At 40.5% G+C, this 72,089-nt stretch overlaps 3 protein-coding genes and 1 pseudogene across 3 annotated transcripts; all 4 read right to left on the reverse strand.

Annotated features, from left to right (window-relative positions):
* Positions 1-4,925: 4,925 nt before the first annotated feature.
* On the reverse strand, positions 4,926-8,340 carry LOC121762350. The gene is made up of 3 exons (XM_042158200.1): positions 8,141-8,340; positions 6,271-7,892; positions 4,926-5,453 (listed from the first exon to the last, which is right to left on the reverse strand). Exons 2-3 carry the CDS (start codon positions 7,725-7,727, stop codon positions 5,201-5,203), a joined length of 1,710 nt encoding a protein of 569 aa, XP_042014134.1. The 5' UTR covers positions 7,728-7,892; positions 8,141-8,340; the 3' UTR covers positions 4,926-5,200.
* A 17,800-nt stretch (positions 8,341-26,140) lies between these two features.
* On the reverse strand, positions 26,141-28,570 carry LOC121760703 (protein FAR1-RELATED SEQUENCE 5-like). Its single transcript, XM_042156336.1, has 2 exons — positions 27,837-28,570; positions 26,141-27,596 (listed from the first exon to the last, which is right to left on the reverse strand). The coding sequence occupies exons 1-2, from the start codon at positions 28,568-28,570 to the stop codon at positions 26,141-26,143; spliced, it is 2,190 nt and encodes a 729-aa protein (XP_042012270.1).
* A 33,387-nt stretch (positions 28,571-61,957) lies between these two features.
* LOC121760704 lies at positions 61,958-64,920 on the reverse strand. The gene is made up of 4 exons (XM_042156337.1): positions 64,198-64,920; positions 63,384-64,148; positions 63,077-63,230; positions 61,958-62,856 (listed from the first exon to the last, which is right to left on the reverse strand). Exons 1-4 carry the CDS (start codon positions 64,918-64,920, stop codon positions 61,958-61,960), a joined length of 2,541 nt encoding a protein of 846 aa, XP_042012271.1.
* A 3,400-nt stretch (positions 64,921-68,320) lies between these two features.
* The window catches only part of LOC121761555, an 8,498-nt pseudogene continuing 4,729 nt past the window's right edge, over positions 68,321-72,089 (reverse strand).

Below are 72,089 nucleotides of genomic sequence, written 5' to 3' on the forward strand. Positions count from 1 at the left end.
ACCCATCTGGTTAGAGAAATTTTATCTGCCCCGTACTATGGTCGGTTTTGGGTGGGCTGGTACCTCTTGTTTTCATAGTGGGTCCTATTCTCATCCCACTTTCTCTTCTCTCGAGAATAATGTGGTGGAGGTAGTGCCAGTGTAGTATTCTCCGTCACCCTCTCCTTGGGCATAGCGGCCTCAACATCTAGCGCGAGGGCCAACTCCTCCGCATATGTAAGCCTCCCATGACTGGCTAATGCCATCTTTATCTCATGCCTTAGACCTTCACGGAACTTATCGGCCTTGTTCAGGTGCATACTGGGTCATATTCCGTCACCGACATGCGTCCTTGGGTTAAGTTGTAAAACTCAGCCGCCTTTCCCTTTCGGTAACTTTTTTGGGATATACTTGTTGTATAACTCCGCCTCAATGACCTCCCATGTCATTGTATCCACTTGCTCAGTGGTCATGGTCCTTTGCTTGTCCCACCAAAAGTCGGCCGAATCCGTGAGTTGGTAGGTTACACAAATCAAACGCTTTTCCTTGGTGCACCTGAAGAATTTGTAGATACTCCCCAATGCGCGTATCTAAGTCTCGGCCTTTGTTGGCTCTCCTATCCCATCGAAGATAGGAAGATTTTGGTTTAGCAGAACTATTCAATATGCCATTCTGGCTTAGGTGGAGGAGGTGATGGTGATGGTGTTTGCACGCGTTTCTCCTTTCGATTGTTTCCCATTTTAGTTGATTCAATTTCGCCACTTGCTGGACGATTTCCTCTCATTGATGACCTTCATTCGTATCTCTTATTCTATCAGGGTGCTCGTATTTTCATTCCAATACTATCGTACAGTGATGATCTTAAATACACTGACTCACAACTTTCTGTTGTTATCCATATATCCCTCGATCAACCACTTACATAAATTTATGAGCCGCAAAACGTGATCATTTGATGTGCACGGCTTCTCTCAGCTTTTTGTTTCTCAAGACCTAATGTCTGGTGTGGTATAACGTTCGATTCTTTGGCTGCTTGCTACAACTAAGCATAGATGCGAAAACATTCGACTCCTCATGTTGTTGGTGCATCATTTTGTATGTGTCTCTTGAAACTTATTCCTCATATTGTGTTTGCAGAGATCGAGCCATTGTCTTTCTTGAGAGTCTTGTATCAAGAATTTAGAAATCTATTTAACAGTCTTACTTGGATCAGAACGGGTTTCAACATGAGGAGCACTATTGAAAATGCTCTTAAGAATGGCTCCGAAAATGACTCAAGAGGAACAAGAATGAGTCTCTACTTTCATTAAAAGGGAACAGTGATGCATCACTTGCAAATTGCAGGTCAATCAAATGTTTTAAATGCACGAAAAGAATACCATTGTCAAGGAGCTTCATAGAAAAAGTTTATGAGAATCCAAGTAAGTACTGTCAATTAAATTCATCCATTCTAGCTACAAAGGTAGCACTCCGTCATTTCCCGAAGATAATAGATGCGTTCTCGAAAACTCTAGATTCGAAGTCAAGACTCTTGGTGTCGTTACAACAATTAACTGTCCTTGAAGATCACACCTTCATATTGTTTTTGGCACGCCATAACGGTCATTCTCATTAAAACATAGTAATAACCCTCCCGGCCTTAACGTGTCATAAGTGTTGTCATATTTGTAACGCGTCGTCGCATTAACATGTTATGCACGATTGCATTCACTTTATTTGATTGCATGCACAAAATCTCGTTGTTGTAAGGATACGTCACTTAACATTTCTTCTTGTCTTGATCTCGTTAGAAACTTCCTTTCGTTTTGCTCTTATCATCCAGGGAAGACAATAGGCAATTACAATAATCCGTCTAGTTCGAAGTACATGTTTTCGTTTGTCCCATCACTCAGGAAAGTGATATTGTAGTTATCAGTTTACAAATGTGTTCGAGCACGTTCGGCCTAGCATACTTCTTAGGCACTCTATGTTTTCCAGACATAGTTCATAGTCTCATACTTATACATATATTCAATCATTGCTTAATTCAAGCTTCATATGGATTCTACATTTGCAACGAAGTTCAAAATTCCACATTTCACCTTCATAATGATTCTATACGATACCTCGTACTTCATCAATCATGAATTATCATCACATAAAACGTCATTCATATATTGCGCAGTCAAACATGTTTGTCCATATAAACCATTTGGCATTCCATAGCATTTCATCCAACGTATATTAATATTTAAAATAGTAACTCAATCAATTCATCGTCCATTGAATCATATTTCATAAATCATACAGTTCATGGATATCTGTATCACAATCACAAAACTGCAACTATGCACTCATCATGCTTTGCATTCATAGTTTCGAAATCATGCAATTTCGACCACATAGGCATAAAAATAAATTACCGCTCAAGTAATCAATATGTATGTCCTTCAAGTTAAATTCGCAGTTCAAACATGTAATAACAAGTCTCCGCCTCAAGCATGCGATTCATATTCACACTTCAATATCCATCACATTCAACGCATTCAATCACATACTCCCGTAGTGTCTCATACCTCATATGACCACAACATTTTCCAAAAGCCATAGTATTTATTTAAATTTCCAATAGGCCCAAAATTGCCATTTTTCCAATGAACCATTTTTTTCCATTGAATTTCAAAATTTTCAGTAATTCATTTCAAAAGTCGCCAAAATATTCTTACCTCTTCTTTCGTGGTTGGGCGTGACGAGTTGTGGTGTTGAGCCTTCGACGTTTAACACTTTAGCCAATTAGTACAAGGATAGATTTTGACTCAAAAGACTCTTGGGTCCAGAGCGGAAAGAAACTGAGGCTCTGATACCAAACTGTCACGACCGCCCTTTAGGGTCAATAAATATGGGCGATCGTGATTAAGAGAAATTAATAAAAAGATGAAAAGGACTAGGGTTTTAAAAACGAGCTTGACCAACAATTAATGTTCAAATAAAACGACCAAGAATTTGACATAAATTAGTAAAATCCCAAATATTCAATATCCAAATAATTTAGGTTGCAAGCCCAATAAACGATAAGTGAAAGAAAAGTCACAGCGGAAACGACCAAGAGTAAGAGTGACGTCATGTGTGAAGACACAACGACACCCATAATTCAAAAACAACAGTTCATTTACCAATTTACTTGCTCAACACCACCGTACTCTCGTCGCCGCTCAACCTGCACATAAGGAAAACACATGCAGGGCTGAGTACTATAAAAATACTCAATGGGCTCATGCCGAAAACATTTTCAATAAAGAGTAATTTATCATGCCATTCACAAGTAACCATCGGGGTTTAGCTTTACAAAAGCCCGAGGCACTCAAAATCATTTCCATTTCAAACATCGACTGATCAGTCATTTTCCCATAGACGTTCGCCATATCTGCCAATACATGACTTGGAATGTGGCCACAAACCAAGCCACTAGACCGGCCAGCCCGTACGCTAGCACACGATCTACCATAGGTGTACACTAGCCCAAGTAGGGTTTGCGCCCCTACAAGGACCCGAATTCGATTTATATAATAATGGCATAAAGCCACATCAGATAGGCACGTAAAAATCAAATCATAGCATGATAAATACCGTTTCATTTCCATCGATAAAATATTTAGGACGTTGTCCTTATTTAAAAGAGAGCCCACCTCAATTGATTAATTCTCTACACTTCCTTCCCTTTGGTATCTCGATTCCCTTGCGAAGTCTCACCTCCGAGAGTAGGACGTGGTTGTGGAGTTCACCAGGCTGGAAAGGGAGGCTCTGGGAAACTGAGTATTTTGATTTCACGGTTGAGAATTCTGAAGCACTTCGAGGTCTGTCGTGGATTTCAAGAGGATGAGTTTTTGTTGCAGAGGTAGGACTTGTTGCAGAGATGTGAAAATAGCAGAAAACTGGTTGGTGAAACGTATGTTATAAAGAAGAGAAGATTTGGTTTAGATGAGAGAGAGATATAGGGAGTGCGGAGAGAGATTCATGGGAGAGAGGAGCGGTTTCAACGTGGGGGAGGGGAGGATTCGAATTTTCTTTTTTTTTTCCTTATTTTGAATCAATTTGAATTTATTTGTGATTTATTTGCAGATCACGGAGGAAGGAAATCTTATCACGGAGGAGGAAGATCTCTACTGAATCTTTAATTAATATTTGAATTAAAGATATTTTATTTTAATTAGTTTAGTTTAATTCACGGCCCATTGTATTTTATTTTAAATTGTGCAGTACACAATTTATTAATCACGGACTGGACTTTTATATTAATTATTTAATTTATCGGATCCAACACGGAATTGAGTCCAATAAATATTCCTCACGAGCAGGAATTATTTATATTCGTCTAATATTTTATTTCACAACTTCTAGTCCAACAACAATTAATTCACCAATAAATTTACCGATAATTAATTCACGGACTTCGCAAAATTAATAGCATTAAAACCAGTAATTTAGGGTTCACAAATTAGGGTTCAAAAAGTGGGGCGTTACACTTTTAATTACACAAACAATTAAAAGAGAAATATTAAAAATAATGATGATGTGGAAATGAGATGGGCTCTGGGATAGGCTCTCATTGCAGGGAGATAGGCTCTGTGATTGGCCTGCTGACGTGGGTGGGAAAAAATGGAGATATGCTCTAAGATGAGCTCCGGAAATAGGCCACTATTATTGGTGCTCTTATGCAAAACTTAATATTAGAGGATAGTGATAATTTGCATACTATATATCTTTATTACAAACTCACAACATTTTTATGTTGACGGTTATTTGTCGTTGATATAAAAAATCTAACTGTGCAAATCATATTACTGTTTTTTTAGTATACTAAACACACGAAAGGAAATGTAACTTTCAGAGAGAATCAAATGGCATTTAATTATTGTTTTTTATTCTTTATATATATACTTATTTTATAAAACTAAACACACGAAAGGAAATGTAACTTTCAAAGAGAATAAAATGGCATTTAATTATTGACAAGAGAGTTTAATTACAATTATGCCAATCGCATGTGTATAAGTAGGTAGAGTACAAAATAAAATCAAAGAGCATCTCTCTTTGCACCCCACCAAAATCAAAACAAAGAAAAAAACCCAAAAATAAAATTGATTTTCTTTCTTCTCTCTTTTTTCTTTCTCCAAGGAGTTTGATCATCAACAAAGACCATTCGCGGGAGCCTCCTGCTCTTGATCACACCAATGTAAGAGTTTTACAGACCATCTGATTCTGCCTCGGGCGAGCTCAAAGGGAAGCAAGTGTCTTCTCCGCCTGTGTTCCATAGGAAATGGGCGTAGTTGGCTGCGTAGTATGAGTTGCTAGGCTCTGCAGCAATGGCTTCCAAGTAGGTCTCCTCGGCTGCCCACAGATCATTCCTCACCGCCCACAGGAAGTTAGCATATTTATTCAGTGCCTCCGCATCCTTTGGCTCCACCTCCGTGGCTCTCTTAAAGTAGTCCTCCGCCCTATTTCAACCAAACTCTGTTAGATCAAACATGAACACCTGCCATTTTCGTTTTACGAAATGTTTCCAGATTCTTGAAACTTTGATATCATAGAATCAATGGCATAATGTAAAAACATGCGTGGTCACAACATGTTTTCAAGATTCTTGAATTTTGCAAGATGAATCAGTAAGAGCTCAATGGCATGGTTTGAAGATACTTTATCAGCTGCGCAATGATTGAATGAATCAATGGCATGGTTTTAACATACATATTTTCCAGATTCTTGATAATTTGCACAATGATTGATTAGGACTATCATAGAATCACGGCAGAATGTAAGGTTCCTATCAGAAGGCCGGCCAACGGTGACCACACTCGTTTGGCTGCGTGTACGGTTGTCGGGATCAAGACTATAGCCTCACCCTTAGATATTTCATACTCATAAGTAAAGACAACAAAGTACAGCCTAGAAATAAATTGCCAAGGTTTGGTGATATTTTCATTTGGTGGGCTCTAACTCTAGGGTGAGATGTTTCGTGTCCATTCACTTAAACCATCTTTTTCATTCAAAAGACGCACACAAACTACACCACACATTTCGCTATCGCCCCTTGAATCTCAACCCGGTTATGGACAACAACTTCCCCACAAAAATCACAGCTTGCACACAACTACTTTTGAATCAACCATGAACTTGTCAAGATTATTGCAAGGCTCCAACAATAATACCCCAAAACGAAACATAATCAAACATTATTAACACACAGCTGCAAACAATGCTAAATAGTCAAAAACAAGAAACCAAAATCCAAACACGAGATTAAAAGTTGTATACCTGTCAAGATCCCTAACCACGAGGTAGAGAAACTGAGCATAATTTGCTAGCAAAAGTGGATTGTTGGGTTCTTGAGTCAATTCTGTTTGGTACAGTAACTCCATTCTAAAATATTCTGAACTGTCATCCTGTTCAATCCTAGCATCAACAGGAGAAACGAATCCTTCCTTCGTTTCTTGATCAAAAACCTCGCCATTCGGTGCAGCCTGCATCTTGGCAGCCTCATCCACAATCGAATCCCACAACGTGGCTTCCTCCTCCACAGAAACCTGCCTCGAGACAGACTCCTCCCCACTAGTCCTAGATGGGTTCACAAACGAGGACACACTATCAGGCGCTATGGTACTATAATAACTCGACTCATCAAACCTCCCATCTCCATCAGTCCCACTAGCAACAGACCGGAACTTCCCGCCACCACTCCCGTTGCTCCCTCCAACCGAAGCTGCCTTCCCAGTAGAGGAAGAGAGCTTCAGTGTCTTAAGGATCGATGCATCAAACTTCTTCCGGGACAAGCCCTGCTCATCGATCACAGACACCTCCTCAGTGGTGGCCGCTGCTGCAGCACCGTACATCGGTGATGTAGCCGCTATGGCTGCATTACTCGACATTGAGAAGACACTATAGTTTGCTAAGAGTATCATCACATGCACCATCAAAGTCGGGGTTGTAGAGAAAACCTTCTGAAACAACCATACAAACGAGGCGTGCATTTCTCTCTGCACGTTGGCTACAATCCCCTCCATATCCTCGTAGTATAAAAAGGACCTCATCTGCAATGTATAGCTATGGAGCTCTCGGATTATAAACACCATAGACGAAAACGCCTTTTTCATCGAGCAATAAGCCGCACCTCTGGCCCCCACAAGCCCCCCCTGCCACTGCTCCTTTCTCTTGATCATCCCAAGTGACAATGGGATTTCACCGCTATTCGGTATCCTCTCAATATTAGATGGAATTATCTCGTCCCTATAGGGGAAATAGGGTGCGACCAAGGCATCAAACGGCTTCAAACCCTCCGAGAACTTCGCCTCACCTGCACCGGCATTAGCGAATCTAGTCTCGAATTCATTCAATTGTGAATTGGCGTCGACATCATCGTCATCGCTCAGCTGGAATCTGAGAGCCAATTCCTGAATTTGCTTCGAGAATTCTTCGTCGGAGAATGAACCCAAGCTGGCGGTTAGGGCTTTTCGGATTGTCCGAGCGCGGGATCTCTTATTGCTGCCGCATGATCGAGAGCGGTGGAGATAGCGCGGCGGATTCGCGCCGAGGAATACGTCGGATTTCTCCACGAAGCGGCAGAAGAGGGATCCATCGCCGCTAGCGAAGCTCCGCCGCCGCCGCGAAGACGGGGAGGAGATGGAGGAGGCCAATGTATGGGAGAAAGACGGCGGCGATTGGGGTACTGACGGCTGAGACCAGTGCAGTGAAGCTGGGGCTACTTTCAATACCATATTTCAATCGAAATCAAACAAAGAATCGAGAGGGAAAGGGAGGAATCAATCTCACTTTTCTATTAAAAGATAAAAACACTTTTTCCGCAAAATTCTCGTTGATTCGAATCAGGGAAAAGGGACCAATCCCAAAATTTTACTTGCGCTCAACTCAAACACAAAACCCTGCGAAACGGAAAGGAATGAAAAATCAAATTGAAGTTAAAGCACATGCTAATACACAATTACTAATTAAGATACACAATAATGGAAAGCAAACTCTCAAGTCTTTTAATCAAATCACACACACAGCCGTTAAAAACGGATCAAGGCTACACATTCCGAGATGAATCTAGACAGGCGCGCAAACCAATTTCGTAAAATTTAGTCCTACAGTGAAAAGGAGAAAGCTTCGAAGAGGAAGAAAAAATCACCGGAAAAAAGCACTCCGTCGGCGCCACCAGGCTTTGAAACAAGCACCGCGGCTTTGCTTGTCAAGAACGAAGAGAAAAGGTGTGAAGGAAGGGGTTTAAATACCACGAGAAAATAAGAAGGAAAATGAAAAAACAAACACTAAAAACACGCTAGAAAAAATCTTGGAAGAGTGACTGTACTGTATATATCTCTACACACCACTGAATTTTGAACTTCACAACATGTGGTGGTTCTTATAATGAAAAAATATCATTTTATTATCCTTTTATTTATATCTATCGTTAATCGTTTCATACTAAAAAATTAAAATCCCCGTCACTTTTTATTTTTCTATATTCTATTTTATTCATATTTTCTTTATTTTTCCTATTTTATTCATTTTTTTATTCTCCTACTTTATCGATTTTATCTCTCTATCTCACCTTGATCAATTTCACATTAAAAATATCATCTAACAATATGTAGTAGTTATTTTTGATGGACATATCGAGTATTTTACATATCAATAATTTCAATAACTATATCGAGTAGTATTATAGAGTAATATATATATATATATATATATATATATATATATAGGGATGTATTCATTTCCTTTTCCTATATTTCCTCCTTTTTCCTTCTTAATATCAGCCATTAGATTAGAGAAATGGACGTTCAAGATCAACATTGGGTAATTAATCCCGTGTTGCATTATTTGTCCTATTTTGTGCATTATGAGGGTACAATAGTAATCTAATAATGGCTGGAAACCGCTACGAATAATGCACCACATGGTCATGAGTAATGCATATAATTGCCTATATAATGCACAATATGTGAACTGCAATGCATACGAACAAGATGTGCTGTGTTATGATGTTTGACACACGTTTCTTGTTTCCCCTAAGGGTTTAATAAGCTTAGGGGCTAGGGTATAGTACGTAGACATGTATGTAATCTTCACATGGTAACGAGTAATGGATATAATTGACTATATAATGCACAATTTGTGAACTGCAATGCATACGAACAAGATGTGCTGTGTTATGATATTTGACACACGTTTCTTGTTTCCCCTAAGGGTTTAATAAGCTTAGGGGCTAGGGTATAGTACGTACGCATTAATAACAAATTATAAAACGATACGAATAATTCACCAAATTGTCACGAGTAATGGATGTTATTAACTATATAATGCACAATATGTGAACTGCAATGCATACGAATAAGATGTACCATGTTATGATGTTTGACACACGTTTCTTGTTTCCCCTAAGGGTTTAATAAGCTTAGGGGCTAGGGTATAGTACGTAGACATTACTAAATGCACGTATGTAATCTTCAATCTGTTGATTAACCCATATACACAATACCTCTAATAATGCATAATATACTGAGATAATGACAATTAACAGCTACATAATGCACTACCTAAACCAAATAATGCACATACGTATATTCCAATAACAACAATTTGTTAGTAATGTCTACGTACTATACCCTAGCCCCTAAGCTTATTAAACCCTTAGGGGAAACAAGAAACGTGTGTCAAACATCATAACATGGTACATCTTATTCGTATGCATTGCAGTTCACATATTGTGCATTATATAGTTAATAACATCCATTACTCGTGACAATTTGATGAATTATTCGTATCGTTTTATAATTTGTTATTAATGCGTACGTACTATACCCTAGCCCCTAAGCTTATTAAACCCTTAGGGGAAACAAGAAACGTGTGTCAAACATCATAACACAACACATCTTGTTCGTATGCATTGTAGTTCACAAATTGTGCATTATATAGTCAATTATATCCATTACTCATTACCATGTGAAGATTACATACGTGTCTACGTACTATACCCTAGCCCCTATGCTTATTAAACCCTTAGGGGAAACAAGAAACGTGTGTCCAAACATCATAACATTGTACATCTTATTCGTATGCATTGCAGTTCACATATTGTGCATTATATAGTCAATTATATGCATTACTCGTGACCATGTGGTGCATTATTCGCAGATACCAAAATGTGGCAGTTACTTTTCCGTCAAATGTCAATAATAACCCTGTAATGCATACAACCACCATCTATAATGCAACACGGAACCAGTTTTATAGAATCAATCTGATCCGTTGATGTCTTAGATCTAACGCGTAATATTAAGAAGGAAAAAGGATCTAAGATGTGAAAAGGAGAATAACGCTCCCCTATATATATATATATATATGGTTGCGTTAAAGATAGAACCATTCTTAAGTGTAGAACCTAGAACTCTACATATTTTATTAATTGGATGAGGAAAAAATGACGGTCAAGATTAAAAATCATACATATTAGACTATGTTTTCACGACATTCCGGACTCAACATGTGAAAAAACTCACATGTTGATGGAAGAATGAATGAAACGAAGAAGAGTCCATGCATGCTTTATTTTTTCACTTCTCTGCATTCACCCATTAATAATAGTTTTGGTTGTAATGAGAAGTTGTTGTGCAAATCAACACCATTGGATTAAAAGATCTAACGACCTCCGTTTGGCATTTGTTCTACGTTTAAGAATGGTTCTATCTTGATCACAATCCTATATATATATATATAATTGATCCTTTTTTATTGATAGAATATAATAATTGACATCAATAAACTTTCTTCCATGAAAAAAAAGTCACATTTTGTAATTTTGTTATGTCCATAATTTAAAGTCCTATTTACTTTTTTTTCCATTTTAAATAAATAGACTTTATTATTAAACTAAATCATTGCACTCATACTCTATTATAAAATTAATAGTCTTATATAAAAGTGGGATTCACCTTCCATTAATCTATTTGGCTATTTTTCTTAAAAGCCAAAATAAAACTATATACGCATAATTTATTGGTGTTGCGGTGTGGGAATATTTTTGGTAAGATAGAGTTGAATCTAGGGGTGGGTGTGGGTGAGAATCACGTGGCAGAGTTCACGGGCCCTTCCTTTTGTAAGCAAATGGGAAAATGCCATGTGTTATTGTTAATGTACACCACCCCCATCTGCTTCTGCCCTGTGTTTCTGGACCGTGAATTGATCAATCAAATTCGAACTTTCCCTTCTACTTCTAGACTCGTTATTAAATGATCATGTTGTGTTTGATGATATGTTCTTGATTGTGTTAATTCATTTTGGTGGTTACTTCATGCATTTTCTTGTGTTACTATGTGTCATTCATACTTTGTTTTATAACAATAAAAGTAGGTTTACTTTTTTGATTGGTGGAGCTCTCCATAGACGTGATCAGTGAATCTTCATATGTAATTGCAATTTACAAGTATATTACCCAATAATATGTATCGGATTCTAATTAGGGATAAAGGAAATAGTAGGGTTTCAACTTTGACAATAAACCTCTTATGTTGTTAAACAAGTTCAAGATTCCAAACACTGTCACTCTCTTAATCTCTTCTAACATCTAAAGTAAAAATTAATTTTTCAACATTTTTACATATTTTATGAACGTTATAGTAATATTTTAATAGGCGATTTTTTTTTATCATGTTGGACATATAATGGGTCGGAGGTAGGAACCATTTCAAGTGTGTGAAAATACAAAAAAATGTGGGGTAATAAATGTATGGTGAACAAATTTGTGTGACTTCCCTACTCCGATATCCGGAAATGTAATTACATAGATGTATCATCAATGATCAATTAATCTGAGTAGGTACATAGGCAAGTGTGAATTATATCGAATACAATGCATATATCTCTTGAATATTTCTCAAAATAGCCTACGTGTGACAATACATATCCTTAAGAAAACCTCGACATTTATAAGGGGAAATTTATCTTTAAGATTATTAATTTGAATCAATAAATAGGAAACTTATTGTATATAAATAACGTGTCTCTTGGATTTTCATTAGAACATACTGTACTACAGTACTAAGTAGTAGTACTTATTAGTTATAACTCCACATGTAGTACAATTAGTATTAGTGTTAGTGTATTGAACTAATCAAGATCAAGGCTTATGCGCACGGTAAAACTGCAGACTACGATGGGGCTGCAGCTTGATCAAGGAATAAAAGGAAGACAACTTGATCAAGGAGAAAAAGAGGGAAAACAACTTGATCAAGGAAAAAGGAAGATGACCGTTGGATTGGCGGTTGTAACAGAGTTTGCGAAAAAGCTAGCGGTTGAGCTGAATTGATTGAGTTTAACTTCCTTTAAGTAGCGACGATGCTTCCTCTCATTCCACAACAACAGAATTCAAGAGAGATCGAAGAAAAGAAGAGAGTTTTCAACTGTGCATTTGTGCTCTCGAAGCAAGTCAACTTTGAGCGAGTTGAGAGCGTTCTTTACTTGTAATTCTCTGAGAGATTGAGTGTTCTTGTAAAACCTTTCTTTGAGTGATCAATAAACACATACACTAGTTTTCTGCCCGTGGATGTAGGCCTAGAGCCGAACCACGTAATCGCTGCGTTTCCTTTTCTCGTTGCAATTCATTCAATCGATCAATCGATCCTCACAACTTCGCGATTAAAATCTTCACAGTTAGTTAAAGTTTTCATTATAATTCATCACTCTTTAATCAAAATTTGTTAATTTAGTATGTATGCTTCATTAAGTACTCCGCATAAAGTGAATTTTCAATTGTAGCAAATAAAGACAGATAAGGTTCCAAAAATACCCATATCATGATATATATGACTCCAAATTCGAGATTAGGTTGAATCTTTATACTAAGTAAGTATTAACAAATAAATATGACTTTGAATGAAAATCAATTATCAATGAGTTATCAATTAAGTGTAGTGACGTGGTTGTTTAGAAGTCGGAACTAAATTAATTGTACATTTTAGAATTTGGGGAGACAATCATCGACATAAGTTTGTTTGGATTTATTAAAGCAAGAGTGTTTTACTGAATATATACTCAGCCTAGTCCTATACTATAAACAGTATTTTCAAGAGAAGTTGATACATTATTTTTAATAATATTTATACATAAAAACATTTAGCTCGTATACACAAGATTTTATAATCTAGTATTTGACCCATACCTAACATTTACCTAGGCTGTATCCCAATGAAAAAAATATAGATTATGTTTATTATAATGTAATGATGTATGCTTGCATTTGTGATTTCTTTGTAATACAGTTATATCCTCTAGTTTAATCAAATTTCGGTTTGAAAACTCTGAAATAGACTATGATAGGAGTATAAAATTTATTGGTATTTTTCTTTCGTGTGCATGGCATGGCGTAAGGTATAATCCTTTTTACCCTCAAAGCCGTCCCACTAAATGAAATTTTGATAACAAAGGTAAGATACAATACTACTCAATTTTGGATCTTTACATTATCTCATCTGACGAATTTGACCTCGATTCCAATAATAAAAAGTAAATAATAAGTTATTTTCCAAGATTAAGTAACACAAACTTTGTAAGCCTGTGTATATGCTATATAGACTTGAGTGAATTTCTTAATCTCCCCTGCAAATTTTCATCCGTTCATTTTTCTCGTATTCTTTTTTGAAAAATTACATATCATGACACAGATACAATAAAACAAAAAATACGCACATAAATGCTTATAACATCAGTTGTTTGACTTAGCTGCCAAATAACTTAAGTATAGATGAAACGTCTTAATTTATCCATTTTTTAATAAATACACCATATTGTTAATTCATATTGATGTGTTAAATGAAAATTTATTTCAGAGTCTGTTTTTTCTGTTGGATAGTTTTCGTAAGTTACATCATCATCATCATCCAAACAAATGTAAAGATGTGAGAAATTCTAAATTTCCATCTATTACAAAAGACGCCATTCACTGCAACAAATTTATCCTTTAAGGATATAAAATTATTGACATAATTATTTGTGTTGAAATTTAAAAAAAAATAATCAAAATTGAGGGTATAGAGGAAAGTGTCATTATGTTGAGGACATAATTGTCCACTACCTTAGGCCTTTTATGGACCCTTTTATTTGCATTCTTTGGTTTTAGTTGAGTCACCTAAATCGGGCTAAATGGAATACACTTTCTAAAATATAGTGATAATATTTTGAAACACAAATTAACATTTTCAATTGACTAAACGAGGAGTATTTAATATTTTTGCTTTATTTGTAGTGATAGCTTAATTCCCTGCAAATGTTCGGTTACCAATTATAGCAATTTAGTGATGAATTCCACTAGCTACACAATTAAGACTGATAGTATGATGCCATCTTTCAGAATTTAATTTGTCGAAATTTGATTTATCAAACTAATTCATACTAATATTTTATATATTATGTATGCAGATTGAGAAAAAAATGTTAGGAGCGTGGAAGTTGAACTGGCAAATAATTTAATGTCACGTGATTAATTAAGGTTATTAGAGTAGTATCTCAATTATAAAAGTTGGGGGCCAAACTATATTGACGCTCCATCGAATTAGTATTATATAGCTACATTAGGCTACGTACTTATTATTCTAGCCTTTAGGTTGAATCAAATAAAGATATATTTTTCATAGATAACCATAGTGGAGTACATAAAATAATAACAAGGCTGAATACAAATTATTGGATTCGAATATGAATGGCCTAGATTTAACTAAAAAACTTACTAGTTGTACAACGAAAAGAAATTAAAGGTAATTAATTATGGAATCATGCGATTCCGTACTATCGAAATAAAATTTATGGATATAAGATTCCATAATTATTTTGATGATAATAAAACAGGGCAGATTGACTTGGTTCGGATATATGATTTTATTAATTTTTGTCGTATCATGTATGCATAACTCCGGTTGTGATCAATTGAGATTTTTGGGCCTAATTGAAAATTAAGATGCATTATCAGTCATACATTTTTTCATAATGAGTGGTCTAGAAAATGCCACATAGATTTTATTTTTGAATTAATTTATTACAAAATGGTAGAATGGTCCCCTTGATCGCCGTCAGATGCAGTGGGGTTCATCTCCAAAAACCCAAACTTGAAATCCTCAAATTTCACCCAATTTTCACCCAGATGCTGCTGGCCGGTGAGAGCGGCGTCACCCCCATAGACCGTTTCGAAGCCTCCAAGTTCCCCACGTGGTTCGGCGGCCAGATCAGGACCTTCCACGCGGAGGGCTACATCGACGGCAAGAGCGACCGGAGGCTGGACGATTGCCTGCGGTACTGCATTGTTGCCAGGAAGAAGGCGCTCGAGAGAGCGGATCTCGGCGGCGAGAGGCTCGACAAGGTAAATTGGCGATCTCCAGTGCTCGATTCGGTTTCGGTTTTAGGGAATTGCGGTTTTAATTGGGCGTTTTCTGGTTCGATTTTGCTTGGTTGTGTTTCGAGTGGATGTTAGATTCGTTCATGAGTAGTTGATTGGTTGTATTAGATGAATGCTGATCGAATTGCTTAGCATCATTGATTGAAATTTGAATTGGAAGGCGGAGACCGTAGAAATCCGATTCAAATGCAGCTCAAGGCAGAGGAGGAAGGCGACAGTGGCGGAGGCAGGGCGGCAGCGAAAAAGCAAGCGCCGAAGGATTGAGAATCGATGAGCTTGAGTGAGAAGGCGGTGGGGTTGTATGTCGGCGAGAAAGGGCTGCTGTTTTGGCTCAACAAATTCGCCTACGCTTCCATCTTCATCGTGATTGGGGGATGGATTGTCTTCTGGTTTGTGGGTCCCGCTTTGAACATGTAGATGAATTTGTGAAATATGTAGATGAATTTGAGAAGGCGATTTATTTGACGTCCAACAATCACGATTAATTTGTGAAATATATGGATGCAGTTTTTAATTCGATTGTGTTGCTAAAATTTGTGAGTTGTTTAGATAAGGTGTTTGTGATATTGCCTAAAATATTATTGTTGACATAAATTATATAAGTTGTTGACATGAAAATGTTTGTTGTTGAGTACGAAAACAATGTCAACTATATATATAATCCATGTCAACTACATATAAAATTTCTATCAACTACACACATGTAATGTCAACTATATGTACAATCCATGTCAACTACATATATACAATTGTCAACTACATATATACAATGTCAATTATATGTAAAATGTTGTTATTGACATAATTTATACGTAAAATGTTGCTGTTGACATTAATTATATGTAGAACGCTGCTGTTGACTTTAATTATATAGATCGTTCACATGAAAATGTTTATTCTCGATATGAATTATATAGCTCGTTGACATAATAACGTTTGTTGTTGACATGAATTATATAGGTCATTGACATAAATTTTATGAAAAATGTTGACATAAATTATATGTAAAACGTCGTTGTTGACATTAACTATATGTAAAACGTACGTTGTTGTTGACATAAATAATATAGGTCGTTGACATGAAAATATTTGTTGTTGACATTAATTATTTGTAAAATGTTGTTGTTGACATAATAGTTGACATAAATAATGTTTGTTGTTGACATAATAGTTGACATAAATAACGTTTGTTGTTGACATCGCAGTTGACATAATGTCTCCACATTTGACATCGCGCGAAAATGACAATTATGCCCCCTAGTTGACATAATGTCTCAGTTGTTGACATCGCGCGAAAATTATGAATGAATGGCTGAAAATGCATCTCCGTTCTCAATTAGGCCCAAAAATCTCAACCTAACAAGACCCTATATATATATATGATACCAAAATAAAATTTATGGATTGGAACTTGAGATACATTCCTTAGACCAAGTTTATCGGTATACGGAGGTCGACCTCCGCGTCAGAAATGCAATTAAAAAAAATTTATCAAAACAAGAGTCTCTCTCTCTTTGACATAGGTCCCCCTCTCTCTTCAAACAGACCTTTCGGTCTCTCCACCCCTTTCACCACTCAGCCAATGAGATTGCCCCAAATGGCACAATTTCATTGGCTGATATTATTATTTTTAATAATTTATATAATTTTAATATATTATATTAAAAAATTATAAAAATTATACTAAAATTCATAATTTTTCTTCCTCTATAAATAGAGACCACATTTGCTATAGTTTTGCACACAAAAAATATCATCTTTTCTCCTCCTATAATCGTTATTGTTTAATAGAATTTCATGTAATAATAATAGTATTAAAAAATAATATAAAAATAAATATATAATAGTGTGGCTGGGTGGTCATTGATAAACCATGAAAATATGTGTAATTGGGTTGGGTGAATATTAATGATGTGGAAGATGATGTGAAGGAGATAGAAATAAATTAAATATTGAAAAAGTGGATGGTTGGGTTGGGTTGGAGCAGCGTGAAGATAGTCACTTTTGTCATTTTCATTCCTTCATCAAATTCAATGACTTCATAGTTTTAGCAATTATCTCACAATATATTAATACTACTAACTTTAATTATTTTTTCTTTACTCCAAGAATTTTTAAAAAAATCTGTACTTTTCAGGGATCAAATTTATTACCTGACGTAAAACAGTGGCAAGAAATGAAAAAGGCCATTATTTGAACGAAAATGAATTTTTTTTTTGTCGATACTTAACAGTTAATTGGTGCCAACTTATCCCTGAATAAAACCTAGTTAGCACTTTTTTTCTATCAATCTCGCATGCGACTAACACCCCTACTAATTATGACTATTATCACACTGCAATATAATTATATAACATTATGACATTTATTCAAATTTTACTATAGATATTGCCAGTAGCTTTCAACGTGCCGAAATTAATAGTTTGAAAGTTAACAGAGTCCCACATTGTTATCATTATCCATTATGGATTTATGGTTATGCGTTGTTAAATTATCACAAATTAGCTAATGTGCCGAATATATTAGGGTGGGGATTGGGTATTTTAAGCTTTAAAATTGTTTGAATCTTTTTATATATGTAAATACCGGTAAAAAAAGCTATGTCTTGTTTTTATATATTGCCACTTTATAAAAGTCTGAATTTTTAATACTTATTGATCCTTTTTTCTTTTGGATACAAAAATATTTTGTAGATCTACAAAATATTTTTTGAATAAAAAAGGAAGATCTCAAAATAGGGCGTGTTACATTTTAAATTTTTAATCGATTTTAAGTTGTCCCACATTATTTTTTTTAATTTTAAAGTGATGCAATTTTACTATAGTACTACTGTATATTGTTAGTAGTAAAATTTTGTCAATCACTAGATTCACTACTCCAACGAATATTTTCCTTCAAAGAAATTCAAATTTAATGGCTAAACGACGCAAAACTTGGACCAATTAAGCTGAAATAATTTTTGCCAACTAGAATATTTTCACAAGTGAAATGAATCGATAATTATAGACAAATATAAAACGTACTTCCATTCATGTCTCTATTGTCTGATGATTTTATTTGATTCCTTTTCATGCAATACTTACCATAGTTTATAAACTAAAACAAAATAATAAGTAGTCAAATAAATGGACGTGACCAATTATTTCGAGAGTATATGAGAAAACTGAAATTGTTGAAAGAATAAACTTTGTTTGGTCTCCTTGACGGTTGAGTGAGTATTTTTAGTGCAAATATCTTAAATTGGAATCTGATTTATCTAGACTGAGTCATTATATTCATTCTGGACATAAGATTATCTTTATTGTGTGATTCGCAAAATATTAGAGTTTATATGGTACACATTTGCTAAAATATTTTGTTTATGATATCTGTAGTTGAGGTGTTTAACGGCCCAAAATAAAAGTGGAATTGGAGAGATTGTGGGGCCATCCCTCGTCAACATGAAAGCTTTTAAAATATTGTCATCACCAATGAAAGAAATGCAACACCATATCTAATTAGTAATAGTAGGGGCGTTCATATCTTTGGATTGGCTAAGTAACAATTTGGATTTGATAGCTCTATGTGTGATTCGAATTCGTGATTATTATTCAATTTTTTTTTTGTAAACAATAGCGTGATATACTTCTATGTTTTAGATTTTGATTTAGCTGTCTTATCATCTGCGATGTATATTTTTTATGTACATTATCACAAGAAATTCATGGATATTTCGGTCGATAACACCTTCAGTTAAAGTACTACTATCAGATAGAGGTGGAGTTTTTTTTGCTTGAGAGTAAGAAAGCAGTGTTTGAAAACATCTAATTCAGTTTAATTTTATTTATAAATTTATATTCTGTATTTAAAATTTAATTTTTTTACTGAAATTATTATATAATACGAAAAAATATTAGTATACACATGTAAGTGTACATATATATTGATACTGGCTATAGTTAAAAGAAAAAAAAATGATGATTTCATTTCATATGCATGGCTGATTAATTTTATTAGATAATATAATATTTATTACGCTACTCGTATATTCCGTTCTTTATTAGATCACGTTTATCGGTAGTAGGCGGTCGACCGCCACATCATTTTAAATTTATATATATATATATGGGCACCTTATTCTCCTTTTCACCTCTTACATCCTTTTTCCTTCTTAATAATAACCGTTAGATCTAGGGAATCGACGGATCATATTGTTTCACATCATCAACCTCCGTGTTGCATTATACAATGGGGCTGTATGCATTACAGGGGTAATATTGACAATTGACGGAATATGAACCGCCATAGTTGGGAACAAGCGGCTTTCACGGGATTTGAAACAATCCCATTCTTCTTCTTTCCTCATTCATTACGCCACAACCCATAGAACTCCTCCCACTCGCTCCACTACCAAAACCCTAGAAATCTCCCTCGACAGCGCCGCATGAAGTTCGAGCATTATACGACCAAAATTGAGGAGGAAATTACTATCCAAGTTAACATCTACTCCGAAACAACAACTCCTTACTAGTAGGTATGTTTTAACAGTGATTTATCCTTCCATTTTTCGTGATTTTGCAGATCCATTCTGGTAAAATTGAATCATTGAGTAAGCCGAGCCGCATAAATCTTTGAAATTGGTTGTACTTTGGTAATGGTTTTTTCTTAATGTGGCGTGATTATGGTTTTTTCGGTCCTGATTTTGCAGTCCCATTTTTGCACGATTAAATAAACATGAATTCCGGAATCATGATATGTTTTTGTGGTTTTCCCCAGATTGGAAATGCCTAAAAGGGGACGTCCGCTATCTCAAGTGTCAGAGGCTGGAGGTAAAATTTGCATCGGCATGATTCAATTCAATATGGTTTTTTTGAAACCGCATTATCCATATTGTGGTGTGTGGTGACTTTATACATTCTCAGGCAGGATCTTTTTTTAATGCAATATGTTTAATAAAATATGCACTAGAGATGGTTTTTGAAAAGGTGTGTATTTCCATTATGTAACAATGCATTATCAGTAAAAATTTAGTGCATTATAAGTGATGTTAATGCATTATGCGAATGTGTTATGCAATCATGCATGTGATCTGAATAATTACGTTGTTTGCATTAACATGTTAACATTACTACAATGAATTATCAGTAGTCTGTTATGCATTATCAGTAATATTTTAGTGCATTATGAGTGATGTTTAATGCATTAAGTGAATGTGTTATGCAATCATTCATGTGATCTTATTCAGTAAGCCAATGTGTTATGCATTATCAGTAACATTTTAGTGCATTATCAGTAATTACTACAATGCATTATCAGTAATCTGATATGCATTATCAGTAATATTTTAGTGCATTATCAGTGATGTTTAATGCATTATGCGAATGTGGTATGCTATTATGCATGTGATCTGATTAATTAAGTTGTTTGCATTAACATGTAAACCTTACTATGTACATATCTTTAGCCATAACGTATTCTTCTGTGTTTGTGCACTTTCAGAGAAGCGGGTAAGAGCTGAACTCGACGATGCGGTTGATGATTTAATACCTGTAGCGTTGGCACAGAAGCTGAGGGATAGGTTGGCAGCGACTGCCACTAGTACCTCAGCATGTGATGTAGAACAGACACAAGTCAAGGGAAGAAAGACAGATCGTCTCTACTGCAGACGAACACCTTCGGAGTTTCTGAACTGCTTGAAGCAGTTAAATCCAAGGCAGAGAAGGGCTGTAACTGAAATTGGTTTTGGATCAGTACTCTCGTTTGACATTAGAGAAATCCCTTGCTTTCTTGCGTTTTGGGTGTTGAACGCCCTAAACCTCGCCCGCTGCCAAATACAGCTTCCTAGTGGCGAAGCCCTGACTTTGGACAAGGAGGACGTCCACTTGACATTGGGATTTCCCAGGGTGCCTACACAGATTTCGAGACCGGTCGACAAGCAGACTAACTTTGTTTACAACGACTTGGTAGCGGAAAGGTGTCAAAAGGGACGGTTTAAGATGACCCCGAAGGACATCTCAGAGTTAATGATGGCTGACACCGATGGGGGTGAGGATTTCAAGAAACTCTTCATGTTCCTCCTGGAGAATGCTTTAATAGAGACACCTAGTGATGGGCATTGCAAGCCCAAAATTCTACACTTCATCGAGGATGTCCAAGATATTAATAATTTAAATTGGTGTGGGTATGTGCTTTCCGTCTTAGAGGCAACTTTTCCAAGCTACGCAAATGGACAAAGTGCTTTGTTCAGTGGACCAATACATTTCTTGGTGGTATGTGAATTTCTAACTCCAACACATAAGTAATATCTTCACTAGGTCATTGCATCCAAAATATTATTCTAATATTGGCACTACTTGTTTTCACTGCCATTGGTAATAAAATTATTCTGCTGCATTATAAGTATTCACATGCTGCATTATGCACATTTAATTTTGCATTATGGACCACTAATCTCGTTTGGTCAATATTAATAGTGTGCCTACGTCGACCGCGTTGTACATATCCGGAGGCGGGTCATCCGCGCATGGCCAACAATGAAGGGTTGGACCCTGAAGTCTCTTAAACAACGCGAGGATTTGGAAAGGAACCAATTTGGGATTGGGCGGTTAGAGTCGAGACTAGACAAAGACAGATGGCTGGCCGAGCAGGATATTACAAGGCGAACCGGAGTGGCTGGGGGTGATTCCTCCACTACAAGCTCCCACAGAGCAAAGAGGCTACGAGACAAATTTATTGCTTCTAGCTCTGTGTTGGCACATGTCGTCTCAATTTGGCTTGACGATTACAAAAGCATACCTCAGGAGTTACTGGACAACGACTGCTTCCGTGTGGGGAGCCAAATTGGACGTAAGCTTTTGGGAATTACAGAGCAGGAGCTTCAGGGGGATGACGAGATCACAACACGACTGACACAGGCTAGGCTGGATGAGGAGGAGTACAGTCAGGACTGGATTGATGAAATGGAAAAGTTGATGGCAGCTTATGACAAAAAAAAGTCAATCGTAACTGGATTCATCCGGCCATCATTTGTGTTAGACGGTTTTGATTGCCCAGACCCATTTGCCACACAGCCTTCCCAACAAGCAGGCCAGAGCTCCGGAGCTGCTGAACCCCTCCGCACTGATGCAAAAGCAGATTGTACACCGGTTGTGCGTGAGCCAGAAGTAGCAGGTCATCATGCAGGCTCGGCAATGCCTGATCCAGCCGCCGATGTTGGCGTACCTGATGTCCAAACTGAAGCACATACTTCGGTTCCAGCATCTGGCGTGGTGGTGACTGGTGGCTTACGTGGAGAGGCTACGGTATCAATAACTAGACTTATCACTAATAAAGGGACAATTTTTTGCTATTTTGCTTTGCTTAAATCAACGATTTTATGATGCAGGTGGGTTCGTCGGGTGAGGAAAATAGAGGAGTAAGAGAAGGGGTTAATGAGGTGGTGATAACAACAAAACCAAAGAGTGTTAAGGTAATCAAAGATATGCCATGTTCAGTTGGTGGAGTCAAGGTTTGTATTAATTTAACATCAAGTGCATTATAACATGAGCTTGTAAACTTGGAAAGTCACATATCTGAATTACTTGAAAACATAGGGAAAGGCAGAGAACATAGCAGGCCTGACAAAGGAAAGGGCTATGAAACGTGTACAGGGGAAGCAGCCTGCCGTGCCGAAGGTGGGTACTAATTTAAAGTTGGTATGTCTGGTATAATGTGCATTATCCAGTGTAGTAGGTGCATTATGTATTATGTTTGATGCATTATATTGAGTATCTTACGCATTATGTCAAATTACCTATTGATTGTGTTGGTTATGTTAATCAAATCTTAGTTATGCACTGTTTCAGGTATGCAGTATTTGGTACATGTTTGATGGATTGTTAAGCTTAGTATTGTTGTAGCTATTTCTTATGTGTGCATTATTTGGTATATCCTCTGCATTAATATGAAGGCATGCAGCATTATTTATTGTGCCATTTGCATTACTTGTACTGTTTTTAGCAAATATGTTATGAGTACTGGATAATTTGTTTGGACATATGACCTAATTGCTGTAGTTTGTGTATTATAATGAATTGTACTTTAACCGTGCGTTGACAGAGACCTCCCCTGTCCAAGGAGAAGGGGATACTGATTACTGAGGCTGGGACGGGTGTTATTGGTGACGACTTGCCCTTGAAAACTGCGGGTGTTCTTGTAAAAGGAAAGGAGAAGGTGAACAAGGCTAACGAGGCTGTCCGATCGGTATCAAAAATAATAGATACCATCTTGTAATGATTTTGATTATTTATTTTTCTCATATTTTATATTTGCAGGAGGCTTTAACCGTTGAAACGGCACGTGTAAGGAAAGCTAGTCCGGCTATGCGTTCTCCTTTCAATGAGCGGGCCGTAAGGCTTACAGCCAAGGCTAACGGCAACGATAAGGAGCTATATTTCTGGGTGCTTAGCACAGCGGAGGCGCATGAATCTATCCGGTCTTTACTATTTGTTTTGCTTTTCGTTGTGAATACAGTTATTATCTTTACTGTTTGTTATGTGTAATTAAGTATTAATTTGTAAAGTCTACAAATACTACACATGTGCATTGTTGTAAGTAGTTACTGCATTATGAAATTCTCAGTGTGCATTATTTAATCATACAGTATTAGAAGTTTAATATTCATTCGGTTTGGTATTCTGGGTAAACCATAATAAACCTGCTGGGTAGTATATTGCTTCATTATTTGGATTTGATAGTGCATTATGTAGCCAATTGTTAACATTACATTTGATAATTATATGCAGGGATGCAATGTTTATGAAGACTCCTACAAACAAACTGCCCAGTCTGAGTTCCTTTCATTGGCACCATTTAAACCTGTCAGCCCGGTCATTGTGGACACTTGGTGCTCATACTTGAATAATATGGAGAAGCTAAAGGCACCAGATACAGTATCCAGACTCTTCTTTTCCACACGGCCATGCGTGAGTAAATCATTTGTGTTATCTACGTACCAATTGAATCTTAATCTGCAACATAAGTACCTGAAGTACCGACAACTAGTGTAGGCACAATCATTGATAGACATCCCTGAAGGGTGGAATGAAGAAAGGCGATTTGCATCTTTTTGGACCATTCTTTTTGAGGAAGCACTTGGCGCAGGATACAACAAATGGGAGAAGCACGATCTGGTCAGTCTTAATATAAACTTATTTGTCTGAGAATCAATTGTATATGACAGCATACAAGACCATTTAATGTTCTCTTTATCATGTAGTTCTTCGTCCCAATTTGGGGGGAGAGACAACAATATGTTGTCTGCTTTGATGTGCCGAATGGCAAGATGAATATTATTGACCACACCCTGGCTGAGCAGCACGCATCGTTCGCCGACAAATATGGGAACACGCCATCTATGCTGGTATGTAATGAGACTACTCTGTTACTTCCCCTTTAATGCATAAAAACACATTTTATTGATGCGGTACAATTATGTCTTTTTGTTTTAGCGGAAGTTCTTGGCTGACGCAATTGATAAGTGCAAAGACTCAAGACTGGCTGATTTGATACGAGGCTGCACTACACATGTAGTTGCAATGTCGTGGCGGAACAACCTGTCCATAATGGAGGGTGGTGTGTACGTCATGCGTCACTTGGAGACGTACTTTGGAGAGAAGGAGAAAGAGTGGGATTGCGGGCTGACCGCGAAAGGAAGCAAAAGTCTAGAAATGTTTCGAATCAAGTTCGCAAGGGCGCTACTGACTTCTACTTACAATGTCCGCGGTGCCGCAAACCAAAAAAAGGCAACCAAGTTCTGGAGAGATAAACCTGCAAAGTTCAATTTCGAACAGTGGGTCGAGAATTATGGGTTGTAGTGCTTGATGGTTTCTGGTATATGTTGGAAGAATTTGCAGTTTAGATCTTTTTGCAAGCTTGAATACACTAAACAATGTTTTTGAAAATAGCCTTTTTTGATTTTGATCTTGTGAACACTCAGGTGAACAGTAATTGATGTATTCTGTTATTTGTCTTGTTTGTGTTATGTTTTTTTGTCTGTATAGGTGGCCGATTTACTCTCGTAATGACTCATATACCAAATAATGCACCAAAACTTGTGCCTAATGCAAATGCATCACCAAATAATTTTTGTGTATATTGTACAACTAATATACTGAGCCATGTATAGTACGCCTCAATTTTGTGTGCATTATATCTGCATATAATGTAAGTACGCGTATTAGAGTATGCATTAATAAAGGTTGTTTGTGTATTTTAACCAATCCTTAGGAATAATGCAATGGCACCACCAAATAATGCATTTGTATATTGTACCAATAATGCACCAATCCTTAGGAATAATGCAATGGCACCACCAAATAATGCATTTGTATATTGTACACCAAATTTATTAATCAAGCAATAAAGTACGCCTCAGTTTTATGTGCATCGTATCTGCATATAATGTAAGTATTCGTAATACGTAATGCATTATTAAACGTTCTATGTGAATTTTAGCCAAATAATGCACCAGTCCGTGGGTGTAATGCAATGGTAACCTCAAATAATGCATTTGTATATTGTACCCCTCATATATTAAGCATGGCACATTGAGTTAAAATAATGATTATTAATAGAGATATGAACCGATGTATAAGCCTCTAATAAACCCATAAAATTAATCCAAAAAATCAAGTAAACCATGGAATTCTATTACAACCAACCTATTAAAAATTAAAAAATTGACCCAAGAACGACAAATGTTGTTTTTTTATAGGATATGATTCAAGCTGGATTTTTCCCCTTGCGAGCATCTTTCTCCATCCTCATCTCTTTAAGCATAGGACAGTTCCTAGAGTCGTGATGACCCACCTCATGGCAAGCCTTACACTGTCTAGGAGGCCTAGTCGCATCCTTTATAGCCTTCTCTCTCTTTGAAATCAAACGGCTCACCGAGCTGCTGGCGTGACCCTTCGTCTTCACAACATCGGGAGGATGCACCGCAACAGATTCAGGCCTTACCATTCCATAAAACTCTTCAACCATACGCCTCTTCTCAGCGACTGAGGTTGCCGGAGTACCAGTTTGAAGAGAGTTGCCAAGTTCTTCGATGCCAGCTACAAAAACACGTAAAGTATCGATGTCGGTGTCAAACTGTCTAAGAAAACCATAAAACATCGAAATCGCCTGCTTTGACACAGTTTGCCTATCGTCAGCGGATGAGTTGGTAAGCAAGGGATCCTGAAACTCCCCGTGTACAGCCTTGGCTAAATGAGTCTTCATCCATCGGCTTTCACAGTATTTATCCGGAATCTTTTTCACCTCATTGTTCCGAAACAAGAAGAATATGTGACTGCACAAATAACCATGCCGACCAAAAAGTTTGCATTCGCACAAGTAAGTATCATCCGTCTTGTCATGACGAACAAAATATGCATTGCGCTTGCTATCGCCAAGCTTGTATGTGTCAATAGATTCTCCTGACATAAAACTCAGCACACGACATCTGTCATTACCCTCCACAATTTCTTCTTGTATTTTCCTGAACATACTGTCGGTAAATAACGTGGAAGCATGTTTCTCGAACGGCAGAGTAGTTGCGAGTATGGGTATGGAAGTGGCATCATGGTAGTCCAAAGCTGTCCTACTGTTCCGCTGGAATTCTATAGCGTGGTTGAAATTCAGGTAGAATTCGGCTATGTTTGCTCGGGGCTTCAGAAAATTTTTGTAGAAACTGTTCTCTGATTCAGATATGGACGTAGTCCGAATCATCGATCCCATCAGAAAATCCCTGAAGTACGCCGGTATCCAGTACTTCCTATATGTATACAATCTTTTGAACCATTCGACGTCATCCAACTGATGATGTACGACCAATCTATTCCACTCCTCCTCGAATTCATCCGGTTCTAATAGGTCCGACCAAACGCAAGCATTAAACTCCTTTTTGAAATGGTCGTCCCGCAATAATCTGTTTGGTACCTTGACTGCCAATTTATGCATTATATGCCACATACACCAACGGTGACGTGTGCCGACTAGGACCTCTTCAATCGCTGATCGCATACCCAAATCTTGATCGGTCACAATCATCCTGGGTGCTACACCCATACAATGTACAAAATGTCTGAACAACCAAGCAAATGCCCTTGTTTTCTCGCTGCAAACCAACCCCGCCGCAAATGTCACAGGACTACCATGATTATCCTTTCCAGTGAAAGGAGTGAAGATCATACAGTACCTGCATACATGACAATTACCTGCAGTCAGAATAAAAAACTTAGCATAATGCAACTTACTGTAGTGCGTAATGCACGGACATCCAGTAATAATGCAAACAATATTCAATGTCTTCAGAAGCGTAAACATATCATAATGCAACTTACGGTAGTGCGTAAAGCAGTGACGTATAGAAATAATGCACATAATATACAATAGATAAATATAATATAACATAAATAACACATTAGTTAGTTTCAACCTGTTTGTGTTGTACTTGGAGTCGAAGGACACAATATCACCAAACATGTGGTAATTTCTCTTCATCACACCGTCGCACCAAAACAGAGCAACCAACTGGTCAGATTCGTTAACTTCGTAGTGATAGGTGAAAGCCTCGGACATCTCCTTCTTCTTAGCCATGTCATCCAACACCATTTGTACATCAAATCCTTGTGCATATTCTTTGATGTCCCGTGAGGCATTCCTGATACCCCCAACCGTGCAACCAACCAGTTCGAACCCACCAAGAATCTCCTTCAATACCTTAAATGTAAGCGTGGGTCCTATATTCGCCCTTGAACAGTCGAGGATAAATTTATGATGAACATCATCCAACTTGCGATTACTTGACATGAATTGCTGATGTTCCATCTCAACCATGTGATGGTTATGAATCTCATTGAACTCCTCAATTATGTATCCTGACCAACAATCTTCCGAGAAAAACCTGAAGGATATACTAGCTGTGCAACCACACTGCTTAGATAACTTCCTACGCTTGATAGTGAAACCAGAACGAGCATTCAACTGGTCATCCTCACCACCCTTTTTCCTTCCTTCCCTAGTGCATACAACTTGATACCAGGTCGTGACATCATCAACCTTCCTCATAGCTTGTTTGCGCGTATCAAAGCCAACTGCACAGGCATATACGTCGTAGAAAGCAAAAGTGAAATCCAATGATTGGAATTTCTGACCTACAACAGGCTTCATCGCTGGAGAACATTCTGGTACAACAACCACTGCACACAATTGGAAATAAAGGGGTCAGCCAAAAATAACAACTTTCGAATATAATAAGCTGACAAGTAATGCACGATTTGCACAAATTCAATCTGTCAAATATTTCAAAGTTGGACGAACACAATATACCCTACCCCCTTGGCTTATTAAAGCCTTAGGGGAAAACAAGAAACGTGTGCCAAAAATCAAAGCTAACAAGCGATATTTAAGCCCTAGTAAAACGAGTCATAAAATCATACCTATCTTAATTCGTACAACATACACATTGCAAATAAGATATTATGCATTATACACACAATATAGAGCATTACGTCTATTCGGTTGATGCATTATTTTTAAGCCCTACGTAATTTATTTATGGGTCAAACACAGAGCTTTGTTAAACGTTGTTATTAATGTTTACATACTATACCCTAGCCCCTAGGATTATCAAACCCTTACGGGGAAACAAGCAACGTGCGCCACAAATCAGAAACCAGGTGAAATATTCACATACTATACCCTAGCCCCTAGGATTATCAAGCCGTTACGGAGAAACAAGCAACATACCGAAAACATAGCAGTTCAAGAATTATGCAGTACATATGAACATAAGTTCATTATGCTTCGTCTAGAAGTGCATTATATGTCTCGTTTCAACCTAATACCTTACATATGCCGAGAGTGAATCCATGGAGGAAGGTTTCAGAGCAAGCGCTCATGTTATACCATGGCAACACAATACACTTAATAATTGCTGATTAAAAATCAAATAATCAAACTGCTACAACCTGGACTGAAACATCCGCAACAAAAACAAAATCGTGATAATTCGAGATTTTACCTTCTTCCATTGATTAAGAACAAAAATGGTAGATCCAACGCCAAGTAGACAAGCTTTAACTGCCGAGGATTAATTAATGAGAGAATTGAGAATTGTGATAATTGAAACCTTGCAAAAAAATAGAGATGCGAAATCATATACGCTGCAGCATTACCTTCCTTCATCGACGTGATTTTGGAAAATAAGTGCCGTATCTTCCCACGAGAGAATCATGGATTTTCCATAACTACCAAAAAATCATGTACCAAATCTGCCCTTAATCGTTTATTAAGTGATTACAATTTAATGGCATCAGCGAATATTTTCAGCCATCCGATTTATAAAATTAACGGTTGAGATTAAGAAGGAAAAAGGATGAAATATGAGAAAAGGATATGAATACATCCCTATATATATATATAAATATATATAGGTATGTATTATGTGATAACCCCTAAATATCGTAATATATATATAGTCGTGATCATATGATAACCCTAAATATCGTAATAACCCTATAACCAAATCTGGACCACACATATTTCTAATCATGCGGTTGAGATTCAAACTTAGATTTACTTCATAAAAAAAAGCGCGGGGTAAAACTGTCATTTCCCTCATTTAATTTCTGAATTTCGTCAAATATCACGTAAAATGATAAAATGATAAAATGATAGGTTTATTGCATAGAATGATAGTTTTGCCAGATAGAATGATACTCTGAGTTGATAAAATGATACTTTTAACTGACTGATAAAATGATAAAATGATAGGTTTATTGCATAGAATGATAGTTTTGCCGGATAGAATGATACTCTGAGTTGATAAAATGATACTTTTGACTGACTGAAAAAATGATAAAATGATAGGTTTATTGCATAGAATGATAGTTTTGTCGTATAGAATGATACTCTGAGTTGATAAAATGATACTTTTGACCGACTGATAAAATGATAGGTTTATTGCATAGAATGATAGTTTTGCCGGATAGAATGATACTCTGAGTTGATAAAATGATACTTTTAGCTTATAAATGTTAGGTTTACTGCATAAAATGATAGTTTTATCCGATAGAATGATACTTTCAGCCGATAGAATGATAGTTTTGCCGGGTAGAATGATACTTTCAGCCGATAGAACGATAGGTATTTTTGGTGTATAAAATAACATTTTTTTTAATAAAATGATACTTTTACCTGATAAAATGATAATCTAAGCGGATAAAATGACAGTAACCTTATAAAAATGATAGTTTAGCTGAAGAAATTGCATATAAGCTGATAAAATGATACTTTAACGTGACAAAATGACATAAAACTGATAAAATGATAGTTTTTCTGGATAGAATGATACTTTCAGCCGATAGAACGATAGTTTTGTCGGGTAGAATGATACTTTCAGCCGATAGAATGATAGGTATTTTTGGTGTATAAAATGACATTTTTGTTTAATAAAATGATACTTTTACCTGATAAAATGATAATCTAAGCGGATAAAATGACAGTAACCTTATAAAAATGATAGTTTAGCTGAAGAAATTGCATATAAGCTGATAAAATGATACTTTAACGTGACAAAATGACATAAAACTGATAAAATGATTGTTTTGCCGGATAGAATGATACTCTGAGTTGATAAAATGATACTTTTGACTGACTGATAAAATGATAAAATAATATATGTTAGGTTTATTGCATTGAATGATAGTTTTCCCGGATAGAATGATACTCTGAGTTGATAAAATGATACTTTTAGCTTATAAATGTTAGGTTTAGTGCATAAAATGATAGTTTTGCCGGATAGAATGATACTTTCAGCCGATAGAATGATAGTTTTGCCGGGTAGAATGATACTTTCAGCCGATAGAATGATAGGTATTTTTGGTGTATAAAATCACATTTTTGTTTAATAAAATGATACTTTTACCTTATAAAATGATAATCTAAGCGGATAAAATGACAGTAACCTTATAAAAATGATACCCTGAGTTGATAAAATGATACGTTTACTGCTTTATGATAAACTGATAGGTTTATTGCATAGAATGATAGTTTTGCTGGATAGAATGATACTCTGATTTGACTGACTGATAAAATGATAAAATGATATATGTTAGGTTTATTGCATAGAATGATAGATTTTCCGGATAGAATGATACTCTGAGTTGATAATATGATACTTTTAGCTTATAAATGTTAGGTTTACTGCATAAAATGATAGTTTTGCCGGATAGTATGATACTTTCAGCCGATAGAATGATAGTTTTGCCGGGTAGAATGATACTTTCAGCCGATAGAATGATATGTATTTTTGGTGTATAAAATGACATTTTTGTTTAATAAAATGATACTTTTACCTAATAAAATGATAATCTAAGCCGATAAAATGACAGTAACCTTATAAAAATGATACTCTGAGTTGATAAAATGATACGTTTATTGCTTTGTAATAAAATGATAGGTTTATTTCATAGAATGATAGTTTTGCCGGATAGAATGATACTCTGAGTTGATAAAATGATACTTTTGACTGATTGATAAAATGATAAAATGATATATGTTAGGTTTATTGCATAGAATGATAGTTTTGCCGGTTAGAATGATACTCTGAGTTGATAAAATGATACTTTTGACTGACTGATAAAATGATAAAATGAGCGAAATTCAGAAATTAAATGAGCGAAATTTGGATACGTAAATTTTATCATGAGCGAAATGACATATTTACCCCGCGCTTTTTTTTATGAAGTAAATCTAAGTTTGAATATCAACCGCGTGATTTTAAAAATGTGTGGTCCAGATTTGGTTATAGGGTTATTACGGAAATTGGGGTTATCATTATGATCACAACTCTATATATATATATATGAAACAAGAGACACTTCTCTCTACTAGACTGAGGCCTCCTCCATGGCAAATGCCAACCGACTGGTCTCCATGCTATTTCATTTCATCATCCAATGAGATTGTGCCAATCATAAGAGATACTATCATTGTGTTCTCATCATCATTCCTATGTTTATCCCATTCAAACTTAATTCTATTTATTTATTTTACGTAATTACTTAAATTCTGACAAGTGACAAGTACTATAAATAAGATCTAAAAAACAGTTATATAGATAAGATTTCTTCTCTAAGTTAAATATACTCCTACATAAGAAGTTAAAATTAGTTGTTGGCTGTAACATCAATTATAAGAAGTAGATCTATCTATAAATTATAATTTTATTTTAGTTAAATTGTCAAATAAATCATGAATGATAATCAAATTTTAGTGTGTTCGACGTTTTTCAAAATCTGAAAAAAATCATGAAATTTTCACAATCATCTCATACTTTTGTTTTTAGGCAAATCACACGCTGATGTGGCAAGCGGTTTAAAACACGTAAACATCATTGCGAACTGAATTAGACACTGTCATTTTGACCAAGTCGTTTTATCCATGTGTTTTACACCGATTGACACATCAATGTGTAATTCGCTGGAAAATGAAATAATGTGATAAATGTCAAATTTAATCTTCCGTGATACTATATTTTTTCAAATTTTAAAAAAATATAAGATATGCCAATTATCTTTCATAATTTATTTGATAATTTACATTTTTGTTTATTTATTTGCCAAAAGTTCCGAAAGAAATAAAACGTTCACAAAGCCTGTTGACGGGATGGGTCGACTTGCAATTTGGGTTTGGTAAAAGCCCAATGGAAACGTTTTTAAAAAATATCATTTTAAAAAAGGAAACGTTTTTTTTCTTTTGAATATCATTTTTTTAAAGACCCATATTAGCATATTTTTGAAAGCATAGTCTTCTCCGTTAAATGAAATTGAATTATTGAAAGATAGGACCAACGACGTTTCTTATACACGTTTGTTTAGTTTTAATAGTAGACTTTGCCTACATTAGTTACCAAAAAAGTAAAAGGTAAAAGATACTCCCTTCGCCCCTAAAGAATATAAACAATAGGTTCGGCACTATTTTTAATAAATAATGAGAAAAGTTAGAGAGTGTAGTATAAATAATGTTAGCGGAGAGGGAGGTCCACACTGTTGTAATAGTATAAGTTGTTAATGGTAATGATATAAGTTGTGAATAATATAATATGATGTATATGGATAATATGTTGTTTGAATTTTTTAAAACTTGAAAGTTCATATTTTTCAGGGACGGATGGTAAAGAAAATAATTTATATTTTTTGGGAATGAAGGAAGTATAAAAAATAGAAAACGAAAGAAGATTTAAAGATACGTATATTGTATTGGTATGATAGTGCATACCAATACAATACATATGTAAAAGAAGATTTAAAGATATAGATGTAATTTGCATTTAAAATGTTTCCTTAAGAAGATTTAAAGATATATGTGTAGTATTGGAATGCTCGTGCATACTACTCTATGAGGTGTTTGATTTTTATCGTGACATGATTAATAAAATTATTTTGTCAGAAGATACAAGACATAAATCAGACAAAACTATAATATTAACTCTCAAAATGTGTTAGAAATAGAATTATGAGAAGATTGTGAAATCAATTTAGAATACGTATGATGGGGTACGAACTAAACCCTAATGGCAAGCCCAATAACAGTGACGGCCCATCAGCCCAGAGCCCAAGAAAGAGTATCTGTTCGGCACCAAAGAGTTCGGCACGACCAAAGAGTTCGGACTCAGCCTACAGCTCGGTAAAAGCCGACCAGTCAAGCTCTCCTCTCAGATCGGCAAGAGCTGATCGGTAAGGTCCAGCAGTTCGGTCTCAGCATTCGACCGAACTAGGAGTTAGTGGACTCATGAAAGGCCTCCACGACCTCCGCTATACCCACGATCTATTTAGTGGTACGAAGCAGTTATTGAGCAGTTATTGCTCACCCACGATCTTGTTAGTGGGGCTGCAAACCACGACCTTAGTTCAATGTATAAATAGAACTTAGATCAGATAGAAAAGGGTTAAGCTCTCTAGAGATAAAAACTCATATAGCAAGTCTGTGTTGTAAGCTGTAATCCCAGATCAAGCAATACAATCTTGCCCCCCCCTTTTTCCCGTGGACGTAGATTTACTTCAGTAAATCGAACCACGTAAATTCTTTGTGTCATAGTCTTTATTCTCTACCAGCATTTACTAACATCAGAAATTCGCGGATCCATCACTGGCGCCGTCTGTGGGAAACAGAGAACAAAATTTGTGATAAAGTGAATTTTTGATCCATTTTTTCCACCCAAAAAATGCATACCAGATCGCAGAGTACCCGTATTCCTGCCCGTGAGAACCAGGAGGAAGCCAATCCATCCCATAGGTCTGGAAAACAGCCTAGGGATAAATCCACCACCAGTTCTCATGGCGAAGGAACAAGCCGCTCCAAAAATCGTCCCACTGAGTCTTCCCAGCAGCCCGATTTGAATGAGGCTGTCAAGCAGTTTTTGGCGGCGAAGCAGGAGGAATTCTTAACCTTCCTGCGAAAAAGCCAAAAGCAGCCGGAGACGAAAACGACGGATTCTCCTTCTCCCTCCGCACAAGAAAGTCACTACCGCAGTAGTGTCGCATCTCCCAGGAGAAAGAATCCCCGTCCCCAACATGTTCCAGTTCCTCCTCGGTACCGGAATCACAGGAGAACTCAATCTCCTCCATACCGACGAGATATCGGATTCGCCGTGTACGGAGCACTGAAGACTCCGTTCTCGGACGACATCACCCGAACTCCCCTACCACAGAACTACCGAACTCCGTCGATGACTTACGACGGGCTCGTGGACCCTCACGATTTCTTGGGGCGCTATCAATATAACATGGCGAACCAGGGTCTCAACGAGGTCCACATGTGCAAGCTGTTTCCCGAGCTGCTCATCGGGAACGCGAGAAGGTGGTTCGATAGCCTCCCCCAGGGCAGCATCAGATCTTACCGAGATCTAATGGATGCCTTCCACAGGAGGTTCTTTCAGAAAGCAGAAGCCCGAATCACTTCGGCTCAGCTGCTTTCCATTCGTCAAGGTCGCGACGAAAAAATCAGCGACTTTATGACAAGATTCCACAAGGAATGCCTGCAAGTAGACAATCTCAACGATCTGCTTGTCATCTCGGCATTCCAAAATGGAATCCTGCCCGGAGCTCTCTACAGGAAGCTCGTTGAGTGCGGTCCGCAGACAGCTCAGGAAATGTGGGACATTGCGGACCAGTACTCCCGGGCCGATGAGGCAGACCGTCGCAAACGGTCGTTAGACAGCTCATCGACCCGAGGAGACAGAAGGAAGCCCGATCATAGCGATCAGGGGCATCCTCGCCGGACTCCATTTGAAAGAATTCAAAGGGCTCCGGTGCAAGACAGATTGGGACCTCGTCTCAATCCCGAGAAGCCGCCCGCTCAGTTCGTACCGCTGAACAAGCCGAGAGCGGAAATTTTCGAACTGCACTCTGACCTATTCGAAAAGCCAAAGCGGATGACGAAATCAGCCGCGCGCCGACCACAGGATAGCTACTGCTCCTACCATCAAGACCACGGTCACGATACTGAGGAGTGCAGAAACTTGGCTGCAGGTATCGATGTTCTTGTGAAGGCAGGGACATTGAAAAAATACCGAAGCAAGCAGCCAAAGAAGAATAAAAAGCAGAGTGGTGCGAACTGCGCTCCTCAGGATCCGAAAAGGCAGCCGGATCCCGAAGACGATGACGAGCCGCAATATGATGGAGTAATCCAGACTATTGACGCGCTCCCTGCCGGGAAGACCAAGTCGTCCCTAAAGTCAGAACGCAGAGGCTCCAATCGAGAGGAGCCAACGCATAAAAGGCTGAAGCAGGACGAAGTGATTACGTTCTCGGCTGCTGATCCCGTCCCGGCCATCTCTCCTCACCAAGACGCCATTGTCATCCAAGCCGGAGTGGCAAACAAACTGATCCACAGGGTGTTTGTGGATACAGGAGCGTCGGTTAGCATTCTTTTTAAAGAGTGCTTCGACAAACTAGAAGTGGACCCAGCTCGGCTCAGTCCGGCTCCGCTTCCCCTGAAGAGCTTCACCCAGGAGGACACCCGCCCTGAAGGTATTATCAGCCTTCCGATCACGGTGGGGAAAGCGCCTACTAGCTCCAGTACGATGATTGAGTTTTTCGTGGTGAAAGCTCGGTCCCCGTACAACGTCATCCTGGGAAGAGACTGGCTCAACACAGTTCGGGCCGTTTGCTCCACCTATCACCTCACCATCAAGATCCCTACTAAAGGAGGGATAGCGGTCATCCGAGGTGACCAAAAGAGAGCAAAGGAATGTCTGCAAATTGCGCTTAGAAGTGCCGAGCAGTCAGATCGGCACCACCAAGCATAGCAATCACAGCAGCCGGAGTCAGAGGCGATGACCGAAGTCATACCGGAGCCGAACTCGATGACAGTTCAGCTGTACGAAGACGATCCATCCAGAACGGTTAAGATCGGCTTCGCGGGAACGCCCCTACTTCGGGAAAAAAACCATCCAGCTCCTCAAGGAGTATAAAGACGTCTTTGCATGGTCTCCGTTGGACATGACCGGAGTGCCCCCCGAGGTAATCACTCATCGGTTAAATATTGATCCTTCAGTCCGGCCGATAAAACAGAAGCAAAGACTCTTTGCGGCAGAACGAAGTCAAGTCATCCATGACGAAGTCCGTCAATTATTGAAGGCGGATGTGTTATTCGAAGTGAAGTATCCTTCGTGGGTGGCCAATCCTGTCATGATCAAGAAAAAGGAAGGAGGATGGCGGATGTGCATAGATTTCACCGATCTAAATAAGCACTGTCCCAAAGATTGCTATCCCCTTCCGAACATAGATAAAAAAGTAGAAGCTTTGATAGGCTTTGAAATTTTTTGTTTTCTTGATCTGTACAAAGGATACCATCAAGTTTTAATGGATGAGATTGACGCTTCAAAAACGGCCTTCATTACTGATTTCGGCATTTTCGCTTATAAAAAGATGCCATTCGGTTTAAAGAATGCCGGAGCCACTTATCAAAGGATGGTAGACAAGCTTTTTCGGCACCTGATTGGAAAGGAGGTCGAAGTGTATGTTGACGATATAGTCGTCAAAAGCAAAAGCACTTCGGAGTACGAGCACAACCTCAAGTCCACTCTCAACGTGCTCAAGAAAGCCAACCTCAAACTTAATCCCCAAAAGTGTACCTTTTTGGTAGATTCGGGAAAGTTTCTGGGTTGTTGGGTTTCAAAGGACGGACTCAAGGCAAACCCCTCAAAAGTTCAAATCGTTCAGAACATGGCAATGCCGAAGTCCATACATGACGTGCAAAGGCTAACCGGATGTCTAGCCGCACTGAATCGATTCCTTTCCCAAGCAGCCGAAAAGCAACTGCCGTTCTTCAAGGTGTTGAAAAAGGCACCAAAGTTCGAGTGGGGAGCCGAGCAGAAAAAGGCCTTTGACGAGCTCAAAAGTTATCTAGCCGAGCTTCCTATTCTCTCTGCTCCAACCGAAGCCGAAGTAATATTCTTATACTTAGCGGCATCGGATCAAACCATCAGCGCGGTGCTTGTACGAGAAGAAGGCCTAAAGCAGCTTCCCATCTATTTTACAAGCCGAGCATTAAGAGGTCCAGAAACCAGGTATCAACCACTGGAAAAGATTGCTCTGGCATTAGTAAATGCAGCAAGGAGACTGCGGCCATACTTCTATGCTCACAAGGTATGCGTCTTAACTGATCTGCCACTTCGGCAAGTGTTGACCAAACCAGAAGCATCAGGCAGAATCGCCAAGTGGGCTATAGAGTTGGGAGAGCACACAATTGAATATCTACCTCGGAAAGCCATCAAGGGACAAGCCTTGGCAGATTTCCTTGCAGAAGCGAAGTTCGATCAAGCAATTCCTGTTATTGCCGAACAGAAGAATTCTGCCAGTGCCGAACTAGCACAGCCCTTGGAATCCGAAGTAGAGCCGCCGGACTGCTGGAGCGGGTTCGTAGATGGAGCTTCGAACAAGATGGGAAGTGGAGCTGGTATTTTACTTGTCGCTCCCGACGGACACGAGGTAGCCTACTCACTTCGGTTCCTATTCCCCACTACTAATAATGAAGCCGAGTACGAAGCCCTCCTGGCCGGACTCCAGTTAGCGCAAAGTCTGCTCGTCAAATCTCTCAAAGTCCATTGTGATTCACAAGTCATAGTAAATCACATGTTGGGTACAAGTGAAGCCCGTGACGAGAGAATGAAGAAGTATTTGGACAAAGCGCAAAGCATCAGCCGAAGTTTCTCCTATTTTCGGATAATCCGTATTCCCAGAGCGGAAAATAGCCGAGCAGATACCTTAAGTAAGTTGGCCTCAGATCCGAGCTCAAAGGCGGAAGAATTAATGCATCGAAGCATTGATGAAGCCGAGGTACATTCAGTATCCAGCCCGCCGAACTGGATGACGCCGATCTTGCAGTATCTGGATCAAGGACAATTGCCCGAGGATAAGAGAGAAGCTCGGAAGATCACGTGCCGAGCACTTCGGTACGAACTTCATGAAGGAGTCCTCTTTAGAAAGTCTTACCTCCAGCCGTTATTGCGGTGCGTAGGACCAGAAGAGACGGACTACATCCTCAGAGAAGTTCATGAAGGATCGTGCGGTAGCCACATCGGAGCCAGAGCTTTAGCTAAAAAAGTTCTGAGGTGGGGATATTATTGGCCAACCATGGTACAAGAGGCAGTGCAGCTCGTCAAGAAGTGTACGAAGTGCCAAATTCATGCAAATGTCCCAAGGATGCCGCAGACCGATCTATACACTATGCAAAGCCCTTGGCCTTTCATGCAATGGGGCATAGACATAGTGGGACCACTTCCTCAAGCTCCTCGGCAAATGAAATTCCTTATCGTTGCCGTGGACTACTTCACGAAGTGGGTGGAGGCTGAACCATTAGCTACGATAACGAGCTCAAAGGCATTGGACTTCGTCTGGAAGAACATAGTGTGCCGATTTGGCATACCCCACATCCTCATCTCGGATAATGGGACTCAGTTCACCGACAAGACGTTCAAGAATTGGTGCCAAGAGCTGAACATTCAACAGCGGTTCACTTCGGTCTCCCACCCCCAAGCAAACGGACAAACGGAAGTAACGAACCGGATTCTGGTGAAAGGGTTAAAAGCTCGGTTAGAACAAGCCAAAGGACAATGGGTAGAAAATCTCCCTCAAGTCCTATGGTCCTACCGAACTACACCCAAAACCTCCAACGGTGAGACTCCGTATAGTCTGGTGTACGGCACTGAAGCCGTAATTCCGGTGGAGATCGGCGTACCCAGTCCCCGAACTCTAAATTTCTCCTCAGAAATGAATGACGACGGACTGAGAGCAGAACTAGATCTCGCCGAAGAAAGAAGAGAATTGGCGTGTATAAAAGCAGCCAAGTATAAGGAGCAAGTAGCCCGGTATTATAACCAAAGGGTGAAAAAGCTTCAATTTCAAGTGGGAGATCTCGTCTTGAGAAACAACGAAGTAAGCCGAGCAGAAAAGCTGGGCAAACTCGAACCCACATGGGAGGGTCCATATCGGGTGTCAGAAGTCCTCGGCAAAGGGTCTTATAAATTGACTCACATGTCAGGAGAACAAGTACCCCGAACATGGCATGTCTCCAACCTCAAGAAGTTCCACTTGTAAGAGACAAAAGTCCGGTCAGTCCGTCTCGTGTCTAGTTCGGTCATAGGGGTATATGTTTTTATTTGTTTGTTTCTTACTTGTACCTTTTACTTGTCGTTTTTTAAAAAAAATGTTTAAAGTTTTTTTCCTTCATCTTTTTCATTTTTTTCTCTATGTGTTTTGTCTCTATGTGCTTGTCGTCTCTTACAAATGGTACCAAGGTATATCGTTCTTTAAAGACTGATCCCCTTTTTAGATCGATTATTAAAGACTATTGTGAGTCCAAGCTTCTAAGGAGGATATAAGACCACAATTCAGCTTAACAAGCAGTCCGTCTGAAACGAACTGCAATAAGCCAACGATTGTGAGTCCAAGCTTCCAAGGAGGATACAAGACCGCAATTCAGCTTAACAAGCACTTCGTCTGAAACGAACTGCAATAAGCCAACGATTGTGAGTCCAAGCTTCTCAGGAAGATACAAGACCACAATTCGGCTTAAGAAATAAGCACTTCGTCTGAAACGAACTGCAATAAGGGAAAGTCCGATCCACGCGATAAACCTCGCCGAATTAGGACGACCAAGTTCGGTCAAAGAAGTTTACCTCATAAGACCGGGGACGACCACGTCTAGTCAAAGAGGTTTACTGCATAAGACCACTTCGGTTAACTGGGAAAGTCCGATCCACGCGATAAAACTCGCCGAATTAGGACAAGGGAAAGTTCGATCCCGGCGACAAAAATCGCCAAATTAGAACACAAACCAAGTTCGGTCAAAGATGTTTATTTCATCAGACCAAAGACGAGTCCGGTCAAAGATGTTTATTTCATCAGACCAAAGACGAGTCCGGTCAAAGATGTTTATTTCATCAGACCAAAGACGAGTCCGGTCAAAGATGTTTATTTCATCAGACCAAAGACGAGTCCGGTCAAAGATGTTTATTTCATCAGACCAAAGACGAGTCCGGTCAAAGATGTTTATTTCATCAGACCAAAGACGAGTCCGGTCAAAGATGTTTATTTCATCAGACCAAAGACGAGTCCGGTCAAAGATGTTTATTTCATCAGACCAAAGACGAGTCCGGTCAAAGATGTTTATTTCATCAGACCAAAGACGAGTCCGGTCAAATATGTTTATTTCATCAGACCAAAGACGAGTCCGGTCAAAGATGTTTATTTCATCAGACCAAAGACGAGTCCGGTCAAAGATGTTTATTTCATCAGACCAAAGACGAGTCCGGTCAAAGATGTTTATTTCATCAGACCAAAGACGAGTCCGGTCAAAGAAGTTTACTTCATAAGACCAAGGACCAAGTCCGGTCAAAGAAGTTTACTTCATAAGACCGAGGACAAGTACGATGAAATTTTTTCGCTAATCTGTAAATACAGTGTTAGAAGCGAAAACAAAATTTCATTTTTCAAATCTTGTTCGGCATACAACTCCGCTACCCTACAAAATGGCGTTACGCTATTACAAAGGACTATTCTACTGTCCAGGGTTGCTGAAGTTAAGCCACCTATCTGCAAAATCCTCTGGAAGCCGAGTTCGGTTGTTCCGAGCAGATGAAGAATAAGCAGGTCGACGAGATGCTATCCTCGACCCAACGCCTCTTCCCCGAGCCCGAGAAGTCCTAACACCTCGGCGATGAAGAGTCTCTGCAATAAGCATCTGCTGATCTTGCTCGCTCATAGTCACAACTCCCCGGCGAATTTCAGTCCGTCCCTGTCTTGACGATTCCGGTTGCTCCTGAGCCCGTTCTCGTCTTGACGTTTCCGGCTGTTCCGGAGTTCGTTGTTGACTGGGAGTAGGATTTTGAACAAGGGAACCAGAGGCTTGATCTGGAGTGCGAACATCTGTTGGCGGGAAATGCCTAAGGAATCTCCCGATTGAGGGACGCCGGGAAAGAATGATGTCGTACCGAGAAGCCCAGCGCCGCAATGATTTCACAACTTGTTGGCAAGCCGAGCTCTCCAGCGCATTGTTCCTCCGGAGTACATGATATTCCTCCCACAGTTCGTCAACTCGACTCTGAACATCGGATATGGTCACTCCCCCGCGCACACGGATGTAATCCTCGTACGCAGTCCTCTCAGCAATGGTCGTATTCAGCTCGGCCTCCAGATCCTTCTTATCGGACTCTAAGTCCTTATTATCGGCCTCCAGCTTCACTAAACGAGCCAGAAGCTCGTCATTCTTCGTCTGATCGGCTATAGCTCTTTTCTCAGCTTCGTCTAAAGCCGAAGAGTACAGCCGTTTCCAGTGAAGTATCTCCATCTCCTTGAGTACAAAGCAGCTATATTAGTTCGGCAGCTGTACCGAGCAGATAGTAAAATACAACAGGAATAAAGGCGAGTACGAAAAGCTATACGAAGACAAGTGTAGAGAATTTTTCATTCACAAGGAAAATTTTTTACACTAGGAGGGCTTCAAGGCCATTTTACAAGGAAGAAACTAGACTAAGAGAAGGGAGACGAAATCATACTCCGCCAGCTTCGTCTCCGGCTCCTTGGTCTGGTTCAGCTTCTTTCTCCTGAGCTACCTCAGCCTCGGCCTCGCATCCTGCCGGCCTCGCCTCCGCCTCCTGATCGGCTTCCTTCTCCGGATACCCGGCCCGCTCGACTTCGGCCTCCAGCTCCAGCGGCTCGGCCTCACCCTCTCCGTTGTAAGTCGAAGCGGGTGAAACGGGTCCCACGGAGGCAAAGATAGCCTCCAGGTTCTCGTCCCGATCAGCTCGACAACTCCGGACTCGGTCTGCAGAAAGCAGGACCGAGGATGAAGCGAGCTCCTCAAGGAGCGGCAGATTCTGAAGCCGAGCTGCTATCTCTCGGCTGTACAGAGGCAGCACGACGTCGGCCCCCTGCTCGCCCTTATCGGTAATTAGCCTTACCAGACTACCGACAAAGGCCGAGAACTGGCTGCTCAAAAAGAGTTTCTCCGTGTAAACACGGAGAGCCTCCCCTTGGGCAACCACGGCAGCAGCATCCCTCCGTTTCGTCTGCTCTCGCTGGATGACGAGCTGGTTTTTGGCAAACTGAGCTTCATCCTGGGCCGAAATCCTAGCAGCTCTGGCCTTCTCAAAGTTAGCCTCAGCCTGTTCGGCCCGATGACAAGCAGCCGCCAACTTCCTCTGCATCTCAGCATAGTCATTGGACGCTTTGGAGAGTTCGACGGCGACGAGCTTGGAGAGCATATCGTTCCTCTGAAAATGAATAAAGAAAAAAGTCAACAAAGGGGCCACAAAAAATACAGGAAAAAAGCAAGGCCAGAAAATCAAGAAGAGAATTCACCTCGGCGAAGTCCGTGGGCCATAAAAACGGCTCACAGATATGTTCCGAAGGAGGCGCCAAGACCACGTCTTTCTCTGGCGCTCTCGGGGGCTTCTGGGCCTTCCCCTTCCCCTTTGCCGAAGTCGACTCCGGCTTCTTCGGATCCGAAGAGGTTTTTTGCCTTTTCGGAGTCCTCTCGGCATCAGACGCCGAGCTGGTGGTTTTCGGCCTCTCCGGCTCCTTGGACTCCGAAGATTTGCGGCTAGCCTTATTCAGCATGTACACTGCCAAAAAGCAAGGAAACAAGGTTAGTTTTCGCTGCTAAAGCAGTAAAGCATAAAAAAAAAATCCTCACCCTCAGTTTCTTCGTCCGAAGACGAGATATTGAACACGAGGTCGCCCTTGACGAGCTCAGTTTCCGAGTATTGTTTCCTAATCATAGGAATCTTATTGAGCTCGCCCTCGAGCTCGGCCAACGGTTCTAACCGAGGATGAGGAATCACGGACTTCGGCCCTCTCCAGAGAAAGCCCGGGGCCGCTGTCCTATTATAAAAAAAGAAGCGGTTTTGCCATTTCGGCCACTTGGTTTTGCAGAATGCCCTAAAAGGCTGTAAGGGGATCAAGTAAAACCAAGATCCTTTCCTTTTAAATTGGAAAAAATTAAGGATTGCCCGCAGAGACAGATCCTTATCTAGCCTACGGAGTTCGGCAGCAAAAGCCGACAAGTGCCTCCAAGAATTCGGAGTCACCTGACCTAAAGGGAGTTGAAAAAAATCAAGAAGCTCTACAAAAGGTGGGGGAAGAGGGAAACGAAGCCCGCATTCTAAGCAGGCTTCGTAAACGGTGGCATAACCCTCCGGCGGGTCGTTAGCCCTATGATCATCGTCGGGAACCACCGCCTTCCCCCCGGGAAGAAGATATTTTTCGTGTAGAGATATCACGGTGTCCTTACTCAAGACGCTGTGAAAGTATTCTACAGTCTTCTCTCCGGACTCTTTCCGGTTAGAAGACCCCTTGCCCCCTTTCCTACCGCTACCTAACTCGGAAGAAGAAGAAGAAGACATGGTTCTTACTCTTTGCAAAATCTGAAGAAATTCTGAAGAAATTCTTGAAAGCGGAAGGAAATTTTTACGCAAAGGAGATAGAGTGCAGAAGAAGCAGTCGCAAAAGTGCTTCAATGATGAAGAAAGGAGGTATTTATCAGGTTCGGCGAAGATTTCAAAATCGTCGCACCGTTTCGAATCCCACCTTTTCAGGATTCAACGGCCGGATTTTACTGTCGCATTTAATGCAGTCACGTGCAAGGCACGTCCCCTGACATCAGCCTCCCCCTTGCCTTTATCCAGAATGCCGAAGTGACTCACTTCGCCGAAGTGATTCACTTCGCCCTTCGGGGGGGGTAGTGATGGGGTACGAACTAAACCCTAATGGCAAGCCCAATAACAGTGACGGCCCATCAGCCCAGAGCCCAAGAAAGAGTATCTGTTCGGCACCAAAGAGTTCGGCACGACCAAAGAGTTCGGACTCAGCCTACAGCTCGGTAAAAGCCGACCAGTCAAGCTCTCCTCTCAGATCGGCAAGAGCTGATCGGTAAGGTCCAGCAGTTCGGTCTCAGCATTCGACCGAACTAGGAGTTAGTGGACTCATGAAAGGCCTCCACGACCTCCGCTATACCCACGATCTATTTAGTGGTACGAAGCAGTTATTGAGCAGTTATTGCTCACCCACGATCTTGTTAGTGGGGCTGCAAACCACGACCTTAGTTCAATGTATAAATAGAACTTAGATCAGATAGAAAAGGGTTAAGCTCTCTAGAGATAAAAACTCATATAGCAAGTCTGTGTTGTAAGCTGTAATCCCAGATCAAGCAATACAATCTTGCCCCCCCCTTTTTCCCGTGGACGTAGATTTACTTCAGTAAATCGAACCACGTAAATTCTTTGTGTCATAGTCTTTATTCTCTACCAGCATTTACTAACATCAGAAATTCGCGGATCCATCAACGTACATATTCTTGATTTAAAGCTAGGTAAATCATATTGAAATTTTACCATATGTACATAACCTCCCGACCTATTTAGGCTTGTATCCTCCTATCGTTGTATATACTTGAATAAGAATAAAAGAAGAGCTTTCTTTAACATGGCATCAGAGCCAAATAAACAAAGGCTCAAAATATAGATTCATCATCGCCCGATAACTGTCCCGACCAGAAGTCGGACAACCGGCGAGTACTTGAAAATGGCAGAAGGAGACGATGTCAAAACCGGCGACATTAAACTCAAAGCAAGCAAGAATGTTACAGTAGCATTCAAGCTAAACGGAAGAAATTATCCCCTATGGGCTCGATTGATGCGAGTAGCCATCGGGAGTAGAAGGGCACTACGACACATCACCGGAGTGCCGGAGCCCCCAAAACCAACCGATAAAGAATATCTGGAGTGGGAGGAGACCGATTTAGTGGTCTTCTCCTGGATCGTAGACAACATGGAGATTGAAATCGTCGGAGATTTCGTACATCACCAAAGTGCGAAGGCGATCTGGGATAGCCTAGCCGTGACGTACCAAAGTACGTCGGACTCATATATGATATATGACCTGGAGGACAAGGCCAGTCGAATCGTGCAAGGAGACATGAATCTAGAGACTTACTGGAGGACACTACATGGAGTATGGATTGAAATTGATCGGTGCCAAACAAAAACCATCACCTGCTGCGACAAAGGAATCGGTGAGTACCGTAGCATCATAAACCAAAGAAGATTATACAAGTTCTTGGCGGGGTTGAGCCCCCAATTCGAAGGAACAAGAAGAGATATCCTCAAAGAAAGCCCAACCCCTCCAGTAGATGTCGCGTATGGCTGGGTGAAAAGGGAAGCCATACGGCTCAAAATAAATCCGCCGGCGAACCCCGATTCAACCGCCGCAACAAATGGGGTGGGGCTCGGATTTGGAGCCCGAAACACACGATTCCAGACCCAGCAGCCGCTGATCCGTCCCGGACAACCCCACGCTGCCACCAACAACCGCCGCGGAGCAACCAAACCCGACAAAACCAAGCTATGGTGTTCAAATTGCAGTATGAACAAACACACCCGGGAAACTTGCTTCAAATTGGTTGGTTTCCCGGATTGGTGGGAGGAAAATCAAAGGGGAAAGGCCAAATTGGCCATCGGAGTTGAGGAGACTGGCGGAACGGAGAACACCGTTCGTGGGCGAGGCGGTGCCCAGGGTGGAACTCCATGCGGCGGCAGACGTGGTGAGGAGGTGGGGCAGGCAGCCTTAGCTGGACGCGTCGGAGGATCGGAGAACGGTGCATTTGGGGAAGGACATAATGGGTTAGGGTTTGTCAAACCCTACCCATATTATATTTTTCCGAATAATCCCCACACTCTTAAGAAATCACATAGAAAACCCCATACTTTGCAGACTGCCCCTTGTACTCTAAATAATTCAAAAACTGACCCCACAGTATGTGATAATACCTTAGTCAGCCCTAATAGTTTTAAGATATTGCACGATCTACCCATTGCATGTACTATCAAACATAAATTTGGTGATAAAGATGAACAGTGGATTTTTGATTGTGGAGCCACTGACACGATGACCCATGATAGGAAGGATTTTGTGAACTTTTATGATACTATGAAAAGTCAGATACAGACTGCAGATGGGGAATTAACTTCGGTAGAGGGGAGTGGGACAATTGAGATTTCACCAACATTAAGATTGTCAAATTGCCTATATGTTCCCAAATGTTCTCACAAGTTGGTGTCTATTAGCCACGTGACGAAGGAATTAAATTGTACATTACTAATACATCCTAATTTCTGTGTATTACAAGATATCAGGACGAGGAGGATAATTAGCCGTGGCACTGAGCGTCAAGGCCTCTACTATGTTGATTAGATGGCTCACCAAGGCAGTGCCGCAATGCTGGCTCACAGATCCGCGACTCGGGATGCTTGGTTGTGGCACAGACGTCTAGGTCATCCGTCTCTTGGTTATTTTAAATTACTTTTTCCTAATTTTTCCCACCTCAAGGATTTTGAGTGTGAATCTTGTGTTTTGGCGAAAAGCCAGAGACAGTCTTTTAAATCTTCTGAAACTCGTGTCAAGAGTCTGTTTTCTTTAGTACATGCTGATGTTTGGGGCCCTGCGCCCGTTACTGGTGATCATGGTTTTCAATATTTTTTTATATTTGTAGATGATTGTTCAAGAATGACATGGGTATATATTCTAAAAAATAAATCCGAGGTTTATGAAAAATTTGTCCTTTTTTACAAACTAATCCAAACTCAATTTCAGACAACCATTAAAGTCCTTAGGTCTGATAATGGGAGGGAGTTCGTCAATAAGGAAATGGCAAATTTTTTCATGGAAAACGGGTTAGTTCATCAAACCTCATGCCCATATACCCCCGAAAAAATGGAGTAGCTGAGAGGAAAAATAGGATAATTATGGAAATAACTCGTGCATTGTTTTTTTATTCTAATGTTCCAAAATTTCTTTGGCCCGAGGCCGTTGACACATCTGTTTATTTGGTGAACCGTCTCCCTACAAAAATTTTGAAAATGAAAACCCCGTTACAAGTCCTATCTTCTTTAGCCGATGTGCCTGAACCTCTTACTCTACCCCTTAATATTTGGATGTTCTGTGTATGTTCATGTTCCTAAACACGAGAGAACGAAATTTTCCGCATGCGCCATAAAATGTGTTTTTTGGGGTATGGGATCAATCAAAAGGGTTATAGGTGCTTTGACCCATCGTCTAGAAAGATAATTACAACCATGAACTGCAATTTTTTGGAGTGTGAATATTATTACACCAGTCTTAGTGGTCAGGGGGAGAGTAGTCATAGTAATGTTGATAGGTCAAGTGGACCCCTAAATTGGTTTGTGCCATCACCAAGTGACTCTGTCGTGGAGCCAATCGAGATAGCTAGTACTACCACCGAGCCTGTCTTGTCGGCTGTAGAGCCTCCTCAATCACCGCGTCCCAACAGTCCTCCTCCAGTGATATTCGAGGTAATCCCTGAAACTGGAGTCAATAGTACAAATGTTCCTAATGACTCGGTTGCAGAACCAACAGAAGATACAGAGTCTGCCAATAATGCCGTGATCGATGGAGATACCGGGCAGTACACACTTCCATATCGAAGCACGAGGGGCGTTCCACCCAAGCGATACAGTCCAGAACGTACCTCGAAGAAGAGTAGATATTCGGTGGCAAATCTGGCTAAAGCAAACCTGACAGAAATGGCAGGGGCCTTTGTGACGGCCATGTATAAGGAAGAAGAGCTCCCCAGATCGGCAGAGGAAGCAATGCAGATTCCACATTGGAGGGAGGCAATGCTTGTAGAAATGAATGCACTATTGAAGAGCAAAACGTGGGAAGTGTGTGTGAAACTAGAAGGGTCTAGACTAGTGGGATGTCGATGGGTGGTTACAATCAAGAGGAAGGCAGACGGGTCTATTGAACGCTACAAAGCAAGGTTGGTAGCAAAAGGCTATACTCAAACTTATGGAGTTGATTATGCAGAAACCTTCTCACCAGTGGCCAAGATGAACACCATTCGTGTATTGTTCTCTATTGCTGCGACAAAAGGCTGGCCACTACACCAGTTTGATATAACCAACGCCTTCCCATATGGCGAATTGGCTAAGCCAATCTATATGGAAGCTCCGCCAGGCTTCGAGGGAGAACTCAAGACAGGAGAGGTGTGTAAGCTTAAGAAGACCCTTTATGGTTTGAAGCAGTCACCAAGGGCGTGGTTTGGAAGATTTACTGAAGTAATGAAGAAATATGGATACAAACAGAGTAACTCATATCATACTCTGTTTCTGAAGAAGAAAGAGGGGAAACTCACTTGTCTGATTATTTACGTGGATGATATGATCCTTACTGGAGATGATGAGGAAGAAATAAGACAGCTAAGGAAGAATCTATTTGCCTAGTTTGAGATGAAAGATTTGGGTCTCTTGAAATACTTTCTGGGCATTGAGGTAATGCGATCCAAGAAGGGAATATTCATAAGCCAACAGAAGTATGTTCTGGATCTCCTAGCAGAAATAGGAATGCTAGATTGCAAGCCTGCAGAAACACCGATGATGCAGAACCATGGTCTTCGACTGACTGAAGGGGAAGAACTTATGCACCAAACAAGATATCAACGTCTGGTGGGTAAACTTATCTATCTTTCTCACACGAGGCCAGATATTGCATGTGCTGTGGGAATAGTGAGTCAATTCATGCATAAACCGCAAGTCGATCATTGGGAAGCATAGCTAAGGATTGTGCGCTACTTGAAGGGAACTCCAGGACACGGGATATTATTTGAGAACCATGGGAACTTAACAGTACATGGATTCACCGATGCAGATTGGGCAGGGAATCTAAATGACCGAAGATCTACCGCAGGGTATTTCACCTTCGTGGGAGGTAATCTTGTGACTTGGCGAAGCAAGAAGCAAAATGTGGTGGCCTTGTCAAGTGCGGAAGCAGAGTTCTGTGGAATCAAGAGTGGGTTGACAGAAATCCTATGGATAAAGAAGTTAATGACAGAACTTGGATTGATGTCAAACGAGCCATGTAGGCTCTTTTGTGACAACAAAGCAGCAATCAGCATATCTGAAAATCCAGTACAACATGATCGGCTGAAACACGTGGAGGTAGACCGTCATTTCATCAAGGAGAATATAGAGGCAAAGGTGACAGACCTCCTATTTGTTTGTTCAAAAGATCAGTTAGCAGATATTCTTACGAAGGCAGTGGATGCAAGAAGCTTCAGTGAAGTATTGGGCAAGTTGAAAATAGGAGATCCCATTGTTCAACTTGAGGGGGAGTGTTAGAAATCAGCGAGAATTATGGGAAGATTATGAGAAGATTGTGAAATCAATTTAGAATAATCCCTTCCTGTTTTAAAGCTAGGGTAAATCATATTTAAATCTTACCATATGTACATAACCTCCCAGCCTATTTAGGCATGTATCTTCCTATCATTGTATATACTTGAATAAGAATAAAAGAAGAGCTTTCTTCAACAAAATGATTAGAAGAGCTTATGTAAATCAGTCTTGCACTTTATTATACTTTGTTCTTATAGTATGATGGGATGATTATAATTTGGGCCCATTTCATTTTACTAAATTAAATTGATTAAGAAAATAAAATGTACAATACAACTCAACATATCTAGAAACTTCTTTTGAGCTACTTACTATATATAGGAGGTTACCACATCTTCCAGAGACATCTACAGATTGAAGAGAGAAGAGAGGAGAGAAATCGCAGTCAGACCTTTACGCCGTCGACCATCAAGGTCCAGTTACATATCTCCATTATATATTTCTCAGTTTTTTTCGTTCGTTGGATTTATTTATGTTGAAATAGAATTATAAATTCTAGTAGTATTTCTTAAATTATCTGCAAATTTGTTTTCCTAATTTTGATATGATTTGATTTTGTTTCTTGTTGAAAATATAGAATATGGATTCATATGATCCGAATGAAAACAATCTGAACTTTATTGAATGATCAAAAGTTACAAATGAGGAATAGAGCTTAGCTATTTATACAAAGTGTAGAGCTAAGAAAGCAAGTAAAATATCTTCCAACTAACTTTGTAACAAACTAACTACCCAACTAACTTCTTCTATCTCATCAAAATATCCAATGATGACATGACAATGACTCGGCATGTATGATTAATGAGAGCACGCGAGCTTCTCTTTGATGGTAGAGACATTGCATGCATGGAAGGAAGTTGACGTTGGCTTCATTACTTTTCACATGCCCCTTCAAGATGGATTATATAAACTCTCAAAATTCATCTTGCTTAGTATGGAATGGAAAGCCAATGTCCCTAAAGGCTTAGTGAAGATGTCAGCCAATTGAAGATTGTTTCTAATGTTCAACGGTTTTATCACTTTCTCTAAAAATTTCTCTCTTACTGTATGGCAATCAATCTCAATGTGCTTCGTTCTCTCATGGAAAATTGGGTTTGAACAAATGTTGATGGCTGATTGGTTGTCACAGCATAATGGAACAACCTTCTCAACCTTCATTCCAAAATCTTTGAGCAATGCAACTGCCCACACAACTTCACATGTGGCTTGAGCCATAGCCCTGTATTCAGCCTTAGCTGATGAACGAGCGATAGTTGTTTGCTTCTTTGCTTTCCATGAGATCATTGAAGAGCCAAGATATAAACAATATCCGGTCATAGACTTCCTCGTATTTGTATCCGCATCAGAAAATATACTTAGGTTTACTTTATTGCTGCTTGCATAGAATAGGCCATGTCCAGGCGAGCTTTTCAAATATCTGAGGACCCTTTCAGCTGCTTCCCAATGTTCATCGCATGGATTTGAAACATATTGACTTAGCTTATGCACAACATAAGTAACATCTGGTCTGGTGATGCAGAGGTAGAGTCATCTTCCAATGAGTCTCCTATATTTTGATGCATCTTTCAAAGGATTGCCTGAGTCCAGCTTCAACTTCTTTAGAGGGTCCATAGGCACAGTAGAGGGCTTACAACCTAGCATCCCTGCATCTCTTAATAAGTCCATTGTATACTTCCTTTGAGATATCAATATGCCTTTCTTGTTTCTTGCAATTTCTAGTCCAATGAAGTATTTGGGAGCTCCAAGATCTTTGAACTTGAAATGCTGTGATAGAAAGATCTTGAAGTCTTCAGTTATCTCTGGATGTGTAGTGGCAACTAGAATATCATCCACATACATTACAATGCCAAAGAAGCTGCTGTTGTCATTCTTAAAGAAGAAAGAGTGGTCAGAGGTAGACTGTTGCAAACCAAATCCTTTGAGCACCTCTGATAATTTTAAGTACCATTGCCTTGATGCTTGTTTTAAGCCATATAGAGATTTCTTTAGTTTGCACACAAGTGTTGAGTCTGAATTTGCCCCTTCAACAGACTGCCAATCAACATCAATGCCAGGAGGCAATGTCATATAGATATCCTCTTCAATATCTCCATAAAGAAAAGTATTGTTGATGTCAAGATGAGATAGAGACCATCCATTGATTGCAGCCTTTTGCATTTTCACAGTGGAGAGTTTAGCCACTGGAGAAAAAGTATCCAGAAAGTCAATTCCTTCAAGTTGAGTAAAGCCTTTTGCAACAAGCCTTGCTTTATATCTCTCAACTGTAGCATCTGGATTGAACTTCACCTTATAAACCCATTTGCAATCAATTGGAATTTTTCCTAGTAGAAGAACAGTAACAACCCATGTATCTGTTCTGGAAAAAGCTGCTAGTTCTTCTTGCATTGCTTGATGCCACTCTTCATGTTGTGAGGCTTGAGTGTATGTGCCAGGCTAAAAAATAACAGACATGAGTATGATATATTTTAGATAGTCAGGAGAAAGTTTGAATAGAGTAAAGAAGGAAGATATGGGGTAAGGTTACTGATGCAACTGAGTTACAGAGGAAATCAGTGAGATGAGAGAGAGGTTTTATTTGTCTGCCATGACTAGATATGGTGGTTTTATTTGGAGGGGGGTTGCATGGACATGGAGGGGGTGAGATGGGATCAGTATTTGAGGCAGAAGGAAGAGGTGGAGATTGAAAAGAAGAAGGAAAAATAGAAGGAGACAGATGGGACAATGGAAAAATATCTTCATGAAATGTGACATTTCTTGTGATGATTTCTTGCATAGAGTCCAAATCAAGGAGTTTATATCCCTTATAGTCAGGAGGATATCCTAGTAAAGCACATTTGATGGCTCTAGGTGAAAATTTATCCCTGCCCCGGTCTAGAGTAGAAGCATAGCAGAGGCATCCAATCACTTTTAAGTGAGAATAGAGAGGTGGTTTTTGGAAGAGAACTTGAAATGGAGTCATATTGTCTTGTAGGACAGAGGATGGGACTCTATTTATCAAGTAAGATGCTGTGAGAATGCAATCTCCCCAGAAATGGATTGGAAGGAAAGACTGAAACAACAGGCTTCTAGCAACATTCAAAAGATGTTGATGTTTTCTTTCAACCCGGGCATTTTGTTGAGGGGTTTCAACACATGAGTGCTGAACAACAGTTCCAAAAGAAGAGAATAAAGAGGGTATGTGTAGTTCTGGAGCATTGTCACAACGGATAGCTTTAATCTTTTTGGAAAACTGAGTAAGAATTGTGTTGAAGAACTGAGGCAGAATGGCTCCAACATCAGATTTAGTGTTCATCAGAAAAGTCCGACAAATCTGGAACAATCATCCACTATAGTGAGGAAATATTTATATCCTTGAGTGGTGGAGGGATTGAAGGATCCCCAAAGATCACAATGAATGAGATCAAAACAGTTGGATGCAATAGAATCAGATTTTGAGAAGACAGATGTTTTTGCTTAGCAAGAGGGAAGATATCACATAATGTGGGGCTTTTATTAGGAAAATTGAGAATATCAGACATTGATTTCAGTTTCCCATAGGATACATGTCCTAGCTGAAGGGGCTGGCAGCGGAAGCGTGCGTAACAAAACGGATCACATGAATTTGATCTATTTAGCAGATTATTTAGACAAAATCTATTCCCGTAATTATCACATGTATCATGCTCATAACTTGAATTAAAACATGTTTTAGCACATTAAATTCCTAAAACATGCTTACTACGGAATTAGCCATTTTACCTCGTTGATTCAATCAAGAATCGATGATGGCTTGCTCCGTCTCCACGTGAAGATCTTCAATACAAGACCTCGGATCTTCTGACTGGTGTCCCGGACTATACGCTGATATTTGTGTGGGCAAATCTCACCAACGTACTAGGACTCGAATAATGGAAGACAGAACTCAGCTCACGGAGGAGAGTACAATTTTCAAAAATTCTCTTAAAGGAGGGGGACAAATATTTTATGAATAAATTGTTGTCTTTTCTGTCTCCTTTATTCTCCTATTTATATAAGTCACATATTGGGCCCAGTCAGGGATCTAAGGAAGAATCTGGAACATGCCTCACCCAATTAGCTTTTTACTAATTAAATTGAACCCACAATTTAATATAAGCTTATATTGGAATATTACGAGCAGCCACTACAGAAGTAATATTGCACTGCCTTCCAAATCTGAAATTACAAGTATTCCGGGTTTCCTTTAATTGTATTTGATTTATTTCCCGCGCTTAAGATGGAAACATCCATTAATTAATTAATGTCTACTATAGACTTAATTAATTAACATATTTCGAATTCCAAGAGTAGACTTAGCAAGAAACTCTTATTTATTATTCATAGAGTAATCAAACTCCAACTAGCTAGGTTCCGAATAATAAAACCTCGTTTCGAGCTCCTCTTGTGGATGTTATCAAACGAGACTCTCCTCGCGCACGTTTCAACATAATAGCAATCATAGCACCTCTAGATAATGATCACCACTACCCAATATACCTGGATCGTTGGGTTACGAAAAACCCGCACCTTTGGTAAGTCAAAGTAGTGGATACTCAATATCGTATGGTCAATGCTAACGTACATTGATTAAGAAATTAATTATCAAGACCTCGTCTTTCAGTAGATAGCATAAAGACTCGTCTTGCTGTTAGATCCATTCAGTGCTATACCACACCAACGTCATCTTATTTCAATAAGGTTTAGAAATAATCGGACTGACATTGCAACCTTTCGCGATAGGTAGTCTAGGCCTATCTAGGTTGTGAAATTCTTATTTTTCTTTGTTTAGAACTGACCGTGTTACCTTAAATTGGACGACGCCCACAACCGGTCTACTAAAACAAAGACTTAGACTTTGTTACGTTTGCTCATACATTTAAATATGCAATAAACAACCATTAAATGTAAAACATAACAACATTATGACAAAAATAATCTGTTGCATTTATTGGAAAATAACCATTAGAGTTTTTCAGTATGCAATCACTCGAAAGGTGATTTCTAGTATACAAAACCCTAACAATCTCTCACTTATACTCAAAACAGCTTTCGAGTATACAAAATGGTAGTGCACACGTCTTAAATATCTCCCACTTATACTGAAAGCGAGTTGAGGTCTTGAATGAGTCGAACTCCCATCCCTTCTACGTGGCACTCGAACGGTTTTACCGCCAAAGCCTTTGTAAAAGGATCTGCCAGGTTGTTCTCTGACGCAATCTTGACCACTTTTATGTCTCATCTCTGCACTATATCTCTAATGATATGATACTTCCGCTCTATGTGTTTGCTCGCTTTGTGAGCTCTTGGTTCTTTCGAGTTTGCCACAGCACCAGAATTGTCACAATAAATGGTGATGCTCTTGGGCAGATTCGAAACCACACCTAAATCCATAAGGAAGTTCTTGAGCCATACAGCCTCTTTTGCAGCCTCCGAAGCGGCCACATACTCGGCTTCCATGGTCGAGTCCGCGATGCATTTCTGCTTCACACTCTTCCAAATTACGGCTCCACCTCCTAAGGTGAACACATATCCTAAAGTAGATTTTCTCGAGTCCTGATCAGCTTGAAAGTCTGAGTCAGTATATCCCAAAGGACAGAGCTCGACTGCATTGTAAACTAGAGCATAGTCCTTAGTCCGTTTAAGGTACTTGAGTATGTTCTTTACGGCAGTCAATGTCCTTGGCCCGGATTCGACTGATATCTTGCCACCATGCCAACAGCAAAGCAAATATCTGGTCTAGTACAAAGCATAGCATACATGAGACTTACAACTGCCAAAGCATATGGAATCCTTCTCATTGCTTGTATCTCAGACGGCATTTTAGGGCACATCTCTTGAGATAAATGGATGCCATGTCTAAAAGGTAAGAACCCTTTCTTGGCATCCTGCATGCTAAAACGACTAAGTACAGTTTCGATGTAAGATTCTTGAGATAAGCACAACATCTTCTTATCTCGATTCCGAAGAACCTTGATCCTGAGGATGTGTCCCGCGTCTCCCATATCCTTCATCTCGAACTGGTTTGATAGCCATGTTCGAACTGATGACAACATCTTTTTATTGTTTCCAATTAGAAGAATGTCATCTACATATAAAACTAAGAACACCACATTCCCCTTATCAACTTTCTTATACACACAGCTTTCACTTGGGCACTTTTCGAATCCAAAATTGCAAACAGTTTGATCGAAACATTGGTTCCACGATCTGGATGCTTGCTTGAGGCCATAAATGGCCTTCTTAAGCTTCCAAACCATGTGTTCTTTGCCCTTTATGGCATATCCTTCGGGTTGTTCCATGTAGATGGTCTCCTCAAGACTGCCATTTAGAAATGCAGTCTTAACGTCCATCTGCCATACATCCCAATCCATATAAGCTGCAATAGACAACAGTATCCGAATCGATTTGAGCATGGCCACTGGGGAGAAGGTCTCATCATAATCGATGCCTTCCTTTTGGGTATACCCCTTGGCCACTAGTCTTGCTTTGAAGACTTTAACTCGTCCATCGGGTCCACGTTTAAGTTTATATATCCACTTGCTCCCAATGGCAGTACAACCTTCGGGTAGGACGGACAAATCGTAGACGTCTTTGTCTATCATAGATTGTAGTTCCGAATCCATTGCTTTTACCCATTCGCAATGATCGATATCTGTATGCGCCTCCGTAAAATTCCAGGGATCTAATACATTGCTGTCCGAGGAGTGATCCATAGATTCTCCCAAACCAATGTATCTATCGGGCCCATGTGAGACCCTCCCACTGCGGCGCGGCACTACAATATTTTGAGTAGAAGTTGAAGTTTCGGGAATTGTTTGTACACTTGGTACTTGTTCTTGGTTAATGGAACTTGTGACTGAAGTTAGCTCATCAAGAGCCACTTCACTGCTGGGTTTATGATTCATTACATAGTCTTCCTCTAAGAATGTCGCGTGAGTGCTCACAATGACTTTCTTATCTCGGAGACTAAAGAATTCATAACCTTTCGTTCCTTTGGGGTATCCTATAAACAAATATACCTCTGTCCTAGATCCTAGCTTAGTTGGATCATTTTCTAATACATGAGCCGGGCAACCCCAAACCTTGAGATGTGCTAGATTGGGCTTACGCCCAGTCCACAACTCATATGGAGTTTTAGGTACGGATTTTGATGGTAAATTGTCTAAAATGTGACTTGCGAAAAGCAAGGCATGTCCCCAAAACGAAATAGGAAGACGTGCATAACTCATCATCGATCGAACCATGTTTAATAAGGTCATGTTCCTTCTTTCAGCCACGCCGTTCTGCTGGGGCGTGCCCGGCGCAGTCAGTTGGGATTGAATTCCCACTTCCGATAAGTAGTCCAAGAATTCGGCACTGAGGTATTCGCCTCCACGATCAGATCGTAGGCATTTGATATTCTTCCCATGATACTTCTCCACAAGAGTCTTAAAGTCTTTAAACTTGTCAAAAGATTCTGACTTGTGACGCATCAAGTAGACATATCCAATTTTCGAGAAGTCATTAATAAATGTGATGAAGTATCAAAAACCACCTCTTGCCTCAGTTGACATTGGTCCACATACATCGGAATGAACGAGCTCAAGTACTTCCTTGGACCTATTGCCCTTAGCCTTAAAAGGCCTCTTGGTCATCTTGCCTTCTAAGCATGACTCACACTTATGAAAAGGTTCCTCCTCTAGACCTTTGATAAGAACTTGTTGAACAAGAGAATGGATCCTCCTTTCATTGGCATGACCAAGTCTAAGGTGCCACAAGTACGTTTCGTTCATTGAACTTGAAGGTTCTTTTCGTTTCTTTGAAATTTTCGATGTTGTATTGAGTTCTGATTTGCGATTATTAAACTGTGTAGAAGTGATTGTGTACAGATTGTTTTCCATGATACCACAGACAGATATAAGAACCATCTTTCTTAATAACGCAGTTGTCATTAAAAGAAATCGAATATCCATCATAAACCAATTTAGAAACCGAAATTAAATTTCTTATAAAAGAAGGTATCAACAAAACATTCTTCAAAATCAAAAGTCTATCACTACTAAAACACAAATAAATGTCTCCCTCTGCAACGGCCGCCACTTTGGTAGCGTCGCCCAGCTGGACTTCGATCTCACGATCATGTAGCCGTCTTGTCACCTGCAATAAGTCAGGATCAAAACAAATATGATAAGTGGCTCCTGTGTCAATAACCCAAGTGCAAATTGATGTCGAAGTCAAACAAGACTCGACAACTAGAGCCTGGTGCATACCTGTAGCCTTGCCCCGTTTAGGACAGTCTGGCTTCCAATGCCCCTTCTCTCCACACTTGAAACACTTCCCCGTAGGCTTCTTGTTAGCCCTCTTCTTCTTCTTTCCCTTAGCTTTCTTGGCCGGTCCTGAGTTCGGTGCCTGCCTTTTTCCTGCTCTAGGCTTCAAGCCAGAGGAACGAGGCGCCGAAATCATCATGGCCGCCTTAGCCTGGACCATAAGGTCCTCTGCCGACTGAAGTTCAGTCAACAGCTCTGCCAAGGTGTAATTCCTTTTGTTCATCTCAAAGTTGAGCTTGAACTGTTGGAAGCTAGGGGGAAGACTTTGAAGGATGATAGTTACCTGGGACTCGGGGATCGATTGTCCCTCCCAAGACCTCAATTTGGTTGAGGTGGCCCATCATCTTGAGGACGTGGTCCCTCACAGACGAGCCTTCCTTCATTGTCTTCGACATGATACTCCGAAAGGCTTGAGACTTCGCCGTTCGATTCTGAGTACCAAAAAGATTTTTGAGATTCTACATAATCTCGGCGGCTGTTTCCATGGCTGAATGCTGATGCTTGAGTACTGAAGACATAGAAGCCAACATGTAGCACTTAGCCATCTCATTCGCCTTATGCCACCATCTGTGTGCATCTCTGACTCCTGCCGCAGCGGTAGCCGTCGGCACTGGAGGTCGCGGGGTGGTGAGCACAAAGATATATTCATCTGCTGTGAGAACGATGTCCAAATTTTGTTTCCATTCTATGTAATTTTGGCCCTCGAGTTTATTTTCTTTGAGAATTGCGGAAAGAGGATTGAATGACATATTGACGATTTGATTTGCACTGCAAAACAGAGTATTTTACTATTGTCATAAACTTATGTAAGAAGTTTGATTAGATTAACCATAAAACTTTTAAAAATCTTACAACTGTAAAATTAGAATTTTGTACCCTCCAGAGGAAGTCAATACGCATTAAAATCTTACAATTTTACTGGTCACAACACCGACGAATAGTCCAGAGACCACAGAGTGGCATGGCCGCCTAATATTGCCTAAGCAAGACCATCTCTTTAGCATTACAGAGTCTCATTTCTACAACACACTCCCATAACAATGCTTATGTGCTGCTAACAAGATCAAGCTATCTCATAAATTCTGTGTGAACTTCTGAATCTCGCAGTTTCTTAGGATTATTGTCCCCACAGAGCAGGTGGCGATAATATTCGAAACTACATTCTAGTTCATACTATTTATATTTGAGAAGTCCGCCCTCATGAACTTGCTATTTTCTTAGGATTATTGTCACCACAGAGCAGGTGGCGATAATATTAGAAAAAGGCTTCATGAATTGCATACCAATTGATGGAGACCATATACCAACGTTGAGTTCATAATTATAGCTTAGATATTTGGGTTATGGTTTTTCTTTAATTATCCTTAGCCTTGAGGCAGTTGAAGGCTTAATTAAATTCTGTTGGTATTTAATCTACCGGATAATTAAATCTTTTATTAATTGGTATCTTCCATTAGGAATTATTGTTCTAGAATTTAATTCTTATTCATGTCTACTATAAGATATATCTAAAATAATCAAATTACTTAATTCTTAATAAGACATGAAAAATTAAATTCAAATTATTTCCATGTTCAAGATTAGGAAGAGATATTATATTATTTAACGTATTGATACATATCTATCCTTATTAGGATCTTAGATATATAAACATTAGGAAACTATTATATTATTCTTATCTATATCATCTAGGAATCAAAATAATATTATTTATTTCCATAGATATAGAAAATAATAAGATATTCCTTAAATCTAGATAAAATATTAGGAAGCTATTAAATTATTCTCATCCATATCTTCTAGGAATAAAATAATATTATTTAATTCCATAGATATAGATAATAATCAAAATATTCCTAAAATCTAGATAAATCTTCCAAAAAGATTTTATTTCCATTAAATAATAATATTTTAATGATATCTTTTAATAAAATAATTAAATAATCATAAAAATAATTCTTCATCGTTATCTCATCGTACGAGGTTCGCACGAACGATGAACGACGAAAATCCGACGAGTTCGTCGTTGGATCACGACGCACATGGAGTCTCGGCCACAGGCGCGCAGGTGGCGCGCCATCGTCTCGGCCAGCGGGTCGCCGCGGTTCGCCAGCGTCTCGGCCAGGACGTGCGCGGAGGCACAGATCCTCTCGGCCAGCGGCGAGCATCTGTCGTGGCTTCTCGGCCCGTCGGGTGCCGACATCTCTCGGCCAGTGGCGCGCATCCGTCGCGGCTTCTCGGCTCGTCGGGTGCCGACATCTCTCAGCCAGCGGCGCGCACGGTGGCGCGCCCGCTCTCGGCCAGTGTCTCGGCGCCCGTCTCGGACAACCAAGCCATCCGGCGGCGCGAGCTTCTCGGCTTTGGCTTTACCTTGTGACCATTCACCATAAAGGTGGGCGAGTCTGGATCGCTCCCATGGAGTTCGACTGCTCCATTTGCTCTGATGGCGACAATGGTAAAAGGGCCGATCCACCTCGACCGCAGCTTCCCGGGCATCAATTTGAGTCTGGACTGGAAGAGAAGCACTCTCTGGCCCACCTTGAGTTCCTTCTTACGAAGGTTCTTATCATGCCACATCTTCGTTTTCTCTTTGTACCACATGGCCGAATCATAGGCATCAAGGCGGAGCTCTTCAAGCTCCTGCAGCTGCAACTTCCTCTCCTCAGCACCATCTTTGGCATTCAAATTCATTTCTTTTACTGCCCAAAAAGCTTGGTGCTCCACTCCCATCGGCAGATGGCACATTTTCCCAAATACTAGCCTGTATGGGGACATTCCGATAGGAGTTTTAAAGGCAGTCCTCTAAGCCCAGAGTGCGTCCTCTAGACGACGGCTCCAATCTTTCCTCGTGGGATTGACCGTCTTTTCTAAAATTGCCTTGATCTATCTATTTGATACTTCGGCTTGGCCATTTGACTGCGGATGGTAGGGTGTGGATAAGTGGTAGTGGACTCCATACTTTCGCATCAAGGCTTCGATGGTTCTATTTACGAAATGAGTTCCCTGGTCAGAGATTATAGCCCGTGGAACCCTATATCGAGTAAAGATGCTTGACTTTAAGAATTTCGCCACTTCTCTGGACTCACACGTCCTCGTCGCCTTTGCCTCAATCCACTTGGACACATAGTCCACCGCCACTAGGATGTAGAGATTACCCTCAGAAGATGGGAAGGGTACCATGAAATCCATCCCCCATACATCAAATATTTCACATACAATTATGGGGACCTGAGGCATCTCGTCTCTTATAGAAATTCACCCAGTAAGCTGGCATCGAGGGCACCTTTTGCAGAACTCGGAAGCGTCTCTGTGGATGGAGGGCCAGTAGAAGCCGCTGTCAAGTACTTTCCTTGCTGTTTTCTTTGGCCCGAAGTGACCGCCACAAGCTAGTGAGTGGCAGTGGACCAGTACGTCCTCTTGCTCCTATTCAGGTATACAGCGTCGGATTACTTGATCCGCCCCCATCTTCCATAGGTAAGGGTCATCCCAATAGAAGTATCAGGAGTCGCTCTTGAGTTTCAGCCTCTGGGCTCTCGTAATCTCTTCACTTCCGGGCAACTCACCCGTTACCAAATAATTGGCCATGTCAGCAAACCATGGCTCCCTCTGCGTGTGTTGTCCCTTTCCTTGGTTGGCTTGATCAACCCTCTCTACCCGGTTGATCCACTGACATTCAGATGTCGACTTTATCAGATAGAGATGCTCTTCAGGGAAAGCGTCAGAGATGGCTTCCTCGTCGTCTTTTTGCAAGATTCGGCTCAAATGATCTGCTACTCTGTTCTCGCTCCCCTTTTTATCGACCGCCTCCCAGTCAAATTCTTGTAAGAGGAGGACCCATCTAATAAGTCGCGGCTTTGATTCCTTCTTTGCTAGTAGGTATTTAATGGCCGCATGGTCAGTATACACAATCACCTTCGAGCCTAGCAGATAAGGCCTGAACATTTCAAAGGCGTAGACCACCGATAGCATCTCCTTTTCGGTCGTGTCGTAATTCTTCTGTGCTTGATTTAGAGTTTTGGAAGCATAGAAGATTACGTAACTCTTTCCTTCAATCTTCTGACCTAACACTGCCCCCACAGCATAGTCACTGGCGTCGCACATCACCTCAAAGGGTTTACTCCAGTCGGGGGCGCGTATAATTGGAGAGCTTATCAGTCTATCTTTTAGCAGCTGGAATGCGACCTTGCAGTTATTGGAGAATTCAAACTCCACCTCATTCTGGAGCAGCCTCGTCAGGGGCTGGGCTGTCTTTGTGAAATCTTTGATAAATCTTCTATAAAACCCAGCGTGGCCTAAAAAGGCTCTGATCTCCTTCTGGTTAGTGGGATACGGGAGTTTTGCAATGACAACTATCTTCGCTTGATCGACCTCTATTCCCCTGCTCGACACCACATGCCCTAGGACAATTCCTTCGGTAACCATAAAATGACATTTCTCAAAGTTTAAGACCAAGTCCTTTTGACGGTATCTTTCCAATACTCCGCTCAGGCTATGCAGCCCTTGATCGAATGTATCCCCATAGACAGTGAAGTCGTTCATGAAAATCTCTATGCAATCTTCCAATAAATCATAAAAAAATGCTCATCATGCATCTCTGGAAAGTTCCTGGGGCGTTACAGAGGTCAAATGACATCCTCCTGTAAGCGTATGTGCCGAAAGGGCAGGTGAACGTCGTCTTCTCTTGGTCTTCCGGATTCACCGCGATCTGGAAGTAACCACTATAACCATCCAGGAAGCTGAAGTACTGCTTCCATGCCAACTTCTCTAACATCTGGTCAATAAAGGGTAGAGGGAAGTGATCCTTCTTCGTAGCTGCGTTCAGCTTCCTATAGTCAACTCACATTCTCCATCCCGTGACTGGCCTTGTCGGAATAAATTCATTTTTCTTATTTTTTACGACCTGGATTCCTCCCTTCTTTGGTACCATGTGCACTGGGCTGACCCAGTTGCTTTTCGGGATGGAGTAGATAATTCCGATCGAGACCAACTTGACAATTTCCTTAAGCACCTCTTCCCTCATGTTGGGGTTGAGCTTTCGTTGTTGGTCGCGGTGTGGTTTGGCTCCTTCTTTCAGTCGGATATGATGCATGCACAAGTCTGGGCTGATGCCCACCAAGTCTGCCAGCTTCCAACCGATAGCCTTCTGATTTCTTCTCAATACTTCCAGCAATCTTTTTTCCTGCCCCTGGGTCAAGTGACTGTTGATGATCACAGGCTTTGTTTCTTCCTCCCCCAGGTAGGCATACTTTAGATGTGCTGGAAGGGGCTTCAACTCCTTCCCTGGTGTTGGTGTTTCTTCAAGCAGAGGATTTTCTGCCACTTCTCTTTCCAATGGCTTGCCTTGATCAAGCCGCTTCTCTAGGCTGGATACCTGAGCTTTCCCACTTGACCCAGCTGGTCTTGGGCGCTCACAAAAATCTATCATTGCTTTCACGATGGCTTGGTCGTCCATTTCTCCGATTTTCATGGTCTCATACCACTCTGCAACTTCTCTCTCGACTTCTTCATCAGCAGCGGAGTCAGTGAACTGCCTCTGTAGGAATTCTTCCTCCAAAAATTCCTTTACTAAGGGCTCAGTCACATCTACTGAGTACAAGTTCTCACTGTCTGCTGGCCGTTTCATGGCTTCATCAACATTGAACGTGAACTGCTCTCCATTGAAGTCCACTCGACTCTCTTGCTGTCGGCTCTGTCATCTTGATTATAGAAAAATCGGCAGGGTATAGAAAGTTATTCACCTTCACGATCACGTCTTCCAAGATTCCTTCTGGGTGAATACACGATCTATCGGCCAACTGTATCATTATATCAGTATCAACTAGCTTGGCCTCCCCCAACTTCTTGTAAATCAAGTATGGCAGAACATTAATCGACGCCCCGAGGTCGCACATCGCGTGCTCCACCTGGATATCTCCGATAGAAATAGGGAGCGTGAACATTCTCGGGTCGGTCTTCTTTGAAGGGAGATCACTCTGCTGGATCACTGCGGATACATTCTCATCTGTAATCATCCTACCCTCCTCATTGACCTTCGCCGCCAAGTAATCCTTGATGAATTTGCTAATCGGGGGCATCTTCAAGGCCGTCAAGAGTGGCACCTTAACCTCCACATCTTTGAACATACTCGTCACGTCAATTGTGGCATCTCTTTTCCTGGTCACCATTCCACGGTATGGATATGGTTTGACCTTTTCTGCTTCCGCTTCTTGGCTTTCATCTAAGGATTCACCTCTCACTTTCGTTTTGCCTTTGTCTTTCCCTTTTGCTTGATCAGGGGAACTAGACTCTCCTTCTTCATTCTGGCTTTGTCCGGGTATACCCATCGGAGGTACTGCAGGTGGGCTAGGGTTTTGGTAAACCATCCCTGACCTTAGGGATACTTCACTGATGTTTTCACGACCAGGTGGCTGCACAGTGGCAGGGATTTTTCCTTCATTGCCCCTTAGCTCTCCCAGTGACATCGTAACTTAAGACAGTTGCTTCGTGAGCATATCCAACGCCACCCTTTGCTCCTTCTGAGCCTTTTGAATTTACCGCATCGCATCATTTGGCTGGTGTGGGACCATCATATCTCCTAGTCTGTCGTTGGGGTGCCGATTATAACGTTGATTCGGCTGCCCCCTAGCGTGGTTGGGTTGTGAGTAGTCGGACTGTCCGTAATGCTCTTACTGGTATTGCGGCTAGTTGTGTTGTTGGTTGCCTCTCTGGTGTGGCGGGACATAACTCACCATCTGGTTGTTCGGTTCCCTTCCCTGATTACTTGTCTGGGGGCCTTGTTGTCTGTACCCCCAGTTTCTTTCATTCTGTCTACTTAACCAGTTGGGTTGTCCTCCACTGGACCAGTTCCCTTGAGATCCACTTGACCAGTTCTCCTGGCCGCCCTGCGTTCTGTTCCCTCCGTTGCTGGATCTTTCTTGGTTCCGAGCAGCCCAGTTGGGTTGCCCTTCAGAGGGTTGTATCTGCTGTGTCGATGGTTGAGGCGGATGGCTTTGATTCTGATCAGTCCACATGAAATTTGGGTGGTCTCTCCACGGTGCGTCCCTTTCCTCTCCCTGGATCCAGTTACCATTTGCATTCCAGTGGCCGACGGCATTCACCTGGGGTTGCGGCTCCGCCTCAGGGGGAAACTCGCAATAGTAATAGTGGTGCTCCTCGGGCGGCGGCGGTGGCGACGCATATTGCTTTTCCTTCGGTGCAGGTGGTGGAGGCGCTCTAGACTTCTCGACTGCCTCCAGCAGCTTCTTCTCCATTTGCTCGAATCGAGCCTCCAACTTTTCATCACTGCGCGCCTCTGCTGCGTGCGCTGCACCCCTTCTGTACTGGCCACGGGATGTCTCATACGACCGCTTGGCTTCTATCTATCTCTCTAGTATACTCTTTGCTTGGCTGAATGGGGTTTTTGAGAAATCCCCCTGAGCTGCTAGGTTAAGATCGTTCTTGCTGTCTATTGTGAGTCCGCCATAGAAAATTGAGTAGATCTCCCGCTCTCCCAGCTTGTGGTTGGGGCATCCTTGGAGCAACCCTTGGGATCTATCCCAATATTGACCGAGGGGCTCATCATACTTCTGTCTGGCCTCGGTAATCTCCCGCTTAAGGGCACTCGTCTTCGACGCTGGGAAGAAGCGATCTAAGAATATCATTCAGAACTCGACCCAGGTCCGATTGATCCCTCTGGCAACCTCGATAGCCAGGCTCCCGTACCGCCTTTCAAGACGAAGGGAATAGCCTTCAGCCTATAATCTTCGGACGTGGATCCAGCCGGCACGGGCTGAATATTACAGTACCTGCAGAATTCCTCTAGAAAGGCGTAAGGGCATTCTTTTGAAAGGCCATAGAAATGGGACAAAACGGCTAGTACTCCTGATTTGATTGCGATGGTCCATATCCCAAGAGTGATGGTGATGGCATGGGTTGGCTCCTTTTCTTCATGCGCGTGTAGAGAGCCAATTCATGAGTCGTTATCGATGAGGGTCATCTCTACTTTTGCTTGTTCAAGTGGTGGTGGTTGGGGTGGTGCGTTTTGTTCTCCTTCTTCTTCGCTGGTCAGTTGATCAGCGGCCACTGCTGCTGTTAATGCGGCTCTGTATCCCGTGGTAACAACACCGGCTTCCTGGACTCTCCAATGAGCATTAGTGTCTCTGTATATATGAGGATGATTCCAGTGCCCACCGCGTTGGTACCTTCTCATAAAAGAAAAGAAAAACGAATGAGAAAAGAAAGAAACAAAAACTATTCACACATATGCACTACACACAAACATAGAATAACACCATGCTTCCCCGGCAACGATGCCATTTTGGTGGGCTTGGGTTTCGCGTTCGAGTGGATCAAGTTATATGGAAGATAACTGAAGCGGATGGATCAGTTAGCAAATGTCGTTGCCACTTGATCAAGGCGTTCACGATCTCGCTAGCCACCAATGCAATTTATAACTCCCAATTTTGCACTACTTTAACAGTAAAGCGGCAAGTTCGGGGTCGATCCCACAGAGAAACCAGTGTATCAAGTGTGTGAGTAGTGAACAGGGGGTCGGCTGCTGCCACGCTTTAATTTTGGGAGTTTTTAACAACTGATTTTACCTTAGGTATAAAGTAAACTATCTACTGGATCAATGTACTGCTAACTACTGGATCAAGTAAGTGACATGCTGGAATAAAACTGACTACCTAGGCATGCGGAGAAAACACAAACACTTTGTTATTCGACATGATTAAACACTGGATCAAAATCTAAAGAGAACTTAAATTAGAACAGTGAATACGAAGGCGAAAACTAAACAACTCCAATTTTATACCCAAAAATCAGAACAGTGTTGCAAGCATACAGAATACAGAAAGATTGATTCTTTAACTACAGAACAACTCGATATCAAACTAAGCTAATAACTTCCGGAAATTAGAAAGCAAGTAGAGTCGAGAAAACTCTCGGATGGAAATTCGAGACAACGCCGAACAGATATCGAATACTCTGTCACGCTCCCTCTCTCTAGCTAACCATTTCTCTCGCTATCTTTAGAACTGGGAAACTAAACTAAAACGTAAAATAAACGTAAAAGGAGATCCTTTATTATGGTGGCACGTCCTCTATTTATAGGCACTTCACACAATCTCCAGCAGGATAACGATCTTGGCAGAGGATATTCGCTCACGCTGTGAGCGAGCAACTCATCGATTGCCACGTGTCTTCCTTCTAGAATGACGTCGCTTTTCAATAACATATTTATGACCCAGCTCCGTCCTTGCGCCTTATGTATCAGCACGTGTCCCTCTTCTAGAACGTCGTCCTTGCTAACAGAATGATGCCCACCATCCAGCTCATTAGCCTCATGTGTCCTCCTTCTAGAATCCAGTGGTCCCCGTCCAACTGCTTGATCACTCCCTTTGATCAGTTCACCCGATTTTTTACCTTTTTCGCCTTTTGTACCAACTTCATCAACTTGTCCTTGTTGCCTTGGTCAAGCCATATTTCCGCACATTTAACACTTGTTTTGCGCGATAACTGACCAAGTATAGTAACATTTTACCCACTAAACCGATGCATGAAATATGCCTTATCAGATGGTTGGATTAGGATGTGCCTATGTTGTCTAGTATTGTATGTTATTTTTCTGGAGCCTGTTAATGCGAGACAATCCTATGTTGCGTTTCCTTCTAATGATTGTGATTTTACATGTAGCTTAATTATAGTTGTGACACTGGCTCTAGCTGTTCTTGCTGTTGCTACATTTCATTTTTCTGATGCGTTACCAACTTTACCACATAACTTGAAATTTCCCGGATTAAATAAATGTCTGGCATTATTATATATATATTTACCAAAGGCACAAGGGAAGAACAACATACGACATTGAAAGAAAGCAAATAATAATGTGACCTTGGGGGACTGTTTATTTATTCAACTTCTTCTTGCAACTTGCAAGCCAGAGATTACAATGCGTCCATGTCTGTGCTTAGGGCAAAGGACACTCGTCTATCTTCCATATTTCATTTGCATACTGGCCAATGGTCCGGTCACTGCTGAACTTTCCGCTTCCGGCAGTGCTGAGTATTGACATCTTTGTCCATTTCTTCCTGTCCCTGAAAGAAAAAATTGTGAAAACTGAGCGAGATTGGTTTATTGAACTTCTTACGACATAACATAACCAAATCCAGAAAACCAAAGCTGAGCAGCTGGGATACTATGTCAGAATGAGGGTGGCAGGAAGGAAAGATGGAAAATTTTGAAACAGTAGTTCGAAAAAATGAGAAACATAACATGGAGCAATGTGAATCAGCATTTTTGAGAGAATAGATCAAGGAACTCAAAACCCTCACTACCCTAGAACAATTTTTTTCTATAGTACCCCTATAAGGCTATAACGCATTGTATATAATTTGCACACAAGGAAGATAACATATAAACAGTTCCAAACTCTCTTCTCTTTACAATCTAACTACTCCCTCCATCTCCAAAATTTTGGCACGAGTTTTAAAGTAAAATTGTAAAGTAAGAAAGAGGTAGAGAGAAAAATTAATTAAAGTATTGTTAAATCTATAAAGAATCACCCTTTATTAGAGAGAAAAAACTTCTAAAATTAAGTGCATATTCTTGTGAGACAGATTAAATAAGAAAAAATGTTTATTCTTGTGGGACGGAGGGAGTATGATATAAATCAATTAATTAAGAAGTACTAGGTTTGTAGATCGAAGAATAATATATACTCCCTCTGTCCGCCATTAGGAGTCTCATTCCTTATGGCACGGGTTTTAAGAAATGTAAAGAAAAATGGGTGGAAAAGAGTTAGTGGAATGTGAGTCACACTTGTATATATTAGTTTAAAATGAAATGCGGGTGGAATGAGTTAGTGGAATGTAGAACCCTATTATCATTTATGGTAAAAGTGAACCGACACTCCTATTCGCGGACGAACTAAAATAGAAAAACGGGACTCCTATTCGCGGACGGAGGGAGTAACTTGCAAGATGTTACAACTTACTTGCTGGGCATCCATATAGCTGGGGAAATCATAACCAACAAGAAAATAATCACCACGGGCAAAGCCAAAGTTTCCCTCAAGCGAGTCGAGGAGTGGATTATAATCATAGCTTCCAAATGCTCCAGATTTTATGAACTGTTTGGCCTCTTCAAATCGTGGATCTGGCTTAAACTACACAATAAGAGAGAAGAAACGTCATTTCTGAAATTACTGAAGATCCTCTGTAAGCAGAAAGACAAAGGGATGGTGTACTATTCTATAGACAAAATGTTATAGGGTTCCATCACACATGAGAGCATCCAGCCATAGTCTAGTCACAAACTCCTTCTACCACATCATCAGCACTAAAAATCCTTCTGCCACATTATCAAAACAAGCAAATAGCATAGCAATAGCCTAACCACATCACTCAAAATTATATAAAACAAATAATTAACAATCACACAAAATACGGAATTAAATTTAGGACACAGATACAGGAAAATCCAATTATATTATTAAAATTAAAAAAAGTACATTAATTAAAAAAATTACATTATTTAAAAAAATTACATTAATTAAAAAAAACCCTGCCTCCGTCTCACTCCTCGTCGCCTCTGTCGCCGTCGCCCCCCAACCGTGCCGCGGCGGCATTCAAATCGGCTCGCATGCTCACGAGCATTGCGTGAAGAAAACTCTTCTCCTCGGGGTCAGTTGTCGTCTTCCAATCGGCTAAGGTCTTGGCCATCTGAGCCTGCGTTTGTTGACGCGCGAAGAAAGCGAGATCGGCTGTCGACTGGCCAACAGGGGGATGCCGACTGGACCTCCTGGGACCCCCCGGCGACCCCCTCGATTCCCGTTGCGCCCGCCTTTGAACAGCCGGGCGAGTTCGGCGAGCGAACGACGGAGGGGACGGGAGCTCCTGAGCACCCTCGGGGAGGTCTTGGGAACCGCCGCTGCTGCCGCTGTAATCACCGGTATAGTTCAGTCGCTGCTTCTTCGGTCAGCCAACGTCGACACCTGCCCGGAACTTGTCGGAGTCTGTCAGCACCTCATAGCAGTTCCAGTAGGTGAACTCCTTATAGAGCCCGGGCACGGGGAAGGCTTTCTCCGCTATCCTCCTGCATGCGGAGGGCGTTGGCGTACAAGCCCGAAAATCGGGAGACCCCAGCCCTGATTCGATCCCACGCCTTTCGGCAATCTTCCCCGTTACGTGGCCTCCCCTCCGGGCAAAATGCCTTGTAGACTGCCATCCCTGCCTGCCATCCCGGGCATACTACCCCCGGCTGCCATCCCGGGCATCATCTGCTGCCACAGGTACATGTTGTAGTACCCGGGCATCGGACCCATCCACCTCCCACGGGTACCGAGGCAGTTTGAGACCCGCTCCTCACTGGAGTATCTTCGTTGTTGTTATCCATTTCGCGTTGTTGCTCTTGTACAGAAATTAAGATAGAGAGAATACTCGTTAAAACAAGCGGTGCAAATGAAAATGACGTTCAAATCGCGTATATATAGTGTTTCGAAAATTAAAAAAAAATCCGGTCCGATCGCTCGCCGATCCGGAGCCTGCAATGGCGGCCAGCGGATCGGCAAGCGCATCGGCCAGCGCTCGGAAATCGGCGTGCGCTCGCCGATTCTTTTGCTGAAATTCGGCTAGCCGGTTACAATGGTTCGGCGAGCAGACCGGCTGCCATTGTGGATGCTCTCAACCATCGTGGATGCTCCCAGTGGATATAAACATCTCATTTCCCGAAACATGCTCCAACATTATTCTGTATTTATTTCCACCATTTAAAGGAACTTTTTTGTAGTCGGTTCATTTCTTATTTCACAATTCGTTAGATGAAGGAAGATAAAAGGTTAAATAACTAATCCAGCATCAGTTTTGTGCGGCATTGATCTTTGTAGGATAAATGTAGGAGTTTGGTCTCCAACTAGCTAGGTAGAGTTGCATTTCATAAACTGGATAGCGCATATATGATTTAATACAGTGGACATGAACATTTACCAGTCCTTGCTCTCTTTCTTTACGCAACCGAGGAACTTCGTCAGCTGTTGCACCAAAAAGAGAGAAATTTTCTTGACCAATTTCTTCTCTGATTTCAACATTAGCTCATCAAGGGTTCCGATAATGAGGCATCCATTAAGAGCAAATTTCATGTTACTTGTCCCACTTGCCTCCATACCAGCTGTACTTATATGCTGTGATAGTTCACTTCCCGGAATAAGCACCTCAGCTACAGAGACATTGTAATTGGGCACAAAAATGATCTGAAATAATGGAAAATTTTGATAAGATCCGAAAAACAATTCATATAACAAGCAGTCACTGGAAATATTAACACAGACATGTTAGATATTGCTTTAATTACTCCAGAGTACCATTTTGTGATTAGTTCAACTATATGAGATACTCTGTATATAAGAGATTTGGAAGTAAACTGGAATGGACTACATAAGAAGCCATCACATTCGCTTCAGTTTTAACAGGTATTAGAGATATAGAGGGAGGATACCTTTAAAAAGCTATTGACTTCTGGATCAGTGTTCACAACAGCCCCAACATCACTTACTAGCTTAACAATTCTTTTAGCATTTGTATATGTTGCGAATGCTTTTCCTCCAATCATGATGGTACGAGGTGTTGTCTTTTTACGTTCTTCTGGGCTCATC

This window comes from Salvia splendens, chromosome 13, assembly GCF_004379255.2.
Source record: "Salvia splendens isolate huo1 chromosome 13, SspV2, whole genome shotgun sequence".
NCBI lineage: Eukaryota > Viridiplantae > Streptophyta > Magnoliopsida > Lamiales > Lamiaceae > Salvia > Salvia splendens.

Bases quoted from the DNA above. Each gene is read 5' to 3' on its own strand.
- LOC121762350 (XM_042158200.1), bottom strand. From the start codon at position 7,727: ATGGTATTGAAAGTAGCCCCAGCTTCACTGCACTGGTCTCAGCCGTCA. The intron at 5,454-6,270 runs GTATACAACTTT...TGGTTGAAATAG, and splicing joins GTGGTTAGGGATCTTGACAG to GGCGGAGGACTACTTTAAGA.
- LOC121760704 (XM_042156337.1), bottom strand. From the start codon at position 64,920: ATGTCACTGGGAGAGCTAAGGGGCAATGAAGGAAAAATCCCTGCCACT. The intron at 63,231-63,383 runs GTACCAAAGAAG...TTTATTGACCAG, and splicing joins GGGTCAGCCCAGTGCACATG to ATGTTAGAGAAGTTGGCATG. The intron at 62,857-63,076 runs GTAACGCCCCAG...GAATTGTCCTAG, and splicing joins GAGGATGTCATTTGACCTCT to GGCATGTGGTGTCGAGCAGG.
- LOC121760703 (XM_042156336.1), bottom strand. From the start codon at position 28,570: ATGAAGCCTGTTGTAGGTCAGAAATTCCAATCATTGGATTTCACTTTT. The intron at 27,597-27,836 runs GTTGAAACTAAC...TCATGTATGCAG, and splicing joins TCCAAGTACAACACAAACAG to GTACTGTATGATCTTCACTC.